Source organism: Microtus oregoni, unplaced genomic scaffold, assembly GCF_018167655.1.
Source record: "Microtus oregoni isolate MIOR12 unplaced genomic scaffold, Mior012 000094F_ref0000399, whole genome shotgun sequence".
In the NCBI taxonomy this organism is placed as follows: Eukaryota; Metazoa; Chordata; class Mammalia; order Rodentia; family Cricetidae; genus Microtus; species Microtus oregoni.
Window position 1 is genome coordinate 4,428,610 of NW_024544707.1, and position 72,089 is coordinate 4,500,698.

Consider the following 72,089-nt stretch of genomic DNA (forward strand, 5'->3'; position numbering starts at 1 on the left):
GCAGACTTAAACTCTTTCTGAAGTTCTTATTAAGCTAAAAATGCTTTTCAAAACCTGAGAAATGAACGTAGAAATATATAACCCAGTATAAAAAAATGATAAAGCACTTTCTGGGTGACTGTTCTATTTGAACTTTTCTGATAAGGCAATGGGATACAGAGGACGAGAAGACACAATGGCTGTTCTTAAGAAACTCAAAGTTTACTGAGAAAGACAGATATCCACAGACAGTCACAAGTCAATAAAATAAGTGGTAGCAGAAGAATGCACAGCCATGAGGGTGCTTAGAAGGACGGAATTACTAGGCCAGAGAGGCATCGGAGTGTGAAAATGGCTCAAGCTTTCAGCTATCACAACAGTTTGATTTCTATGATACAATTACATTCTTGGAGCTAGGACAGAAGAGAGAAATTGATGGGTACATTTTGGAGGACTTCCTGGAAATGTCTTCTATCTTTCTCCTGAGGCAAAATTTCTCTGTGTAGCCCTGACTGTCCTGGAACCTGATCTGTAGACCAGGCTGGCCTCGAACACACAGAGATCTGTCTGCCTCTGCCACCTGAATGCTGAAATTAAAGGTGTGCACCACTACTGCCTATCTCTGAAAATGTCTTTGCAGTGCTCTGATTGTAATTAGTTGACCACATTTGTGGCAGTCATCATGACATTCTTACCATCTGTGTGCTGGGTTCACTGACCCATGACACATACCAACAATTTCTTCAGTGGATTTCTGTGTCAGGTCTGCTGTAGAGCATTGGATGCTGGCCTGGCTGACTGCACTTTTTTATCCATAGTTATTCTGCATGTGCCTAGAACTGAAAGGTCAAGTTTTTGAGCTACCAGAAATTTTAGCAATAGGGCTTGCTGGGCATCATTTGGCCCACCAGTGGCAGGGGAATGGAAAGGTTAAAACTTGACTTCAATTTTTGGAAGATCTTCTGATACTTGTAAGTGAGAGAAAGCATAGCTAAAGAGGTAACTATAAATAACTATAAACTAAACTCGCTGTGATGTTTTATAGAGTAAAATTATGTATAATGGCTTATGTAAAATTATGCATTGAACAATAAATTGTGTTTTGCGGTACAGATCAGTCTTCTGCAGATAGCTGGCACTGAAACTAGATTCTTAGATATGCATGCATGGGCATACTGAGCATTGTATTCAGTGGTTTAGAAAAGTAACTCCCACAAAGGATATTTTGATTGCAAATTATGGCGAACCCAACTAAAATAGACAAAAAAATGCTGACGAGTTTTTATTTACATGACAGGAAAGCCCAGATGTTGGACAGGCTACCGACTGGTTCAGCTATGACATTGGCTCCTTCCCTTTGTGGTTCTCTTGATTCTACTCTCCTGCCCTGTGTTGTTTGGTTTTGTCCTTACTTTGGGGGAGAGTAATGGTAACTAGGGCTATTTTATATTCCATCAGTTAAAAGATAATGGCTTCTTGCACTATAGTAAAAATGAATTTAAATGCTGCAAGATAATTAGAATTTAGAGTAACATCTGTATCACTACTGGCTATATACTCAGAAAACACTGTATCAGCATATCACAGAGTTACTTGCCATCCATGGTCATGGGGCACTATTTACAACAGCCAACTTACAGAATCAGTTCAAGGTCTGTTGACAGATGAATGGATAAAGAGAATATGGTACATGTGGATGACGGAGCTTTATTCAGCTATGAAGCATAAAATGATTTTGTTCAACGGAAATGGACCATATTTGTGATGATCATATTAAGTGAAATGAGCCAGGCAAATCTTGCATGTTTTCTGTCATTCATAGATCCTATAATTTGGGTAGCTACACAGGACCATATGTATAATGTAAAAGCTGCTGGAAAGAGGAAGATGAGAGGGAGAGCAAGAGACAGATTGCAGGAGGGAGGACAAAAGAGAGGATATGGGGAAATGGATATAATCAGGGTACTTTATATCCTTGAAGGAAATTGTCCTTACTAAACCCATCATGATACAATGAATATATGCTAATAAAACAAAATGTAAGGCCAGATTCTATAAACCATGGAGATTCCTCCAAAATTTGTTCAAAAACAGTTGAATAGTTGAAATACTTAGAAGGGTATCTGAATTTTTGCTTCTGCTTAGTATTTAGTTTTAAGCAGTGCCTCTTTCCTTGTACCTCTTATAGTATCAATGTTAATCTAGAAATAAGATGCTTCTGTACTTCTAGAATAGGACTAATATCTTAAGACATTCTTCTGAGCCTAGAGCTTCAATATGCATAGAACTAATTATGCAGAACCGGTCAAGAAAACAATATCTGGAGTTTCCTACAACTGGTCTCCCATCATGGTGTCAATGGCCTGGGTATCCTGGGAAAATGGTTATATCTTTTGGAGCCTTCATTTCTTTAAGAAACAAAAACAATGTTAGGACTTACCTCACAATGGCTGGAGATGACATGAAATAGTACCTGCAGTGCATATATAAAAGTGCCCCGTATTTTTGGTTCATTGTGCCCTCACTGACTCAGTGATTTTCTTTATGGCATCCCTAAGTGAAGAGAACTCTGTTGCATTTATACTTATTGAGCACTTAAGTGTAAAAATGGCAATGGTACTAGTTTATGAGCTGTATATTTCCCTCAAAAATTTAAAATATCTTACAATAATCTTGTGAGTTGTTTATGTTATTCTGGGGTATGTTGTTCACCAGTTCAGGAATAAAACATCACTGCGGACAAATTTCTCTTTAATTACAGGCTGGTTTTTATTGAGATATGCCTATTATTATCATTAGAAAAAGAGGTTCATTGGAAGAGTAGTTTCTACACGAACAGTTATACCTAATACAGTGTCATTTTCTCGGTTTACTCCCCCCATCCCACTGTCGCTCATTGATCACATGTTATTGCTTTAAAAGAGATTTCATATGCTAGATGGATGTACTTTCTTTTGCAGTGCCTGAAATTCCATATACTTGGGAGGCTGAGACAGAAGTTTCACATTTATATTTATAATAAATTGTATTCAATTTATATATTAAATAATACACATTATTATTCAAGTCTTGCCTAGGCTACAGGCTGAGTTCAGACCACCCTGGGCAACTTAGATCCTGCTTTAAAACAAAAAGTAAAAAGAGGACTAGAGATGTATTTCAGGGATAGAGTGCTTGCCTTTAGTATTGTTTAGGATTTTCTATCCCTTTTCTTTGCTTTTCCCCCTTCCTTTTTCCATGCCCTCCTTACCCAGTATCCAAATCCTGACTCTCACCCAAGCCCTCCTCACAGTAAGGAGAGAGTGGCTGCCTAATTCAGGAAGAATAGTTGGTTTGATTGTTTTGATTCCCCATTTGGCATGTGAGTCAGCCAGAGCATGGGGTGCTGTTAACGCATTCCTGCATGCATCCTTCCTTCTTTTAAGAAATAGGAACAATCAGTTTAAACCCTATTCTAACTGAGCTCAGGGCTCTCCGTTAGACATGTGGGGAGATCGAGTTTGCAAACTTGATTAAAATAAAGGCTCTTTGCTTTTACATATGGGACTCTTGGTTTCCTTGTCGGCTTGTCGGGGATTGCAGATTTGGGCGTAACACCGAAAAGCAGAAGAGAGTAAATCTTTGAAGCCGGGGTTGGTAGAAGATCTCTGAGATTTCCTAGAGGCGAGAGCCGCCTTCAGTTCTGTTTGGTTTTTCAGATTCACTGAAGGGAAATCTGATGTTGGAGTAATTAAGGAGGAATGAAATAGAAGACCTGTGCGTGCACTGTTGACTCTGGGCCTCCTTGGTGCTGGCCGGCAGAGGTCGGGAGCGGCTGGCTGGCTGTTAGCCCCAGCCTGCAGCGTTTGCTTTGGCCATTGGGGGAAAGAGCACTTTGTGGAAAGCCAGCCTTCCCGGCCAAGCGCCTATTTTCGTCCTGAATCTGTTGAGTCCAGCCTGAAGGTTGGCTCCAGGATCAACAGAGGCCATGGAAAATGGGACTGGATGTCTGGCAGACATCACTGTGGGCTTTGTCTTCCTGACCAGGTTAGTTAGCCCTGAGCTCACGACGGCAGGCACAATGGAGAGCTAAGGACCTTGCAGCATCAGTACCAGAAAGAACAAGCTTGTTGCATCGTCACTGTATCTCAGGCCAGGCCTCATTTATTTCCTAGCTCTCTAGTCTGGTAAGGTGGGCATGGAGGAAGGGCTGATAGAGTGAGTCTCCGCAGTACCTGAGGTCTCTTAAGTGAAAGACCATCAAACTATAGGGCCAGTGTTTTTTCCCCAACAAAAACGGGAGACTCCTGAGATTTAGCACACTTATCATCTAAAAAGCCAGGCAGGCACTGCATGTTATGGTTTTGAGAACTCTCCTGGTTTATATCTGCTTATTTAACTCTACCTTGGTGACAGAGAAGTATTCCTACGTGTGTGTAAATGAAGGAGCATGCCACCTTTCTTTGCTTTAAAAAAAAAAAAGCTAAAATGTCAAAAAAATTCTTAGGTTGTGTTCTGCATGAAAATAGACAGTAGGTTGGATGTGGCCTGTGAGTCCTAGTTTGTCTTTAGCAACCACCACTCTAGAAGATAGAACACAGACTATGGGGTTAACTTGGGGGTGTTTGGATTGAATGAAAAGAATAACCAGAGTTACAGGAAAACCAGGTACGTTTCCCAGAAAGCTACCTTAAAGAAAGATATAAATGATGTTCAAGAGGCACTGGTTAAGGATGTCACAGGAAGGCTCAAAGGTCTGACCAGGGATTGGTTCTGATTTTTTAAAAGCTACAGGACGGTTGCTGTGTAAGGATGTTTCCACTTCTGTGTATCCATCATTTCCCACCCACTCACTAGTTACATTTAAATTTTAACGGTTCTTTGTTCAGGATCCATTCTCCCTTGACTAGCATTCCTCATCTTGCTCCTCATTTTTTTGGTACATTCTTCTTTTCAGAAACTAAGGAGTTAATGTCAAAAGGGCAAGGTTCCCTGGGCAGCTGCTGCACTGTTGCCTAGCAACCCTCAAGGGGCAGCTCAGAATTTGTGCAGAAGCTTTTGTGGAAATATGGTCTGATCCAACCATCAGGGCGGAGTAGAGAGCAAAGGAGATCATGTATATCAGACCCATGATAAATCAAAAAACAGGATTTGACTCTATCTCTAAGAATATTAAATCTTCTTTTATGTCACTAGGGGGAATTAAATTTGCTTTAGGAGATTTCAGCTCTTTCCTGCTCCTCCCCCCGTCCCCCAGTGGTTTGGTCCTATTTCTTAGTACATCATCCTTGTCACTAAACCTCCAGAGTGGCCTGCTCCTGTCTCATAGATTATTATGCTCTCTGTTCTCTTACCCTTCCCTCTAGTTATCTGGTTTGTAAGAGTGCTTTGATGATGTCTTGCACTAAAGCATCCCTTCTCAGCTCCCTCTACATGGCAGTGGTTTGTTCCTATCTGCTGAGCATCAGCATCTTTCCCCTCCTTTCTCACAGGAATGATTAGATACTGCGTCATTGAGCATCAGGCCTTTAAGCCCCTCCCCCGGGGGTCCACAGTGGTTTGATCCTACCTCATGGACTATTAGGTTCTTCTGATTCCCCCTCCAGCATCACCATTACTAATGGTATGGTCCTCAGCATCAGGTCCTTTTTGTCCCCCACTGGTCTTCTGAGCAGAACTGACGCAGCTTCATCTCATTCCTGATGCATCCTGAGCCCCTCAGTGCCTTGCTACTGCGTCAGTGCTATAAACTGGACCAAATGGGTTGAAAATGGACAGAAATTGATCTTGATCACTTTAGATATTTTATGACAAAGAAAAAAAAGTAATTTCTGTTCAGTTAAAAATCCATTTGAGCCAGTTTAAGGTGATTGCGCAGAGCTGGAGCCTGAGGTCGGTAAAGCCAGGAGGATGGCTGAAGACTATGCTGACTCAAGCCCAGACAAGGATCCAGGTATTTATAGATGTTGAAAATAATCTGGGCAAAAGAAAAGCGATCAGATAAGGAGATAGGAAAATACAGGAAGCAGGGTTGATAGAGGGAGGGCTCAGAAGAGGTTAGCACAACCTGAAGAATTTTTTTATATATATATATTTAATGTCTTATACAGACATATAAAAAAGGGTTTGGGGCTCTAAATTGAGGCATCTGGGAGGCAGTCTGAACGCTGACGTCATCTGGCAGGCTGGAGCTGAGACTGGGTGGTTTGTGGTGCAGTGATGATGCCTGGCTCTGCAGGCCAGCTCCTAGGGCCATTCTTTGTACGGGACTCACCTCAGGCTATTTGGTTGATTGTCTCACTCCACAAATGACAGGCTTTTCACCCCTTTAACTGTGATAGCCATTTAAATTAGGAGTGAGTGAGCGATTTTGAAGAAAGCTAATTACAATAGGTAAGCCAAGGTGTGAATGAGGGAGTTGTTTAGAATTGAGTCGGAGTGTTTACTTCCTAATTATTTTTTTAGCAAGGTGGTTGGGGAAGTGGCAGCTTCAGCAAAGTACGTCATTTCTCATCTCTGGCAGGGCTTCTCCTCAGGGCTTGTGGCTTTATGTAGAAATTGGACTGCGTTGTCTGAATTTCTGTCATGTGCACGTGTTCCTGTTGTTTTTTGGGAACTGCAGTGGAAAAGACGGGGCTGAGACATGGAGGATGAAAACAATGACATTTCCGCAGACTGCGGCATTTTTGATGCAGTGAGACAGTGGGCAGGCCCAATGGTTTGATGACGATGATGAGTCATGTACTGCGGCAAGATGGAGGGTGGGGTTGGAGCTGGCTGCTTCAGCTGGCAGGGGTGCATGCGGCTCTCTGAGGCTTCCTACCTGTAAGGAGAAAGAGAAAAGCTTTTCTAGAACGATTTAGAAACTCCACTGCCTGGGAGGGAAGGTGATATTTTTTTAAAAAATATTTTTTTGGAGAATTTGTTAGGATTCTGCGTATTTAGGAAGATGGCTTCCGTTAGCCACTGCCCATTTCTCCAAAGGGAGGATGGCGGCCATTTTGCTGAAGGCAGTTGAATGGCCTTACCAGGACTGAGAAGGTAAGAATTAGAAGGTTTAGAATCAAATAACCCAGGCTTTGCGGGTCGTCTCTGTTATTTGTAATATGAACATTGAGCAAATTAACCTTTTTGAGAATTGTGCTTATTTCTAAAATAAAGCTAATATCCTGTTTAAAAGATAGAAACTTAGAGTTTAATGCCTTTAGGGGCAAAGTAGATGATATTCAACATTTTTGTCTTATTGAACTGGATTGTGTGACAGGGATTATTTTTGTGTATGTGTATGTATAGTTTAGCTTGATAAAGACAATTTCTTTCTAAATTTTTTAACAATGCTTTTACACAAATGAAGCCACTGAACTATTTTGAGGATCAAAGAGAAATTTATTCACTGTAGAATTTTATAAAATATAAAGCATCCATGTACATATTTGCTATTTCTATAATAATACATGGATTATCACCCACGCAGTACTAGAGAAACCCAGGATAAAATGTCTTCTGGTGTTGCACACTCACAGACTTCTCGGATTTCAGATTCCCTTCCCCCTCGACTTCACCTGGACCTGTGGTGACTGGAAGCCTTGAGATGTGGTACGCAGCATCATGAGTCACAGGGACACAAAATGGGAGAGGCAGAAGAGGGGCGGGGACTTGGGGATCATGTCAGAGATGTGGGTGTGAGGAGAATGGAGTATCACAATCTGTCCTTTAGCTGTAAAAGTGTGGGAACTGCGTAGTTTCAAGAGCAGCCTTGGCTACCTTGCCTGGATTCTATTACTGGTGCTGTAAAGAGCAGGATTAGGTATAGGAGCAGCTGGAAGGGCAATGATGGGGGCAGTGGATAATATGGTATAGTGTTAGCCACAATAGTCCCACTGGGAAACTATGCTATGTAGTCAGAAGTAGGAGCCAGGAAATATGGCCTTTTTGGATGAGATCTATTAATTAATTGATGATTACAATGTGTCTGCAGGTCAGAGAAGAGCATGACAAAGCTTTTTGTTGTGGTGCTCTGTGAACAAAATGGAGGAACTATGAGTCAGCATTTCTCTTCCAGCAAGATATTCTGAATGCGTTCTTTAAGGCAATCTTTTATTGAATACTGACTATCTATCAAACATGCTGAATACTTTACATACATTGCTTATTTACTTCCCAGAACCACTCATGCACGTGAAGAAAACATTCACAAAGAGTGTCAGTTCTTTTCTGTATTTTTTCTGGATCAGGAATTCTCACACAGTGTTCAGGATGAGATCTATTAATTAATTGATGATTACAGTGTGTCTGCAGGGCAGAGAAGAGCATGACAAAGCTTTTTGTTGTGGTGCTCTGTGAACAAGATGGAGGAACTATGAGTCAGCATTTCTCTTCCAGCGAGATTCTGAATGCGTTCTTTAAGACAATCTTTTATTGAATACTGACTATCTATCAAACATGCTGGATACTTTACATACTTATTTACTTCCCAGAACTAATTCTCTTTGGAATTAGCAACAGTACATGGAGAAAGGCCTTTCTCCCAGTTGAGCTTGCTTCTCAGGAGGCCTACCCCTCCCTGAGTCTCTAAGATGCTATGTGAGCCACTGTGGTGATGGAAATGGGTGGGCGCAGGTCTCTCAGGCACATCAAGTTAGGGAAAATGCTGAACGTCACCATTATGGAGAGGTCCTTGGTAGTAGGCTGCCTGCAGCGCTCTACCTGGCTCTGGCTTGGCTCCAACATTCTAGTTCATGTCTTGGGTGGAGCTGTAGAATAGCATGCTTATGCGGTGGGAAGACAGAAATGGAATGCAAGGAAAAGTAATATGCTGGATGACAGAACTAGGAATCTATGAAGAATTTACCAGACCACAAAGATAATCCAACAATAACAAAATAAATTTGATAAGAGGGCAGGGAATCCGGACTGCTCTTCAGACTCGAGAGGGAGGGGGAATGGGGTGGGGGGAGGGAGAGAGGAGTGAGGAGAGAGGGAAAGGAGTGGGAGGAGGGGGAGGGAAATGGGAGGCAGGGAGAAGGCGGAAATTTTTTCAATAAAAAAATAAAAAAAAGAGCAAGTGTGACATTTTGTGTTTGTTTTATAAAGCAAACAACATTCTTTTAAGAAATTACAGTTCTAAAGGATGAACTCATGACCAAGGTGGAAAAGTTAATGTAAACTCAGGTTATATTTATGAATTATTGTATAGGCTCTAAAATTGCAGCAATCAATCCTTTTATTCTGACCAGCATTTGTAGAGCCATAGCTCAAGTACTATGCTTGGTTATATTGTCTCTAAAGGGGGAATGAGACAAAATGGAGATTAAGAAAAGAAGCCAGGAAAGTGACTAGGCCATGATGGTTGTCTTCTGATATCTTTAGACTTTTCATGACTAAAGAGGATTTATCAGTACAATTTGACCCCAAGAGGCAGAATGAGAGTCATTGGATGGGGGCTCCTGCAGAGCTGCCTGGACAGTCTCAGTGGGAAGGAACTTGCTTCCTGTGAAAGGAAGCAGAAGCCACCTGACTTGTGCAAGTGGCTGAGCTGTGAGTCCCCAGATATAGCCTTAGTTCTTTGAGTATTTGGCTGGTGGGTGATCGGGTAATGATCAGAATGGAAGGACACAGAAGGGGGACTTGATCAGAATCCAAGGTTTTCTTTAAGTGGAAAATTTAAAAAATGTACATTTTGGCTCAGCCAAAAATGTCAGTTTTCACAGCAGTTAGGTAAATTATGGATTACTAACCTTTTTTGGACACGTTGTCCAGGTTGACCTTAGACTAGCTTTGTAGCCAAGGATGACATTTAATTTCTCATTCTCCTACCTCTGCTCCTAAGTGCTGGGATCATAGGTGTGTGTCATCAACTTGAACTCTGGACTTTGTGCATGCTAAGCAAGCATTCTACCAGTTGACCAACATCCATAGCGTTGTATGTTATCCCCCCCCCCTTCTTCTTTTCACAGATGAGAAAACGGAGGCTCAGAGAGGTCCCATGATTTGTCCAAGTTCATAAATCTTGTAAGTGACCCATGCAGAGTGCATCAGAGTCTTGGGGTGTGGGGAGGGGTACTGCATGTGCCTCAGGGTTGTCATTTTTACCTGATCATTTCTCCAGTTGAGTAACATGCTGATATTGCCAGAGGCGCATCAGGACTGTGCACAAGTACGTCATGTTGGGCTGGATGCCTGGAGCTGACGAGAGTATTGTGAAGATATATGATCAGCCTGCAGCCCAGCAGGTCCTGGAGGATGAGGTTGGAACACAGCTGAGCTATTACACAGGCCAAATGGCATGAACACTTATTCATAATGTCTGTACCTTCCCCAGAACAATGTCTGCTATAGATACTTGGAAGGATCCATCTGTAAGAAGACATGGAGACCTTCCCTTTAACAATCAGGGAAGTGTTGTCTAGAGAAGGGCAGGGAACTCTCCAAGTTTTTCTACTTAATGATTTTGTCCCTGATGGTGCCAGAAATTAATTTTTAATATAATCTAGAAAATTTAGGATTCAAAGCACATTCATTTTTGAGGGAAGACCAAATCCCTTGTGAACCTGGCTGCAAGACAGGTTTGGAGGGTTTGCTTCCATTTCTTCCTGATTATTGTATAAGCTAGCATCACGGAAATATAAAGGTACACACTCAGAGTGTTAGCCAGACTGGGACAAATTTCCTTCCTGAAGCCCAGAAGGAAATCCACTAAGAATTTTTTGAGGCAAAAATAGGACTAACAGTTTGGATCTAGTCCTGTGGAGGTGAAGGTGCCTGAGGCAGTCTAGATAGAGGAAACCCAGGGAGGGCAGAGTGCTGCCTTCTGGACAAACAGATTTGAGAATTACTAGCCAAGGAGCTGGGGAGATGGCTCAGCGGTTGAGAGCACTGCTTGATCTTCCAGAGGTCCTGAGTTCAATTTCCAGCAACTACATGGTGGCTCATCTGTAATGAGATCTGGTGCCCTCTTGAGGAGGAAACCTGGTCAATCATTCTCATCAACTTAGATCATGAAACCCAATATGGACAAGTTCAACAGAACCTTCATATATGGGCTGCCCATGCATACATGCTTCAGCATGGGCAGGGCATAAATTTCATTCATTTTCAACCAAGGGGATGGTATAGAAAGCCACATGTGTGGATAGCCTTACCTGGGGAGAAGGATCTCTTCTACAAGATGACTATTCAACCACATTTTTTCCAGTTGTCTGGGACTGATATGTCTAGATATTAGCCTCTAGATTTAACAAATGTGATAATTCTACATTTGTCTTGCATTCCAGTCTCCTTGTTAGCTCATTTGTCCTTTTGAGGACATATTGTATTCTGTTTTGTCATTCTTGGTATACAGTACTCTAAAGCTAAACCCAGTACTCCCAAAATGGTGTATAGTAAAAGGAAAATCATCTCCTTCATTCTGGACACTATCCTTTTATTGGTGTATCCCAAGGTTTCATTAATTCATTTTTTGGTATATTTTGCTCAACACTGCCATCTGCATATATGTATTAGAGCTAAATCCCCCTCAGTGCTTTAGCAGGCATACCTGATACACTATCCCATCTTCCTCAGTCGTTATGATATGCTGATTATTTGTGGCAGTGACACTCTGAGCTCATCTGGGCATCTTATTTTTTTTTAAAAAGCCTGATTCTGAGCTAATCTTTGTGTCATTTATTGTAGAAAAGGTTAAAATATAATTCCTCTCCCTCTTTGAGTCTCATTTTGCGATGTAGCTCATGCTGTTTTTGAGCTTGCTATATAGCCTATATTGGCCTCTAACTTGTAATCCTCCTGCATCAGCCTCCTGCGTTCTGGGATTACAGGTGAATGGCATTGTACTTGGCTACCAATTTTGTTTTAGGTCCATTTTCACACTATTTTTTTTCGGAACTGGCGATCAAACCAAAGTTCCCATGTCTTCTGTGTGATTGCTACTGGCACGCTGCACCTCTACCTCATTTTATTTTGGTTTCGAGAGAGGGTCTAATTAAATTACCTTGTCTGTCCTGGAATAAACATAACTTGGGCTGGTGTCAACCTTTCAACTCTTGCCCCAGTTTCTGCAGTAGCTGGAATTACAGGTTTGTGTACCCATACTCAGTTAGCTTGTACCCTCTTAAATGTTTTATGGCATCCTTGGACATTTTGTTTTTTTAAGCCACGTCTATTGATATTTTGCATGATAGAACTGAAAACAGAATTCAAAAATCAACTAATTCAAGAACAGATTCATCAAATTCAAAACAGTTCACAAAAACTTGTTTTGGAATGGAAACAATATTTTCCAAATAAAACATCTATGAATTGTGGTCTTTCATTTTTTTGGTAACTGTACTTAGTGTCTTCCTCATTCAGTCTTTTTCCATATCACATAGAGGCCATTGAATCCCCTGAATTCTGAGTTACACACAGTTGAGAACTGTCGGATGTGGGTGATGGGAATTGAACTTAAGTCCTCTGCAAGAGCAGCAAGCGCTCTTAATTTCTGAGTCATTTCTCCAGTCATATCACGTAGTTTCTTTTTTAGGCTTCTGTGTTTGGAGAAGCCTGCACCGGGAGCTGAAATGGCACAGTTCTCATGATGCGGTAATTCTGACTTGTGCCTGTGCAAATTTATTTATTTATTTATGACATATACAACATCCTACTTCCATCTATCCCTGTATGCCAGAAGAGGGCACCAGATCTCATTATAGATGGCTATGAGACATCATGTGGTTGCTGGGAATCGAACTCAGGACCTCTGGAAGAGCAGTCAGTGCTCTTAACCTCTGAGTCATTTCTCCATCCCCTCATGTAATTTCTTAACATTAGGTCATTTTGATTCCATGAGTTCCTCTGGAAGAGTTTTGGTACCCTCAGAGGTCCCTGAGAAATATAAGATTTTCTAAAATACCCGATGCTGCATGAGACATGAATGTGCTTTAGCAGTGACCATTTTCTTATTACAAAAAAAAAACCACAAAACTTTTTTTACATAAAACATCAAACACTGTAAGATTCTACAACTATGGATTACCCAGAATATAGAAATTCAAGATACAGAATAGAGTAGTGGTTAATGCTGGTGAAGCAGGAGAGAGGATGGGAGTTCCTGTGTATTGGGTACAAAGTTTCAGTTTGGGGAGCTGAGAAAGCTCTGGAGGTGAACAGCTGTGAACAGTGGGACTGTGGTAAGTGCCACTGAACTGTGTGATTAAAAAAGACTTTGTGTTCTCTATAGTTTAACATGATTTAAAAATGCAGACTTCAGATACTTAGTCGCCCATATTCTGCCTCAACAGCTTTACCACGAGGCACAGAATCGGCTCTAGAAGTGTTTCAGAAAATACTGCCCCCATTTTGTGGTCTGGAGAGATCCCTGCTAGTCATCGGCTTCTGGCTTCCCTGCTATCCTGCTGCCCCACAGAATGCAGCTACTAAGTGGCCTAAGAGCCAGCACCTTCATGGAGTGGTGAAGGTAAGGTCATCCTCCCCTTCTTTTCTCTTTTCTGGAAATTGCTCATGTATTCCAGAACTGACCTACCTGTGTTTGAAGAAGCCTGCGCCGGGAGCTGGAATGGCACAGTTCTCATGATGCGGTAATTCTGACTTGTGCCTGTGCAAATGATTTCACACATCATCCATCAAATGAAGTTCAGATGTATTATTAAGAAGAATTTTTTAGAATAAAACATGTATATATATATATATGTACACACATGTATATATCAAAATGTAAATGACTATATTATATCATCTTCCAATGAACTAAATATATGAAATAATAAGAGGGAAGAGTTATATGCATTCATAATTAAAAATGTAAAATTCCATGAAATCATAGATGACATTAAAATATGATTGGTCATCTGGGCACTCAGACAATAATACAATAACGTGCATTCTGTCTTTACATGATTTGCATATTTGCAAAATCACCCATTTGCTGCAATTTAGTGATATATTCAAGATCAATTCTTGCATTTGTGTGGGCATATTTGGACAAATGCAGTGACCGAATACCCACAGTTCAGGCTTCTAGCAGAAGCCCAACTCTGCGTTTTGTTTCCAGTCTTAGGCTGCTAATAAAGATCTCTGCATGGTGTGTTTAGTACCACAATCATCACATTTTTTATGATTTCACTGTTCAAAATACCAAGATAGTGCTGTCTAGTGCTTCTAAACTTAAGAAGGCTGGTCTATACCTTACAGATAAACCATGGGTATCACATGCACTCCAGCCATTTGCGACAATGCTGCTGGCTGTGATTTTGTTGTTAATAAATCAGATCTATATGCTATGGGTTAGCAATCACTAGTACAGTGTTTGCCATGGTTTTATCCAACATCAATTGTGAATAGCAAGAAGCATGATTATGATCAGATGTGCTGATTCCATGAACTACTTGTCAATTTATGAATGAAACAATGTGATCTTCATCAAAAAGCAAGCTGTAGAAATCTATAGGTTAAATGACTAGAGAGGGACAAACAAATCACACATGTTAACATTATTGAAAACCCTTCCATTTTACTAATGATAAAAGAATTCAAGTTGGAGTAACAATGACAGGTCAGAGTTGTTGCTTATCATATTAGAAAGGATTTATGAACTGTGCTGGCCACAGTGCAATGATCTTATCGTTCTTGTATACTACCACTGGATTAAATCAGCATGACATCATAGGAAGTGGCTTGGTAAATTTGTATAAATTTTAGTACCTCATGACAGAGAAATTGAACTTCAAAGTATGTCTTCTGAAAAATATATGTTTGGCTACAGATTTATACACCTTTAGTATAATGTTATCTGTAAAAGCAAAAATAGGGAACATAGAGGAGCCTTTGAAGAGAGGGAACAGATATACTATGGATTGAAAGAAGACAAAAGCCTTCCAAAATTATTAAATTATTTTCAAAGAACAGTTGATGATGTGAAAAAAAATTTTAACTCCATTGAAATAAAACAGATGTCATATAAGTTAAAAATTATGTTACACTTACATCCTATACACTGAACTAAGTCAAGTTGAAAATCAATCAGTTTCAGGGTGAAGCACACTTTACTTTAGCACATATGAGTTGAGGGAACCTCCTAACTTGCTCCTCAGTAGCCACATACCTCATTTAGTTGGACTTGCCTTAGGAGGTGGGATAATGAGTTGGAATTGATTTTACTGTACTACACCAGGCCAGAAGGAATAGACTCACCTTTGGCAATGCATAGAAAGGAAAAATTTCATTCAGGCTTCTGTGAAAACAGATGAACTGCCCCAGTTTTGGGAGGCTTCAAGAAGAAGATGACTTTGGAGATGAGTTACAAAGGATATGTAGAATTTTAAGGTTGAAATGCAGGGTAAGTATTGACTTTTTCAGCCTCTAAGTGACAACGATGCCATTCTAGACTCTGAAGTCAATGACTTTAAGAGGCGTTGAATGTGATTCTCCTTTGTGATGTATATACCCAGAATTTTCTAGTACTTTACTCTAGGGTCCAGGTAAGTTGTCATGTTCCACTGTTCTGATTTGATTTCAATAGAGAAAAAGACATAAAGAAATATTTCAGGAATTGTACAGCATCTACTAAGGTGCGTGTGTATAGAACATGGAGAATGTATAAAGACAGTGGAGAGATGATAGCAAAGAGAGGATGAGAAAGAAACAAATGTTGGTTGAATACAAGTGAGCTCTCACAGTACTTAGGCCATTTGATTTTACCGAAGACGCTAGAGGCCATTAGGTAGGCATTCACTCCAAATTCCAGTGTTGCCTATGAGAAGCGATGGGGACCTGAGGGATAGAGAGAGAGAGAGTTGCAAATGGACAGTGGAAGTGGTTAGAAGCAGCTGCACATGGAAATGATTTTACAAACTAGCTACAATGGAGGGTCGAAGATTATTAACTGGCCTAACTCTAAGGCAAAGATAGTCAAGGAGAAAATGAATCCACAGAACTGTACCAAAGTTACAAGAAACAGGGACTATGACCATCCTGCAAATTGCAGACCATGGTACCAGTAGGAAGGGTTTGGAAATTTGAACTTGTTCTCCCTGGCAGGAAAAGGCTACTAAGAGAGGTTGGGAATTAAGAAGAAGAGGATATTGGATGAAAGGACATTCTCTACTTTACACTTGTGCGCATACTAGTTCCCTCTGCTTTTGGAGTACCGGGCCATGTTCTAAGTCAGTGACTAGCATGCAGCTATGCCAATATTTGTAAATGTATCTACCATCTCTAGAAAAACACAGAAGAAACAGTGATCACACCCAGAGAAGAGAACCTGGTAGGAGTGGGGAGAACACTTACTCCATTTTGTACCTCTTGAACTTGCATTATACATGCTACCTCCTTCCAAGAAGAAAACTATGAAACACACAGACATTCTCTCTCTCTCTCTCTCTCTCTCTCTCTCTCTCTCTCTCTCTCTCTCTCACACACACACACACACACACACACCTACCTTCATGTTTACCAGAATATTTCCATCTGCTGAACTATAATCACAAAGTTTCCCTTTCTTATCCGTGAAGCCTTTCCCTGGCCATTAAACCTGAATTCTATTCTTACTGACCACTTGGCATAGGATCCAGTTGGCAGAATGAAGCAGAGCTACCAAAGGTAGCCTTTGAGTGGAAAGGGGACACACATTTCGTAAAGTGGGACCCTCAAGTCAGGAGCACTTCTAGTATTGGTATTTCTTCATACTATTGAGTAGAAGACCAAGAAATTTCTTCACTGGTTTGAAGATGAAAGAGAAAAACCTGGAAACAAAGATTTGTTGAGAGAAGCTGAAGAAAAGGGCCAAGGCCAAGTCAGGCAGAGGCTTAGTAAGGCTGAGCTATGTTGAGATAGAGTTTCAAGTGAATGGTTCTGAAAGCCTAGAAAAGCTGCTCTCAGCTACCAGACCCTTTAACAAACCTACCCATGGGCATTTATTTATATGAGCAAACTAGTCTTTTGGCATCTGCTGGGTTTTATCAAACTTCTTCAACAAACTTTGAATGCCTATTGTGAGGAAGATCCAGCCAGAGCAGTGGTCATGGGCATTGACAAAGGAGAGAAAGTTTCTGTGAGAATCAATGGTTCTTGAATGTGGGTTTTGTGATGGATTAGAACCCAAGTGCTGTGGATGCTAACAGAGCCGATATAGTGCTTGGTTCCTAGTAGGTGCTCAGTAAGTGTTTGTGACATAATTCGTTTATTGAGCACCTCCTATCAATCAAGCACTGTGCTAGGCTCTGGGACCACATAGCTAAGTTAGACATGATGCTCCTCTTGGAGGCCCTTATGTCTAGTAGTGGCTACAGTAGAATTAAAAATACTATTTGATTAATACTAATAATAGCAGTATTGACAGGGATAAGAGAACTTGCCCAGGAAACAGAAGCAGGTGGCACTGTGGGAAGGGGCAGTGACTATACCATTTATTCAAAAGAAAAGGGGAGAGAAAGGGGCAGCAACTGGAGAGGTAAGGCTCAGGCACTTTGCCTTAAAAAATGAGAGGTTTGAGCATGATGTTCCCATTAGAGAGGACAGGGATAAAGATTCAGGAGTTAAGGCAGTGAGCAAAGGAAAGACATGAGGCTATCGAGGTGATATACAGTAGAAACTGGCCAGGATTTCCAGGAAAAACTCTTTTGAGGCAGGAGAGTGTGGCTTTGCAGGTTGTACCAGGAGATGATGGAGCAGGTTATGAGTATGGAAAGGGGAGTGACTGGCATAATGAATTACAGATCCCAGGCCAGTCAGAGAACGTAATTATGCTGAATGAGTCTGGTAAATTGGGAGATATCAAGAGGTCTAAGAATGCAAGTTAGAGAAACAGAAAAATCCTCAGGGGAACAGAGAGTATGATCTAAAAGATGACACAGGTGGGGCAGTTTTCGGTGATGAAATGATCCTGGGTGTGACCCAGGATGTGGATAAATGATGTAGGTATAGGATGAGGTTATGGTGGTTGAACCAAAGATATTTAAATGCCTCTGATCATACAAAGACTCGCACCGGGAGTCTAGGAACAATTAAGGTTTGGGAGACCATAAGCGGATGCCAGTGACAAAACTTGGTGGGAGAATGTAAATGTCTTAGCCGCCCTTTACCTGAAAACGGAGGTGAACAAACGTGGGTTGTGTATTTGTGAGCTTGGCTTCTCCTTTTCACAAGGTCCTTATGGGAATGAGATGAAAGGTTCCAGCTACAGTGAGAAGGAACCAGTGTCTACGGAGTACAGTCTGTCCCAGCAGTTCCAGTCTATATCCTTAGCTGCCAAAAGCCTAGCTAAGGATAAGGCAGTGCATTGTTTGTGGCTAGTCAGTTAGCATGCAACTCCGCAGAAGCGTTGAGAAGTGAAGGAATGGAGAAGACCAGAATCACACAAAGGAATGGAAACAGTATGCTCCAGGTTAATTCCCAGAGAGTGTACTGCCTGCTGACCTGCTCATATCTTTTCATGATCTGTACAGGAACAGGAACGAGTGAGGCAGCTTGTTACAGCCATCCCTCAAGAGGAATGACAGGCAGGGAGGTCAAGCTTTCCTTGTGCCCAGGGCAGGTTTGAGGTACAATTTTGATTAACAATTGGCTCTAGAGTTTAAGCTCTTGATGGGGGTGGTATCTCAGAGAAAGAGCAGTGACAGATAACCCCTCTCATCTTTGGAGAAAACTGTGAGGAAAAACTGTGGAAAATATGAAATAGCATCCAGAAACTCTAAGATGTTTTCTTTAACAGTAGCAGCACCAGGAGCCACAACAAGCAACAGCTATAGTGACGACACTAGCTAATACATATATTGTCTTATTGTAGACAAGGCTCTGTTCTAAACACTTTTATGTATATGAATTCCTTTGGTACTTACAACAGCACTGTGAAGTCTAAATATCAATATTAGTCCATTTACTGTTACATAATGAATACACGAGACTGGAGACTTTATAAGCCAAAGACTACTTTAGCTCAAGGCCCCTTGACTTTGCAACCAGGGTCCCAAGGCTTTATAGAACATCATATGACAAGGGTCAAGAGGCATGTGTGTGACTCTGTATCTTCCCTCTCTAGTTACCTTACCAGAACTCAACCATGAGAGCTCCACCTTAACGGCCTTATGTAAATGAAGTCACCTTTTAAAGGCCTTGTCTCTAAATACTATCACTAAATTAATTTTGTATCTTCCTAATACAATACAATGGAGGAAAATTTCAACATAAAAAGTTATAAGACACACTCAGACCATATACAAATCACAGTGGCATGAATATTAACACCATAATTGCTGGCACTCAGTGGTCAAATGCTTAACTAGCATGTGCAAAGCCATAGGTTCCAGCTGTAGTACCGATGACAAACACACTCACAGAGCAAGGGCCTACTAGAATTAAAATCTTTCTACAGCCCAATCTGATGAAAATATAGGGACGAACAGTAACAAATATTGATCTTTTTTCTCTGTGGACTGTAGAGTGTACACTCTTGAAGTTTGTTCTAGATCCTCAAAGCTCTTGCTCCTTTCTCCCTGTGAGTTAGTTCATGTGTGTATGAAATACACTGTTGCCTGCTGAAATTTTTGGTGAGCCTGCCTTGCTGTGCAAATTACCTGTTTCTATGAAGGAAACCTGACAGGAAAGCGGCCTTCAGAAAGGCATATGATTACCTAGAACATGCTAGGAAAATCAGTTGTCTCTGAAAGATAATACAAGGAACATATAAAATGTTTTCCTGAGCTGGAGAGATAGCTCAGCGTGTACTGAAATGAACCGAGGATCCTGAACATTCCAGATAAGCTATCTACCATTAAAACACAACCATGACATTCTTGGAACATTTTGTGTCGAGACCAGGTAGCTCACTAAGTCGACCACCACTGGTAGTTCAGTAAAGTGTTGAATTTATGATCCTCCTGCCTCAGTCTCCCTGGTAGCTTGGATTACAGTCCTGTAACATCAGACTTGACTGGCTGGGTGTTTGCTTTAACAGAAGCATCCTATTTCAATTCTATCTTATAAGTACCTATAATAGTTCATTTACAAAGAACTGAAAAATTACATATATACATGGCGTTCCAAAATGTTCTTTCTACCTTTATGGTTTATTGCAAATTCATTTTTAATATTAGAACTGAACATACCTGCTGTGTGTGCTTGTTTGGCATTTCCTACGCTCCTTCATCTTTCCCATTGCCGTTTTGCCTTTTTCCTTCAAGGTCACATATAAAGGCCCCTAATTTTTTTTAAGTTTTCCTGGTTCACCTTCCTACATAGCTTACGGCCTCTTTCTGCTCTCAACTCAAAGTCTCCCTGTCGTTTACAATTGCTAGTCTTTGAGAACTGCTTATTATAGTTAGGTTTGGAGATTAATTAACATATCTCCATGACCATTTCCTGCTCTGTAAGTCATTGGCTCCCTTGAAGCAAGTACTTTACACTTCCAAGGTTAAGTTTCCCTCCACTAGCTCTACTTCTCTACCTCAGTATTTATGGTGTCAATAATTTTTTCCAGGGTCAGCCTAGAGAATTCCTGATGCTTGGTTAACACCAACAGTGCTCCATATAGTCTCAAAGAGGCCGATGCTTGTGTGGAGGCCTTCTGAGGTCCTCCCATATCTGTCTGCCCTTGTAAACATCTCTCCTTCCTCTGCTGCTGTACACGAGGAATGAGCCAGAAAAGCAGGAGTTCCAACATTCTTATGAACCATTTTTTATGTCCCTTCCACCCCAATACTACTTTGCCTGCTTGAGTTTGCTTTGCATAGTAGACATGCTCAGTCTGGTCACTGTGGATGAGAACCACATTGCCGAAAAGTCCTTCAGTACGTGGACTGCTCAAAACCACTGTGCTGTTGAGCCAGTGGGTTCTTCTGGCTCTGAGATGAGGGCTTCACCTCATGTATTTGTACTGCCCTTATACTAGTTACTGCTAACCTCAGAATCAGGTTGAGAATTCAAAGAAAATCAAACCCTTATGCGTTGCCCTGAGGCAAAACTGTCCCCCTTACTACCTTAAATGCCCGATTTCCATTAGCCACTTTTTTTTCCCTGGTGAAAATTAATACCACATTGTAGGAAGATAAAGTCACATGGTCTTTAGCCTAGTGCCAGTGCACAGTCTTGGCTGATGTATAGAGGCACACAAAAGATAGGAAGAGCTGCTCTGAGACAACATAGAGTGGCTCTACCACCAGAAAACTACTCTTTAGACCAGGTTGGTGGACCTGCAGCACTATCCGACTCTGACTGGGCTACCGTGAAACCTTGGCTTGGAAGACTGGGACATATCATTTTATAGAATTATCCCCAGCTTCTTTTCTCAACACGTAGTGCCATAATGAAACGGAACAAGCAGGAGGAAAAGGGCTCTGGTAGGGGTTAGAATGATCTAAAGATCCTAGCTCCGTGTCCGCTCGCCTCCTGGTGTCAGTCTTAATTGACAGCAACAACAGAAGTACTCGGATGACTGAATCTCATCATCAGAGAGGAATTATGAGGCCGTCTAATTCCCACACACCTCCAACCCCTTCCAAGCTTCTGTGTGGGGGTTGCACCTAAAATAAGCTCTCTAAGGCAGGGCTTGTCGGGAAAGGCTGTCCTGTTGTTTTTCTCAGTCAGGGAAATGGGAGCGCAAAAGAGCAAAGTAATCAGCAACTCAGCTTTACTCGCTGCCCTTGCTGCATAGGGGGGTAGGGCTGGAATGTCAGTTTTCCAGAACTCATACCTGGAGAGAGAGGAAATCATTGGGATGAGAGAAGAGTGGTGACAGAGCGTGGCCTGCAAGTAGGCCATCTGAACTGTGAAGCGCCTGATGGGGTCTTCCTGATGCCTTCCAGTCACGTGTATATTCACTTCTCTCAGAGGCTCCTCCTCCAAGATCCCTAGGCTCCAACTTACTTCTAGATGTTCACTGAGTGTGGGAAACAGGCACAAGCATGCACACACACACATGCATGCTCCTGGTGCTAAGAGCTAAAGAGATCTAGGAAAAGAGTGTGCATAGGTGATTTTAATGTGGATGCTTATATACAAGAAAATACATAACTATCACCTTGATATTCCAGCTAATTTTCAGTTTAATGGCCATGACCATGGATGGATCAGAGTTGTTGAAGAAAATAATCACTCTTAGGAGTTACAACACTGGGTCTGTTTGTCATTTCTGGGAGGGGACACAGCTTTCAAGGGTGGTGTGAAATCCAGTAGATAATGAACATTAATACAAAGGCGGCTTAGAGGATGAGAATGAGGGTACATTTTCCCCTATGCGTCGTTGTATTGTTCTTCTAGCTATGTAAAATATGTTAGCTATATAGTGTATATTAGTTTAATCAAGAAAATGTTATGTAAAAAGAAGAGATTAATAGACATATAAATGTAGACAATTATTTTTCAATAAAGGAAATGTAAATGGTATAAAAACAGGGGAGAGCATTAAAAGGTAATGAAGAAAAAAGGATGGGGGGAGATAGAGGAAAGCAAATTGAAATTAAGATGAAGCAAACAAGTGTCAAAGACAAATAAAATCATTTAGAAAGTTAAATGAGTGAAAAACTATATGGAAGGGTCATGACATGACAAGGGAATACAAAGACAGTCTGAAAGAACCAGAGCAAAATAATGTGGCACTGGCCATCTTCCAGAAGGGGGAGCTTATTTCTTTCTACCCCAAGCAAGGATTTGATTTAAAAAAAAATGCAGTCAGAGTAAAGGAGAAAGTCAATTCACAGTGGAGAAACAAAAAGCAAAGACTAAGGTTAGCATCACTGTGTCACAACTGAGGTACATTTTGTAAGGCGCCTGCCCACTATGCCTCAGAACCTATCACTATAATCCAAAAAGATGAAAAGTCAGAGAAACTGTCCAAGCAAGAAGAGTCTAAAGAAATGTAACAAGTAAATGTCATGTGGGATCCTGGAAGGGATACAGGCATAGAAAAAGGACATTGGGCAGAAACTAAGGACATTTGAATAGCTTTAGTTAAAATGTAATGCACAATAAAATGCATAAAAATTATATACCATGAGTGAGAGACAGTAGTAGAGAATGCTCGTTGTTGAGGATGTTGAATCCTCTGTGCTGTCTTTATGACATCTCTGCGACTCTAAAACAGTGTTAAAATAAAGATGCTGTTTTAAGTTCAAAGACAAAGGAGAGCACATGATATAATGGTAGAGGAGGAGAAGAAAATGAAACTCTCTTTTTTTGAGACAGGATGATGTCGCTGTGTAACTCAGGCTAGCCTTGAGCTCATAATCCCCCTGCCTCTACCTCCTAAGTACCAAGATTGTCAGGGTGTATCACCACAGATGGCTGAGAGACAAGTTTTTTAATTAAAGAAAACAATATAGATAAAGGAAAATTATAAAAGAAAAAATTTCTACCTCCCCCAAAATATCTAAAAGCAACTTGTCCCCTCCTAATAAACCTCCTTAAAAGCAAAAAGGAAAAACACATCAGTTAAGACCCAAGAGAAGGAAAATAATGAATGGCAAAAGAATATTAAGCCAAACCCAATTTTTAAAAGTGAAAAAAGAAGAAACAAACATAAAAATCCATAAAAACAGTAAAGCAAAACCCAACAAAAACATAGTAAAAGGAAGTTCTACCAAACAGAAAAAGAAATTACTAAAAATATGACATGAAGAGAAAAAAAAAGAATAGAGTAGAGAGAAAGGAAAAATATCCCCAGGAGCAATGTTGATGAAAAATAAGTCCTAAACATTGAAAGGATAAAAAGAAAAAAATTGTAAAAGACATAAAAGAAAGAAAACTCATGACAAATAGATACTAAAAGGGAAAAAGAATGGGGAGGTCACTCAGCATGTTAAAAAAACATCAGGAGAGTAGGAAGTGCTTTGGTTTTGGTAGGCTTGTGGAGTGGGAACAAAATACCCAGAAATCATGGCTGTCCACAGTGCCCTCTGGGAGCTGTTGGAAGGAATGAAAAGGGCATGTTATTGTAACATAGGCAGACAGGCATTTAAGTGGCTCATTACCACCATATTAACTTTTTCCCATGTGAGTCTGGGAAGCTGACTGTTTTACCCAAAGCCCGTGAGTCCTGTTTTATTTTACCAGGTTCTGAGAGATGAACATTTGTTGATGGGCCGGATCTATGATCTGTTCTGGGCTCCTGCCTGCCCAGAGATAGATATTAATTCGACTTCTTTCGGAAGTTATTTAGTCTGAATGACGCAAGATCCATCCGAGCCACAGCTAAGTGACTACTAGGTCTTCGCTCCCAGTACTTTTGCTGAGTCAGGGTTCTGGAACTTGCTAATCACCAAACTCATCAAGAGCCAGAGGGCATCTTTCCTATTCACTTAGAAAATGTGATTCCTCCCCCATGTGAAGGAGTATATGTATAGGTGTCATCACAAACAACCAGAATCCCAACTAGAAACAATTCCAAACAACCACAGTTCCAAGTAGGGATCTCAAACACATCCAGCTTTGGATCTGAAATATTGTGGTTGTTTTGTCAGTGTTATTTGCTCTATCTTTAAAATTAATCTTGCTTAATATTAATGGTTAAATCATTTTTCATGAGCAGACTGACACTTAACTGGGTAGTGCATGGTGTGGTCTGGGAGGAAGTATATTTCTAACATGATTGTTTAGTCGAGTCATCCCAGTGAGGGTCATGAGAATTTGATGGCAGTCATCACATTGGGTGTGCATTTTGACATGCAGAGCTCCTGCTCTGGCCTTTATCTGGCCAGAAGCAATAGCAATAGGGTAGCGGCTGTGATGGGACACTGGGGCACACATTTCCCACAGGTCACATTAGTGAGTAGTCAGGAGGCAAAATTTAAGGAGGCAAAATTCTTTACACGCCCAGAATGTCTGTAATTTTTTGGGGACCTAAAACCTGGTGCTTCTTGGCTCTGGCATACAGAGTGGTGCTTCTGAGCATTTGGAGGTGGGAGAGCTGAAAGTATGTGTTAGAATGCTGTATTCCAGCTGATGGATCATACTGAGAGGCTCTAAGTTAACAAAACTGGAATAGATAGGTAGACTAAAGGAAGGACTAACAGATCTAGAATGAAGTGGAACATGTAGGATCCAGGTAATTTCGGGCAAGTCACAAAGCCTCTCTAAACTTCTATACAAGGAGCACACTACATAGAAAATGAATGTTATGACTTTTTTCCTTATGAGGAAAATTTCAAAACAGATGAAAATCAAAAATATGACTATATAATAGCAAAAATATTAAATTAAAGCAGGACATAATGGTAATTAGAAGTTGTCATCACAAAGTAACTGTAAAGAAAACAAAACAGGCTGAGAGTTTGAACCCAAGGCATCTTGGTTCTCCAGTCTTCAAAGTGCTTCATCCTTTTCCTAGCTCACCCTCCACGCACATCCCAGCCAAGCCATCCTCTTTCAAACTCACTGTTCCCTGCATAACACTTCAGTGGCCTTTCCAATGGGTTCCAGGCTTAGGCTCACATGATTTGGATTGACTGGTGATACATGGCCAGAGACCAGACTAGACTACTGTTATTCCATGCCAAATATTTGCCCCTAGATACTGATGTGTCCCATGGAATTTCAATTTATTATTTTTGCGGGTTGTACTATAAAACATAGAAGACATCCTAAAACAAATGGTTACTTTTGGAGTCATTGTTTCCCAAAAAGGTATTTTGACATTTAAAAATAGAGAAGGTATAATATCAGGATTTTAACTTATAACTTTAGGAAATAATCTGGCATAGTCTTGCCTTTCTCATTTTCTTTTGGAACAATGGAATATTCAATATGAACAGCTGGGAGCTGGGTGCCAGTCTTTTCTCTGTGGCTAACAGCAACATTTGGCTTTGCTATTTTTCCATTTGGGGCCTCACTTTTCTCATCTCTACAATAGGGATGATTAGACAGAGTGCTATCCAAAGGGTGATCCAGCTGGAAGCTCAGGCTAGCCTGATCCTAGAGCTTCGCTCTAGTCCTCATATCCCTAAATTCCTGCTAGAAACAAAGCCTCACTTCTAATTCCCAGACCCTGAACCAGGTGGCAGGCAGTTTACATTCCTGGCGTGCATGAAGCAGAGAGTGTTTGCCAGCAGCCATGATGCAAGGCACCAGGCTTTTTGATGTCCTTCACAATTTTGGAGGGGTTGCTTCTGTGACTCCACCTCACTATTTCTTGAACTTTTCCTGTGAATGCTGCTTTAGACTGTTTTTGCTTAATGTCCACCACCAAGTTGTACAAATTCCTCTTGGGCCTTGTCTCCTCTATGTGTCTATTTGGGCTTGGTTGCTATAGAAAGATTTTTACCTCTCATCTCTTTTCTCTCTCCCTTTTGTCTCCCCCCCATATGTACTTTCCACGAATTCCTCCCTATTTCTTTTTCCACTTTAGACAGAAAGCATGACCTCAACTGTTGGCATGATCCATAAATGGCATTATCTGAATTCTTGGCAAAATCCCAATTGAGGAATGTTGAGCTACAGTTGGTTCTAGGTAGCTGGAGGAAATATAAAATTAATTAGCAACATAATTTCAGGCTTTACCTGCCTTGTAAAAGTGCAACAGTGTTTGCACTAGAAAGCACTTTCTGGCCCCAGTCCTTCTCTGCTGTTTTAAGAAGACTTGGAGTTGAAATGAGACATTTTGAGCTAAGTGGTCATTTTACTGGCAACCCCAACTTCACTAGTCCTGGGCAAGAACATAAGAGAAAATTCAGGCCTGCAAGGCTACTGTCTTGGAGTTTAAGGCTATCTCAGTCTACAGTTGTCTTCATTTGCCGGCCCAAATGAAATTCTGTTTTCTTGCCTCTTCCCTGCCTCCAGTGTCTCTTCAGATTGTTTGCTTGGCATCTTATTGTATGACAACTAAATAATGGGCCACTGAGAGAAAACAATAAGAAAAAAAAATCCCAAACTACTGTGACACTTAAGAGGCAATGCAAATTACAGTTGTTTCTTTTCGTTATTATCAAATTTAAAAATAAGCCAAAGTGATACAATCCCAAAATTCAATTTGGATTCAGTTCTGTGGTTGTTTACTGTTATGGGTGATGGGCTGTTTTGTCTTTGGGAAATTTCCTTGTGAGCCACAGCCTGCCCAGCCCCCTGTCTGCCTTCCAATTCCAGCCCTCTTCACTACCCTAGAGCTGGGCCTTCGAAGTCCAGGGTAGTGGAAGCATGGCACAGTGCACTTCTGGATTCTTCCAGCTGTACTCTCACTGGGGAAAATCAACTTTGAAGTAAAGCAGGGGGCCTGCCAGGAAACTGAAAAGGGGTTATTAAAAATGGCCTTTTTCAAACCACCAGTGATGTTTTGCTAGCAGAGGGTAACAGGTTACTTGGAATCTGAACTGCCTTGCGTTTTGGATTAAATTGCAAAGTTGGCTGAGATTTCAGACCCCCAGGGTCTTGAGGGCTGAAGACACAATTGAAAGCATATTAGATGCTGGCTGCCTCTATACAATACCAACCAACAAGTTAAAAGGGGGAGAATTCACTGAAATCTGTTTATTTAATGTCATGAACACAAAAACGTAAGTTTGAGTTTAGTCTTGTTCTTTTTTTATTTAGTTTTATTTTAATAAATCCAGACTAGAATATTTTGAAAATGGAAATAGCCTGTATTTCTACTAAGCATTATACTGCTTAAAATTCCACTATATTCTCCCTCACAGCCCTCACCCAACCACTTTAGGTAGGGACCATTCTATGTTAAGAATAAAAGAGAGTCATATGGGGTTTTTCTTCCCACTCTTCCCTGATACACTCTGATGCACCTGCAATTGTAGGATTAGCCCTTTTACTTTCTGTTTATTGAGGTCTTGAGAAGGTTTTGGTTTTCCAGACTTCCCATTCTATTATCTGTGCTTTATCCAAGCCTTTATCACTATCTGCTCTAGCTCTTAGCTAAAAACCCTGGTATTCCTGAGCCATGTCCTCCTAGGTACTTCTCACTCACCTTGAAAGAAAGGTTGGCTTGGTAAAATTCTTCGGGAAAAATCTGCTATGAACTTTATTAGTGTATAAGCTGGTATCTGGCCAGAAAACCTAGAGTTTTAAGTTATTCTTGTTTTGAACATGGCCACCTGCACTTGGTGCTGCAGGACCCACTCAAACTTCTCAGGACTTCGAGGCCCCTAAGAAACATAGCCTGAGGGACCTGTGGCCAAGGAATGTCAAGGTTGGTGAGGGTTGGGAGTTGGATAGGTAGTAACTTAGGGGTATCACCCCACTTAGACATTTTCACAACTCAGGACTCCAGAAGTGACTTGAACTGCTTGAGTGGCGGAGGTCATTAGTAGTGACCTTGAGTTACTATGATGGGAGAACCAAAGTGAAAGCCAGTGGAGAATAGGGACAAGAGCTGGTCTGTGGAATAAGTAGTGTGAATCTATGGTTGGGAAGTAAGCCGAGGCGCTGAGTGTCACTCTGTGGCCAGTTCAACTCCCAAGCAACTGGGCATTCTTTCTCAGAGTGTCCAGTTGCTAGGAGCAATGGTAACAAAAAGCAGTAAGTAAACAGGAGATGCCAACTCAGGCCTTCGAACTTCTCAGGTTGTTCTATTCTGGGTAAATCATTTTAGGCTCTACTTTGTCTCACCTAGTTGTCCCTTCCCATGGGATATCTGAGATGGGGGCTTGTCCTTCATTTTCCAAAAACAGTTGATGGAGGGAAGGTGAGGGAAATTTTCTGCTGCCATGAAAGGCCAGTGCTGGCCCAAGGCCAACTTTCCTGAGTTTCTCCCAGGCGGATTCCACAATAGATGGGGGTAGGAGGAGGCACAATTGGCCCAGACTGTTTTTATTTGGTCTGCAGTGTGGGAGATCAGACATTCTGAAGAGAATTGAAAACACTTCTTTCTTTGGATTCCTGGGGCTGTGTAGGGGGAGCTTGGGCCCCACTTGGCACAGAGTTGATTATAACATTTAAAAAAAAAACCCTCCAATATTGTTGCCCAAGGCTGAATGGAAAGTTTTCCTTCAAGTCAGAGCTGACTCCTAAAGCCTACACCTTCTTAAGCCTTTGATTAGCAGACACCTGCCACCAATGCGATCAGAGAACAATAAAGCTGTGAGGGGCTGCTCACAAAGCTGCTGAGGGTGGATCAGCGCTAATGGAGGCTGGATGGGAGTACAATGGTCTACCACCTCTGCTAGATCCCTAAGGACCCCAAACTCAGAACTTGCATGCCAAATTAAAACAACAACAACTAAAAATCAACTCTTTTTGAATCTGCTTAGTTTTCTCTTTCTGACTCATTTATATGTGCTGAACTTATCAAAAATATGTTTTTGCTAAATGGCACTGTGTCTAAGCATGAGCCCCAGCTGACTGCTTCATCTGAGGCAAGAATGCCAACCATCTCACAGTTTATCATAGCCTTTAATTCCAAATGTTTTCAAGAGAAGAGGCCAGAGACAGCAAGATTGCTATATTACTGATGACTTCAGGGGAGTTTGTGGTTGACAAGACAGTGTTGGAAGAAACGTATGATTAATGCAAAGGAAAAAAAAAACAATGACTCACAAACAGAGGAACTCTGCACTTACTAGATCCCTCAAATTAACTTGCAAATAAACGACCTCTGGAGCAAAGCCACCTTTCATCAGTGTAAAGAATTTTGTGGAAATATTAATGATTATTTATTTATAACCCCATGTGCTTTCAAAACATATTTTAGATCGCCAAGTAGAAGGGTTTTGATCCAATGGGAGGTCATTGTAAAATGGCTCCTTCTGCAACTGGCCCTGATGAGCTATTTACCCAGAGCAAAGCACATTGGCCCAGTTGTCTTGGTGATAGACAGCTTGGCAACAAGAGCTGTCTGCACAGCTCTGAGGTGGGGTTGAACTGTCTGTAATGTCTCCATTCAAGTTTGGCTAATTGAAATCAGGAAGAAAAATTAACGTAGAAAGAAGGCGAAAAAAAATTACACCTCCAGTCGGGTTTTTGCATGCCTGTCAATTTGCTAAGTTTTAAAAAAAATGGTTTAGAGAATTTCTGTTCTGTTATTTTTACTGTTATTGTTATACACGAGATGGCACATTAGCTTCCAAGACAGGGCTAACAGTTGTGGCAATGTGCCAGTTTCCCAAGGACCCCAAGTCAAGTTGAGTTAAACCACTATCCACACTCCATTAGCATAACATCTGAGGCAAAGAGCAAGAGTGAGTATGGAACCTGTTTCTGGAAGGTGATGCTGCTAATTACCAGCTAAGACTGCTGTATGCTTAGAAAAGAAAGGAAACCAAGACAGGAGCCCTTAACTTCAAGCCTGTGAACCTCCAGAATTACAGACAAAAGTTGTGTATATTCATATTTAGTTTTTCTTTGAATCCTTGGCGTTAAGCAGATTCTCTAAGGATACGGGCCACTTGTACAGGCATTTATGTTCACAGGCTTTGCCCCTGTTTAGTTTTTCTGGTATGCAGTTGTTGGGAGACCAGGAAATGGTTAGAACCTTTTGACCCACTATCTAGACATGGTCAGGACATAGATCACTCAGCATATTACCTTTCAGATAAAATGAAAACATAAACAGGTCATTTTTCTTACCTATTGTAGTATGTAACATAGAACAAAGTTTAGACAAATATAAACATGCATACAGGTTTACAACTTTTATTTGTGTATCTTTATTCAGTTCTTCTTTTATTATTATTTCTCACTTCCATGGGGTACCAAAATGTTTCCTTATGGCTCCATTTCATGAAATTGGTACATCTTTAGGCAGCTATTGGTCATAATGGCAACCCATTTGATGACATGGTTTTCATTACTCTGGTAGAGCTCTCAGCACTAGCTAATGAGCATCTTTTATTCTGGACCCTCATATTTTCCAGACCAGTACTGGAGGCTGGAATTATGACTCAGTGACAGAGTTGTTGTCTACCACGGGCAAGGCTCTGGACTCCATGACCAGCACTAATAATTCTAAAGCAGGAAATTTTTGATATGTTATCATGAAGAAACCCATAAGTGTGTGTATGCTTGTGTAAGTATGCACATGCGTGTGTGTGAGAGTGTGGATAGAAGTCAGCAGGTGATTTCTTCAAACCCTTGTATTTTTTAGGTTTGCCATGTGTCTGTGTGACTGCTTGTCTGTGACTGTGGTTGTACATGTGCCATACCACATGTGGAAGTCAGAGGACACTCTTTTTTTTAAATATCTATTTATTTATTTATTATGCATACAATATTCTGTCTGTGTGTATGCCTGCAGGCCAGAGGAGGGCACCAGACCTCACTACAGATGGTTGTGAGCCACCATGTGGTTGCCGGGAATTGAACTCAGGACCTTTGGAAGAGCAGGCAATGCTCTTAACCTCTGAGCCATCTCTCCAGCCCCCAGAGAACACTCTTGTAGGCCATTTCTTGCCTTCTGATTTAAGACAATATCTCTGTTGTTCTCTACTGTGCATGTCCAGTTTGTTGGCCTGCTAGCAGCCAAGGATTCCCATTTCTCCACCTCTTTCTCCTGGTAGCAGTGCTGTGATTACAGGTAGTCACACATGTCCAGCTTTTATGTAGGTTCTGGGGATTTGAACGCAGGTCCTCATGCTTGTGTGTCAAGCACATTGTCCACTGAGCTATGTCCCTAGCTTTCTACCTTACTTGTTGAGATAATGTCTCTCACTGAACCTGGAACTCACCAATTCAGCTAGGAGTTCCAAGGGATCTGATTGTCTCTGCCTCTTCAGGACTAGGGATAACAGGTACATGGACATGCCCAGCTTTTTATATTGATGTTGTAGATATGAACTCAGGTCCTCATGTTTGCATGACAACCACTTTTCTGAGAACCTCTCTCCAGTCCTTCTTCTGTGTTAAGTTCTTGCTTTTAAAAATATCAAGCACATTACCTTTATAGTTAGAAAAAAACAAAATTAAAAATTATATATCAGCTAGGTTAACTTATTTCCCACCCCCCTCCTTCCCTTTCTCTCTACACCTCTCTGATGCAGATCAAACCCACGGTTTTGCAAATGTAAGCACGGTACCACTGAGGGACATGCATTTACAAGCTGACTTCTAGGTTGTGTCAATCATACTTTTGAAAATCCCCCAGTTAAAGGAATGTTATAATATTATGTGTAAAATTGCACTTAGAAATCCAACTGGAGACTTCCTGTATACTTTGAGTCTAAGAAAAGAACTCAGTGTTGGTCAACATCATTTCCCTTTGGTGTCATTGAATTTTAGGGGAAAAAAAGACAATTTGAAGTATATAGATCCAGGTACGTGTAAATTCTCAGGGAATGAGAATATAATTTACTGAGTAGAACTGTTGGACTATAACGATGAGTAAAGGAGGCTAGGCCACCATTCTTTGTAAAATGGAAAGTATAAATATGTCAACTCTACTCTGCATGTACCCTGCTCTTCACCTTCTGGTAAAGGCTAGCATTGGGGCAAGGCTCAGCAAAGGGGGAAGGACATCTGTTTTACACATTACGTGGTAATTTATACCACGGATGAAAGCATGATGGTTTATTTATCTTAAGCCACATCAAAACGGTTGGGTAAAAGTAGTCAGGTCAGAAAGTTCCTGGCACAAAATAGGTGTATAAAATTGGAACTGATGCATAAGTATTGCCTTTTTCAGGGGACTTTCTAAAATATCCCCAGCCAAAATGAACTTCTGTCCTTCTACTCTCACAGTCCTCCTTCTGTATTCGATTCTAGCACTTATTTCATATCCAACTAAACTACTTGTTGGAATTGTTATGTTGTGAATTCTTTGAGACATACCTTTATCATGTTTGCTGATGACTTATGTGTCTTGTAGTAATTAATTCATTTATTTTCAAAATATATTGTATACCAGACATTCTGGTGTTGGAGGCCTCCTGGTGAAAATACACAGTTTTTCCTCTCAGTGAGCTTAATAAATACTTAATTATTCATCTTCCTGTTTCCTCCTATTATTATGGTTTAGAATAAGAAGATAATATTCAGGAAAATGTCCATATTCTTTTGTCATCTTGAAGGACATAACGTTTTCTTCTTTAGTCATTCTAAAAGAATTTATAATTCTAACAGTTTTTTCACCATTACTAAAGAACATTTTAGTGGTCATATAGGCTGAGAAATTAAGGCCTTAAGTGAGGCATTTTATCACAGAAATCTTAATTGTAGTACATTGGAGATGGAGGTGAGATCAGAAACAGAGAAGAATGCATCCTAGAGAATTTACAATGTTTCCGTATATTTAGCATGTGGCTCTGTGGTCTTCATGTGGTGAGATGAAGGGAAAATGGAGGTGTAAGAACATTTGCTTTGTTTCCAACTTCATAATATCTTCTGTAATTAACTCAAAGAGAGTTGGAGACTGCCTTGCTATGACATGGATATATACTCATGAGGTATATTCTCCTTTGAAGTGGAAGCCTATAGGTTAATGGTTAGGCACATTCTAAATTTAATATTTTAGTGTAATTTTGCATAGCTGCTTATACAGTATATCTGCATACAGTATATTTGTATATGTACTTTACCCTGTGGCAATTTGGGTCCCATATCCCTATGTGGTATCTTTCTTATTAAATACTCTTTGATGCTCTGACGATGTTAAGAGTCACTTATAGAATGGTTTGTTAAAGATAAAAATTGAAAAATCATTCTTGTAGTGGAATTAAAAAACTGTAATATTTCAAAGTATAAGAGACACAACTAAAAACAACCCCACTGGCTATTTTGAACTCATACTTTTTGTTAATGAATAGCCATTGTTGAAAACTTTATTTTCTTACAAATTGTTCTTTAAGGTTTCTATGAGTTTTTTTTTTAACTAGGCACACTAATACATGCAAGGAAGCCAAGTGTGGTGGCACATGCCTGAAATCTTAACACTTGTAAGACAAGACAAGAGGACTGGGCCATATCTCAAAAGCACCCACAGTATGTGCATATATGGTTAGATGTAGGAGGAGACCGCTTGTTTGTTTCGTGGCTGCCCAGAAACCGAAATAATCACCCAGAAATTATATTATTTAAATCACTGCTTGATCTATTAGCTCTAGCTTCTTATTGGCTAACTCTTTCATATTAATTTAACCCATTTCTATTAATCTGTGTTACCACGTGGCTGCAGCTTACTGGGTAAAGTTTCCACATGTCTCCAGCAGGGCTACCTGGCTTCTCTCTGACTCTGCCTTCCTTCTACCTTGCTATAAGCCAAGCCAGTTTTTTTTAATTCATTAACCAATAAAAGAAACACATAGACAGAAGGACCTCCCTCACCAGTTAGATATACAAGGAAAGTAATTTATTATTTCATTTGTCAAAATCTTTCAAGAACTCTGTGCCTTCCTTTCCTAAGCACTTTTTATTTATTCATCAAATGTAATGAATACAATTTATTAAATCTTGTCTGCCTTAATGGATTAATTGACTCATTGATGAAACTAAGACATTATACTGAATTAATTAGTTATGTGACAGAATCAAGCTGTTATTAAACTGAATTATGTATTTGAATGAAGTCATCAATTGAACTGATAACAGAATGGTTTTTTAGACCAAAGTGACCTAGAATGTGTACTTGGACACCAAAAGACTTGGATGTTTTTATGAGTAGATCAATTCTTTGCTAGAGACAACTAACTCATTAAAATAGTTTATTTAATAGTTCATTTTGAAAATCCCTTAAAGAACTGGACATTTTAAATCTGCTTTGAGTATAGGGATTTTAAAGAAGTATTTCTGAATTAAGTGTCTGCTTGGGAAGTTTGGTGTTTAAAGACACCCCAAAGTCCCTACTATTCCTCACTTTACATACAGGCCCATTGGTCTGGTGAACTAGAGGCTCAAACTTCACTTTTCTTTTGTGAGAGTGCAGTTTTCCAAAAGCAACAGCAACTCTCTGTTGGGCACTGGTTCATTTCTGGAACCAGATGAAAAGGTTAAAATTAGTTATTGGGAATTGTGTGTGATCTACAGAAGTGACTAAAATACCTCATTTTAAAAGTAACATCAGAAATAAATGTGTTGGGGGAGGGTAGAGTGTTGGCAGAGGCTGCTTGTTCATTCCCAGCTGCCCTTACTCGAAATAATCACAAAGAAACTATATTATTTGCAATATTGTTTGGCCAATAGCTTAAGCATATTTCTAGATAGCTCTTATATCCTAAACTAACCTAGCTCCATTAATCTCTACATCACAACAAGGTTGTGGCCTACTGGCAAAGTTCTAGTGTGCTCTAGCAGAGGAGTCTGTCTCCTGTGGCAGCAACATGGCTTCTATCTGACTCTGCCTTCTTTGTCCCAGCGTTCAGTTTAGTTTTCCCTGTCTAACTCTATTCTGCCCTATCACAGGCCAAAGCAGCTTTTTTATTCATTGACCAATAAAAGCAACACATATACAGAACGACTTCTCACAACAGTAGAGAAAAATACACATACTAAAAATATACTTAGAACTCTCTGCAAGTGTCATAAATTCAACTTTAACAGATTGAAAGAAGCTAAAATAACGCTATTCCCTCTGTTGTTAGAATGGGTCTCTCTCATAGAGATGAGGCAATCTGAGCTCAGTCAACCAAATGACCTTTCATCTTCAGATCAATTTTTCGACACAAAGGTATTTGATATAGTCCTGTCTTCTCCATTTTGAGGTCTGTCCACCAGCAGTTAATGTAAGACTCAAATTCCTTTTGTCCTTTAATCACCTTTACTCATACCCTACCTTGAAGCTCCACCTTTCACATTCCCTTTTGCATTGAGACCTGATAAAAATTTTCCATCTCTGTGAGTCTGTGACTTTAAGATCAACAAAGGCCTCTGATTCCCTGTACACTGAGAATTTGTGTGTAAAATTAAACACATTTTCTTTGAGTATCACTCCCCTTGCCCATTCTTTTATTTCAATTCTGAGTCAAAATCTCTATGCTATCCTCTGAAGAGGTTTGGGAAACTCATGGTACATAGTCATAGCTGAACTAGCTTAAAAAGGCTTGTAGGTAGAAACTGTTTGTTCATTTCCTGGCCACGCAGACCCAAATAATCACACAGAAACAATATTAATTATGATATTGTTTGGCCAATAGCTTAAGTATAATTCTAGCTAGCTCTTACATATTAAATTAACCCATTTCTATTTTTTGTGCATTACCATGAGGCTTGTGGTTTACCAGCAAGGTTCTAGGGTGCATCTGTTTCCTTTGGCACCTACATGGCATCTCCCTGACTTCCCCTACTTTCTCCCAGCATTCAGTTTACTTTTCCCACCTACATCTATTCTGCCCTGTCACAGCCCAAGCAGCTTCTTTATTAACCAGTGATAATAAAACATATGCACAGCATATAGAGAGGAATCCCACATCTGGGACTGGGTTGCTTTTATTTACAATTCTAAGACAGCAACAAATGTGAAAAGTATGGGGCAGTCCCTACTACCATCTTTCATTCCCTGGAGCTCTTGCTGAGTCAAGGAGGCTTTGGCGACTGGTTTTCTCAATAAACAGAAAAACTCAGTAGGTAGGGATTTATTGGGTACGAGTTTTGTGGAATCCTTTATATCACATCATGTGTGTGTGTATGTGTGTCCAAATTAGTGAAAATATACTTAATCTTGAAGACCAGATAGTATACCTGAGGGATTGGAATGCTCTGAATCATTGGCCATATATGTTATTTTGGGGCTGAAAATAAAATTTAGAGGCAATTCTATCTCTGAGCATGCTGTGGTTCACTTCTTGGGGTTTGAGCAGCAGCCATAAAGCATGTACAGCTGATGTCTGTATTTAATAAATGACTTGACAGTCACTACCACAATCAAATATTAGATAACTGGAAGTGTTAGTTGGCATCAAAGTGTTTATAGTGCACTATGGCAGTGTTTTAAATACTTCATATAAATTTTCTCATTTACTCTTCATGGAACCTGAAAAAGTACAAATACTAACTCCACATCAAAGATGAAGAAAGTGATAAAAATAGTTCCTGATCAAGTGACTGATCCAGGATTAAAATCCAAGCAGTCTGCCTCTATACTCAGCTCATAATAATTACCATTATAACCCTGAGTCTGCCTTTATAAATTTACTTTCTTTGCTCAACCCAATATTTATACCTGAGACTACTTATTTGTATCAACTTAGTCCAGGGTGTATAATAACTCAGAAGTTATGTAATGCATAATAATATTTTTCTAAGTGAGAAGACATGCATGCAGATAAATTATGGTGTCAGATAGATAGGACTAGAAGATGAGTTTAATAGACTCATACAGAAATATATGTAATTATTTGACAATCTTTACAAGGTCTGTGAGGCAAAATGAAATGAAAGAGATTCTGAGGAAAATTAAATATGTAGTAATATTATTCCGATGCCATTAGAAGATACTACTGCATATTTAGTAGTAACTGTCATACACTGTTTTAAGAATTGGTTTCATACAGACAAATGGGATGGAATTTTTACCATCAAGGAACTTGTAGTGCATATGGATAATAAACCATTGTTACAGTAGTATGATCCCTCCTATGGTGAGAAATAGGCATAGAGCTCATTATAGATTGTCTTGGTATTATTCATAACAAATTTATGTTCTTATCCCCGAGGCAATACAGAACCATTTAACTAATGTAGTAATCTTACTATATGTTCAGGAAAAGTTCACTCTAAGTAGAGAGAGCAGATTGAAGAAAAATGAGATAATATGCTTCCAACTTTGAACCTTTCCTGATTTTCTATTAGATAATCTTTGATACTCTCATTTATTATTATCTTGACCTATCCAAAGATATCTATGTGCCTACTATCTTTGTTCTATGTAACAAATAAAAGACCTACCCTTAGAGACTTCACAGCTTAGTTGGGGTAACATTCATTACAAACACATAGATAGCAACACAGTCATCAGTGTGTTTTTCTTGTCCTATATACAGTTTTGTCAAATCTATCCTGTTGGAATGTAAGCCTTTCTTAAGAACATACAAATGTGTCTTATTTGCCTGTATTCCTAGAAGAAACTGAAAATAGACAGTAAGCTCAATAAGAAGGTTTTGTTGTTGTTATTCACTATGTAGTATTTCCATTGACAATGAGTCCCATACTGGCAGTTCAGGACTGAGGACTTAAATTTGTTCCCACTTCTTCCTTATTTCAAATAACGTTTTGACCCCTTGGTAAATTAACTGTTTACAATTGTGCTAAACTACTTTTATGGCTCGCTCTTTTCTTCTTAACATAATATACAGAGTGGTTGGAAATAATCAGTCACATATTGATTAAGACCCTATTTCTGATGCCCAGATCTGTGACCTTATGCCTCTGGCTTTGAAATCCTTGCTAGATAGGTTTCACACTACATAATTCAGAGTCCTTAGAAGTTTTAAAAGCTGGTAAGAGTCAAGCTCATCTATTTTCTAATATCAAGTTGATATTCAGTAGAGGGATTTTAGCTGGACACAGAGAACTGAAGTCCCCATCTAGACTTAGTAATAGCCCTTTGGGAAGGCTTTGGAGGACTCCTCAAAGAAACCTGTTCAAAGGCTTCCCTGGAAGCCTTTCAATCGTGCTCAGTACTGGAAAAGGCTGCTGGTTATGGACAACTGCTTTCATTTTGCCCTGGTTCAAAGGCGTTCACCTCAGGCCTGAAACTTGTGACTCCAACTTGCCTTTAATTTATAGCCAAGTGGTGGTTGTTAACCCTAAGTAGTTTTTCAGACTTCTAGATGCAAAGGCTGCATCATATCCCAAGATTTCATGCAAGAGGATAAAGACAGTTAAAATACAGGGAGTGAACATATATGGAGAACGAGTATTTTTAATTGAAAGAATTATTTATAGCCCTTTGGTATCTGGGGAATCTCAAGTTATCAAGTTGTAATTTCTAAACTGATGTATGGTCTGTTAGGGGAGAAGTAGTTCCCACCTCTCATGCATAATTAATTACCAAATGGAGCTTAGTAGGTCTATCTGAGAAGGAGGGGAGAGAGATAAATGGAGGTTGATAGGGAAAGGGATGAAGAAAGAAAGAAAATGTTTCTGTGGCTTAATAAGTAAAGGAAGTGAAACCAATACAGAATTCTGAAGAAGTCTAACATGAATGTTGGACTTAGATTATGCTAAGCAAATAACAAAATCTCGTTGCCGTTTTAGAAACTATTCCTAAATTCTATCTTGTTGTCTGAGTAAAAATTTGATTCTGATAATCATTCTAGTTCCAGGTGACTGATTCTAAACTCAGAAGGTGGGAGGGAAGGGAGATGAAGCAAGATGTTGGTTTTGACAGCAGTTCAGGCCCGATTCAAGCTGTCTTCATCTCTGCCCAGCTATCTAAAGCAGAAGGTCCATTTCATTGCCCTTTATTTGATCCCTGTAGCTCTGAAATGGCAGCATGTGCTGAAGCTGGCATGAGAGGAGAATCTTAGAGGTTGTACCAAAGGTACTTTTACAACCACAGCATGCTATTTGCCCTGTTGTAAATAGTCAATATTTTTTAAAAGTACCCAATGGAAACTACTAAGAATATTAAACAAAAACAACATTGTAAGATTCGAGCGATTTTGCACCTCAGAGAAATCCTTGACATTTTTTTTTATCTGATTTGCAAGTACATGGCCCACTTTTCTTCGTGGTGTTTCAAATTTCCTATAGTGATATACATCACCATTCCATATATTCGAGAGTACTCAGCAGACAGCCATTTTACAGTGGAGAATCCATGACAACTTGAATGTTGTCTAGAGAATTCTGTAGGATTAGCATTCCTGGGTATAGGTAGTAGTACCTTTTTTCAAAATAGGAAGCCTGTAAGTGAGAACATTTTGGCCCAGAAAATTCCAGAACTTTGAGAAGCTGAAGCGAAATTTCAAAGGAAGGATACATGGTGGGGAATTTTTCTGGAAAGCAAAAATCCAGTTGTTTAGTGTGTATATAAGTGTATGCCTGTTTGCATATCTATTCTACACAACAGTAAAGCATGTTCTTAAGACATTTAGATTAGATCATGAGACTCTGAAGTTGAGTATCGAGTTTATCTACCTTCTTAACCCCATGTTTGAATTACAACTGTAATATCCTTTCCTGATAGTGATCTAGTTCCAGGGACACAATTAAAAGTCATTCCATTTTTAAACTTTTTTTGAGAAAGTATGGTGTTGGAGCTGGAGAGATGGCTCAGTAGTTAAGAGTACTAGCTGTTCTTCCACAAGACCTGGGTTCAATTCCCAGCATCCACATGGCAGCTTACAACTGTCTGTAATTCCAGTTCCCAGGTACCCAAGATCCTCATACAGATATATACGTAGAGGCAAAACACCAGTGCACATAAATAAAATTTTTTTTAGAAAGAGAAAATATGGCGTTGCTTAAATAATGTGGTCTTTTAAAGTTAGATAGAGATGAATTTGTGTCCAGGATCTACACTTCACTGGATGGAAGCTGGTTTCTCTCTTAGGACTTCAGTTAGCCAATTCCTTCACACATATGCCTTTAACTGGGCTCATAGAAAGACTCAAAATATTATAAGAAATCTTTTTTGAAATTATTTTTTTATACTTGAAGAGAAGGTTTATTGAATGCTTCTTGTGTTTGTACTTACTTGGATTAAAAAAGATAAAGCAAGTAGGCAGAATATGCACTGTCGATATTTCTCTAAAGTCTATGTTCTCCTCTTAATAAAGAACAACCAAGATCTTTCTATGTTTAATTTCCATAGTTAATGTGCTATAGACCTAGTAACGAATATTTTGAATTTCATAGTACATATAATGCTCCAAGTATTATCCTAAATTTAAAATTAAGACCTAGTACTGAGCACTAGCAGAGAACACTGCTTAACTATTGTGTATTATTAAAGTACTGCTTAGCTATTGTGTACTATTAAAGTACTGCTTAACTACTGTGTACTATTAAAGTACTGCTTAACTACTGTGTACTATTAAAGTACTGCTTAACTACTGTGTACTATTAAAGTACTGCTTAACTATTGTGTACTATTAAAGTACAGCTTAACCATTGTGTACTATTAAAGTACTGCTTAGCTATTGTGTACTATTAAAGTACAGCTTAACTATTAAAGGTTTTTTGGTTTAGTCATTGTTATTTAGTTAGTATCTTCAAAGCTGAGTGTACTCCCTCTATAACCATATTTAATCAGTTCTATAGTTTTTGTCAATGTCTTCTAAGATCTCAAGTCACAAAGATGTCCCAGGATAGCTGTTTTTAACAGTAGAAAGAGTGTTTTCTTATTCTGTTTCTGCAGTTTTGTTTGTGCTGTGCCCAAAACTTGGAATGCCATTTAATTTTCCTCTGATTAAATACAAATCCTATCCATTCTTCAGGGTAATATTCAGTTTCAGATCCCATCATGAAGCCTTTCTTGGTCATTCCAAAGCATGTTGCTCTTTCCAAACACATGGAATAGATCATAGGAATAATAACATTTACCCCACTCATTATGAAAATCCTTTTAGAGAAATTTCCCATGTGTGGAATACCTACTATGTGTCAAATTCTATAGGTAACACAAAAAATTGAATGGAGTCTTGAAATGTATACATGGGTAGAGCTAATTATTTGGACTTAAAACAAAGCCACAGTAATCAATTCGTGTGAATGCTTTAACTGGCTTCTACCATTAGGTACATGTTTATGTGAAGTGTAGGCAGTTTTGATATATATATTTCTTATTCTCTCATACACTAAAAACCAAAAGAATTTTTTCATTGCTATTCTCATTTTTTCTAATAGATGAACAGCAACACTGTATTAGACAGGCGAAATGAATGACAGCAGTATTATAAAAATGAAAAGAATAATTTGGGAATATTATTCTAAGATATTTGTAGTACTTGTGACATGGTACAGTGTTCATTGAAAATAGTTTGACCAGTTAGGAATTTATGTTATAATGTCAACAGCAAACACTAATTGTGAGGCTGGGATATAGCTAGTGCAATACCCTGGGTTATATCTCCAGAAGTAAGAAAAGCAGAAAAAAATAGCTTACATACTAAAAAAATTAAACAAAATGGAATCATCTATTATGCTTAACTAAAGGCAGAAATGGAGTAGAAGAAAAGTGAGACCAAGAGCAAGGAAACAAACGGAATGGAGAAATAGTAAGAAATGTGGTAGATACTAATCCAACTCCATCAGTGGTGATTTCAACATCAATTGGATTAAGTACTCCCAATTAAAAGTCAGTTGGGGACTGGAGAGATGTTCAGTGGTTAACTGCATATGCTGCTCTTGGAGAGGACCCAATTTCAGTTCCCAGCACACACATCAGGCAGCTCACAACTGCTTGTAACGTCAGCTCTAGAAATATTCATCCTCTCCAGACTCCACAGGCACCTGCCTTCATGTACACACGGCTGCACAAATACAAAAATTAATTTAATATATAATTAAAAGTAATAAAAGTAAATCTTTAAAAAAATCATTGATTGTAATTGTGGTTTATAAAAAACAAGACTCAAAAGTAGACAATTCTACCATTGTGTTTCAAGATTTTTCTTAAATCTGTTTTTTTTTTTTGAGACAGGGTTTCTCTGTAGCTTTGAAGCCTGTCCTGAAACTAGCTCTTGTAGACAAGAAGTCTATTCTTAACAGATTCAGTAGGCAGAAAATCAGCAAAAATGTAGTCAAACTGAGTAGGACCACCAATCAACTAAATTTAGTTGACATTTATATAATATTTCAACAACAGTATATTTCCCTTCATATATATTATATATAAAGATGTAATAATGAATATTACTTTGTATAATTAATATATACTAATAGAAAATTCAGGCAAAAATATGAAAGAAAAAGTCATAAATGACTGTAACCTGAAAGTAAGGAGATGGCAAAGCTATATCTTGTAGATAATAAGGAAATGTCATAACCACAAATATACCATTCCCCAAAAGACAATCTACAAAACGCTTTAATATCTAGCCTAACTAAAAGTTTAATTTAAAAAGACCGTCTACCAAAGCTCAAAGGGAATTGATTATTTGCAAAGGCCTGTATCTACTAAGATATTTAGTTCAAGAATTATCTTGAAAGAATCAGATCAAGGTGGATTCATAGTGAATTTTACCAAAAGTCCCTGAAGAAGAACCTATATCAATTCTCTATAACCTTCATAAGAAAGAAAACAAAAGCGGAAGGGGTATGCCCTAATTCGTTTAGTAAGACAAGATAGTATAACCGAAAAATTACAGGGCCATGGCTTAACAGTTCTAGTCTTGATCTCAGCTACTTACCGATATGTGCAAATCACAAAACCTCTCAGTTTCAGTCCTTCTTAGTAAAGTTCAGCAAATAAGCTAGACATGGAGGTGCACACCTGTAGTCTAAGTACTCAGAAGGTTTAGAATGGAGGGTCAGGATTTCAAGGCCAACCTGGATTACCTGATACACTGTCTACAAAAAAATACATTTTACAGTATTGTTATAGATTGGATTGTGTTCTCCTCCAAATTCATAGTTTGATGCCCTAGTTCTGATGTGACTGTATTTGGAAATAGGGGTTTTAGGGAAGTTATTAAGGTTAAATGAGATTATATTAGTGTGACCCTAATTTAGTAGAACTGCTATCAATTTAAGAAGAGAAGAGACATCAGATCTCTCTCTCCCCCTCTTCCCCTTCTCCTCTCCTTGCCCCTACCTCCCCCTTTTTCTCCCCCTTTCTTCTTTCTCTGCACAAATACAGAAGAAAGGCCATTTGAGGACACAGTGAGAAGATGATGATTATCTCCAAGCCAGGAAAAGAAGCCTCAGCAGAAACCAATCCTGACAGAGAGTTTGGGTTTTCAGCCTCTACAACTGTGAGATAATGAATGTGTTGTTTACAGCACGCAATTTGTGATATCTTGTTGTGACATACCAAGGTGTCTAATCTAACTCTTCCTTAATATTGGAAATGTTTCTTAGAAGCAAATGATCTTTGAAAATGGTAAAGCCATCTGTATTTGATATTCTTATTTCCCCCTTTCCACCATCAAGGCATTTAAAACTGGGATAGGTACTTACACTATATGCCTGGGACTCATTTTTCTTTAGTTTTTAGCATTTGATTTCCAACATCATGGCTAAGGTCTGACAAATCCTGATTTGGCAATACACTACAGAGAAAATGTAGAGAAAGGAATTGTCCCAGATTTCAGTCCGAAGAGTATTCTAAGCTTGGGTAGTGATGATGGAACACTCTGACCTGTGTCGCACCATTGGTTTAAAGACTTTATTTTTACTATTCTTTAGATCATAGTTTGGAACTGAGTTATAGAATAGAGTTATCTCCTTATTCTCTCCATTTTGTCTTTCTTCCCAAGCTAATTCCAAAGTATGCAAGCTATACACTTTCTAGCTTTTTTCCTTCATAGCCATTATCTAGGCACCAAAAACAGAGATGGAAAGAGACAGGTTTAATCCAAAGTACCAGTTTCCATTACCTTAAGCTGCCTCAATGATTTTTCTGATGGGATGAAATTTCTTGCACTTGGTCCCAGGCCCAAGGTATATGCAATGCTTCAATGAAATTGCTTGCGACACATTGAAGTGAGTGCCTGGGAACTATGAGTTTGTCAAATATTTTTTAAAAGACTCAGAACTTCTTGTACAGGCACTGAACTAAGGAGGGGATAGCTTTCAAAGTTTTCACTTGCCGTGGAGAACTACCCTGCTATGGAAAGTGTTCTGTTCTGTGAAGGACACAAAGATACATATTCATAGCCTATGTCAGAGAGAGTGTGTTCCACAGGTTTCATGTGAAGTCCTCCACATTTTGGTGCCAACCTCCCTCTCCAGTCTAATTTCCTGTTACACTTCCTACTTCAGTTGAGTTCCTTATTTGTGTCTTTGCAGTTCAGTTGTTGGAACATATAGTAGGCCTCGGGGCTAAAAGACAAGGCTTATTTACAGGCCCTTCTTCCAGACACCCAGGAGCTCAGAGGCTCAGAGGAGTCTTTTAAAGTATCTCACATGGTTAATGGCATTGTAGAAGCTTGCTTCACATAATAGAGAAGTTGTGCATGATGGGATTCCATTTATGTCATCCATATAGAAGGAATAAAGACCAGGGATAAGGCTTCTGCCACACACTGTACTAAGTCCTATGATAGAGCTCTCTTGTGTGGGGTTTGAGCAATTCACTTCTTGGAACATACGCAGGTATAATATGACTTTTCTGCTTCACCATAGGGAAGAGTTTAGGAAACTCAAGAAATGAGATACAATCGGCACTGTATTTTCTCTCAGCAGTAAAACTTTGTTCCTGAGCAAGATGCTTGGTTCTCATAACGATGTTCAGAAATGTGTGGAAAGTGCTAACGGTCCAGCACACACATATGCAAAAGTCTTACCTTTAATCATCTGGGAATAACAGGTGCCCATGTTCTACCCGTTTCCCTTTATGTACACATTGACAGGAAGATACTTGGTGTAATGGAGATGTGGATGTTCCAGATGAGAAAAGAGAAAGATGCTGAGGAATGTGTGTTGAGGGCTACTGCATATCAAGGGGACTTGAGATGATGGATATTCTGACTTTGGCGCTGTGCCCTGTTGATAGTGGGTCCCATTCCTCCAGGGATTTCCAAAGCAAAAGTTAGGGACAAAATGCAAAGATTAAGAAGTAGGAAGGCTGCTCCCCAAATTGAAGCTTGGTGTTTGAAAAAGAATATTCATAAGGACACGATAAGGCACCCAAATTCTAGTCTTAGATCTGCCCTTGACTTGTGCTCTGACCTTCGGCAAGCCATTTCATAGTTTTGGATCTCAGTTTCTTTGTATGTTAAAAAAAGTGTTTGGAGGCTAGATGTGGTAGTGTATACCTTTGATCCCAGCATTCAGGAGACAGGTGGATTTCTGTGAGTTGAGGCTAGTCTATGAAGTGAGTTTCAGGACAACCAGGGATACATAGTAAGACCCTATCTCAAAAAATGTCAAGAGTGGTTTTAGGCTGATGCTATTGCTCAGTCGGCAGAGTAGTTTCTATCACCAAAACCACCTATACAAAGCATGGTGGTACATGTCTGTCTGTAATTCTAGCTCTTGGGTGGTAGAGGAAATCTTGAATCAGAAGTTCAAGGTCACCATCAGCTATATTTTGAGTTTGTGGACAGCCTGGGATATATGAGACTCTATCTCAGAAACAAACAAAAGATCAGTTTATTTCTGAAGTGTCTTCATACACTGACCTTCAGTATATTTGTGGTCCCTTGAGTTCTCTAGAGAAGGAGCAAGTGCCCAGACTATTAAATCTAGACTGAAAGTTAAAGAATATGAAAAGAATAAAAGAAAAATCTTTAAATCACAAAACCACAACATGTATCATGTTATTGGTATTCTGCTCTGTGTATTTCCCACAATAAGTATTTTGTCCTATTGTTCCCAGGGAACAATTGAAGTGTCTTGGGAAATGCAATTTTCATTGTTTCAGTTGTATCTCCTAAATTGCCTCATTGAACCAGAAAAGATTTCAGCAAGTTTTTCAATAAGAACCAGTGTCAAATTTTTGTTTCAAAAAATATGGTCACCATAACTCTGTAGCACTCACCTTATCTTCCTTTCTAGGTTTTTCTCATACATACCAAAATTTCCATCTGTGTAAGTAAGTAACGTCCAAGAAAATGGAAACTGATTAATATAATCTGTTGGGATCATCTGTTACTCACACATGACATGTGTTTGGAAATATAGAGTCAGTCATTCTTCAAGACAGATCTTATATGTATTATTATTGCTTGCAATAGATGAAGAGACAAGTTATGTTCCCCTATTGTGACATTCTAGAGATAGAGGGCAGAAGAAACTGGGCAGCAGGGGAAATTAGCAGGAGAAGCAGAAAGACAGAAGTTTCAAATACCCATTGTTTGCAGCCTGTGCTGATAGTGAATGGGAACCAGCATGTTTGGATTTAGGTAAAAGAACATGTAAGCTATGGCTGCTTGGACATCTGTCTCTAGTCTTGACCTCCCTCCTGGGTCATAGTTCTCAGTCTGGCACCCTAAGCACATTTCTCTTCTTGCCAAAACTTGTTCTTCTCCCGAATTCACTGTCCCTGTGACTGGCAGTACTTTCATCTTATCAATCACTAAAAATGATAAAGATGGCATTTACATTTTTTCCCATTACCCTGATAAATCTAGTTGGTTGCCAAGTTGTGGTACTATTCCTTTACAGTTTCATCTCACAATAGGCAACCTCTTCCACATTTCAACAAAGCATCCTTTAGTAGACCCTCATGACTTCTCATCTCAAATGTGTGATTAACTCTTACCCGGTTCATTTTCTCTAAACCTCAATCAATCAAAACACACACACACACACACACACACACACACACACACAACCTTTAGTATTCCTTCCTCCGAATTGTTAGACTAAGTATATGGAGAGGTGATTTTCAGGGTACATATGCATTTTGCGTTGAGAGGGAAGAATGGATTATTTTCTCAAGAATATTTGGAGGCAATTTCAGAAGTTCATAGTGACATAAGGAAACACTTGCTCCTAATTAAGAATTGTGTTTTTGTCTTGAAGCACTTGCCCTGTATGCGGTGTCTCTGAACTTGAATGTTCAAGCAGGCCCGACACCTGTAGATCTCCCTGCCCACAGCTGACTGGTATCTTTTTACTTCTTTCTGTGTGCACTTAGAACTGCTGGATGCCTTCTTGTTGCTTTTTACCCCCAAGCCTCATCTGATCTTTCTCACAGATGTTGGGGATTCAGGGATTCCCCATAGGTTTGAGTGTCTCCTCCTTCATTACTGGCCTTGGCCTCTTCCCACAGCCATGTTTCCATCACTCACATGGACTTGGCCACATGGCAGATTTGCTGATGGGCTCTTCAGCCATCTCCCACAAACCCAGGCCAAGAGGTGACATTCAATCTATCCTCAGTGTATACCTCCATCCTGCCAAAGCTGTAAAACTGTCTGGGATTATAGTCCCTTCCAGTTATGTGCATGAGGAGGCACTTTCCAAAGACATTGATCAATTCCCAAATGATCTCATGGCACAGCAGGTAGAGACCCTGTGGTTTGCAGCAAGAAAGCCAGACCATAGCAACAAGTCCTTCAGGCTCAGTGCTCTGAAACTCTCTCAAGTCATACAGCTTGAGAAGACCACTGGATATTTTGGAAATTGTCCCAAACACAATTAAATATCCAGGCAGAAGGGGGAAAGAATTGCTGGAATGCAAAGGGCCCAGCTCAATGGGGGTTATGGGGTGACCCATCCAACTGGTGCTTCCATCCCAGTCACCACAGATCTACCATCTCCTTCAGTGGGCCTGCTGGAGTCAGCCTTGTCTGCATCCAGGGGCAGCTCTAGTGGGCTTGCCCAGTATCCCAGGCATGTGCAACACTTGCACCTAACTCAAACCACATGCGGAAGATCATGTCATACTTGGCGCATAACCAATCGAGAAAGGCATCAGAGGGTGTCCAGACCTCAGCTTGTTTGAACAAATGTTCAGAAAAGCATTTCTGAAGGGATATTCCAGAAAAACATACTCACTCAAGGTCTTAAAACAGATGTTCAGACTGTAGGATTCAGTTGCTTTGCAGCTACTATTATCCAAGTCATTTTAGGCTTGAACTAGGGTGTATGTTTAGCTTTCTTTTGCATCTTTATTATTGGCCATGGAAGGATGTGTCCAAGGGGAGAACACAATGCTGAGAGGCAACATGCTATTGTGATTTACTCTCTGGCACTAGAGTCAGGCAGGCGAAGGCTTTGACCCCTGGCTAGTTTGGTGTCTTAACCTATCATAGGCTCACTTTGTTTAGCTGCAAAACTAATGGCAACAATGCTGAATCATTACTTTTGTCAAGAGAACTAAAATGTTACATATATAGTGTATACCATGGATTAAACACTTGGCCAGTACAGCTCTGTTGTCAACACTATCACCTGCAGGACTTTACTATTTACTGTTACTACTACCTTTATATTACTAGCACTGCAGCAGCAGCTGCTGCTGCTGCTGTCTCTAGGAAAGGATCTATTCCAAAATCAGATGGGGAGCTGAAGAGGGCCTCAGCTTTGTTTTTCTGGGCTATGGAGAAGGTAAGCACACCAAGGACTAAGACTCAGGACATCTAGCTTTAAAGGAAGGAAAAGAGAGCAGTGCAGAGTTCTGACAGTTTATTTTCCTTATCCCAGACCAAAGCTCTGGGATACAAGTGTGCTATGTAACCTAGTTTGAGCCAGTTTAGATAATGGTGTTTTACTAGTTACCCTGTGGCACTTGTTTGCAGGTAAGCTGACCTGCATCAGAGGCCTAGTCTGAGAATGGAATGTGCCTAAGCAACTGATCCCAAAGAGGCAAGGGGCTAGCTTCGTTTAATGGCTCTAAGCTACCCAGCTCACAGTCCCCATGTATGCTGTAGCCACCACCAGAATCTTTGTAAGTACTGGCAAACAGTGATATCCTGGGCTCACTGTTATGTAGGTGGAGACTGCTGGTCTGTTTCCTAGCTGCCCAGACCCAAATAATCACACGGAAACTATATTAATTAAAACACTGCTTGGCCTATTAGCTTAGGATTCTTATTAAATATCTCTTACACCTTAAATTAACCCATTCCCATTATTTTATATTTTACCACGAGGCTTGTGGTTTACCAGGAAGGTTTCAGGTTGTCTGTCTCCTTCGGTGGCTACATGGCATCTCCTCCACCTTACTCCATTCTGCCCTGTCATAGGTCAAAGCAGCTTTATTCATTAACCAATAAAAGCAACACATATGCAGGACTTCCCACACCACTGCCAGAATTAAAACTTTCCATATAGCTATCATTTGTATTTCACTCCTCCATTAATACTTGCTGTGCCAGGATAGCTATTTTATTTTACTCCTATGCTGAGGATATGATACCAGGGACTTGTGTATGCTAGGCAAGTGTTCTATCACAGAGCTACATCCCAAGATCGATCCATAGTAACTCTTTAAGGAAGTTTTTCCATCTATCCATACATCCATTAGCACCTTCCCCCACATCCACCCACCTACCATTCAACAGGTATTTATTGTGCAATGACAACATCCAAAACATGGCTGTAGGTGCTACCAATAAGGCATGGAACTGCTGTTGTGAAGCTTACAGTTCAGCCACCTAATCTGGCCAAACATACTATGCCATGAAAGTTCATTGCAAAGTTTAGTCTGGACTTTTGGAACAAATTTTAGTCAGTCCTTCTCAAGTGGACATGCCTTTTAGGATACTTGAGTAGAGAGTGAGGGACTGTTCTGCATCCATCCTGAGCAAAGATTATAAGGGAGGCCTGGGACAGGGCTTTAGTAACAATGTGACTGCATTTTGATTTCTAAGATTAATCTAGTTGATACAAATTGTGTACTTACTTTGTTGAAAGTAAGTTTTGAAATGTGACAAAAACCAATGTGACTGTGTTATTGTCTCACAAGCTGGCTCAGAAGGCAGTTCTCAGAGCAGGGTTTCAAAAATACTCTCAACAATGGCAACATCAGAACATATCCTCAGAAGAACTATTTCAGACAGTTCTGTACATATCTGAGTGTACAAATCCTGATCTATTAAAAACAAACATTGCTAGTACCTAATTTATTCAAAAAGTGAAAAGAAAGAAATGTAGACTTAAATTCTTAATTCAATTATTGAAATATTTATGCACTATATGTTTGGATTTATGACTGTCATACAATTAATTCATTTTAATGAAAGGAATTTTTCTTTGCTCTTAGCTATTTTTAGTCTGTTCATGCATAGTCTTCTGCAAGTGAGTCTTTGAAGTGAACAGCATGACTATTTAGCCATTGTCTTTTTATATACATAAAAGTAAATTTTCCCATTACACAGCAGGCCTGCAGAAATACTGCCTTCTACCTTAAAGCCAGTGTATGATCAAGTTAACTTGTATTTCTTTTGCAGAAGAATGTTAAATCAGGAATTGTAAACAATTCCTAGGCAATGTGTTTAACGTTCATAAGTCATTCCTAGAAATTGTTCACAATGCCTGTAACATATATGCAGCTAGCAAGATACCTGAAATAGCCTTCAAGACGCTAACTATCCATTCCTAGGACAGGTCTGTAGCATGACATTTTTGTAATCAATTTTACTTATTTATCTGTTAATTTGTCTAGATGTTAATAATTATAGTAGTAGTACTAGTTGATTTTCATTGTTTCCAAGAATTTCTGCAATTTTTGCCAGTAATTTGGTGATACAAGGTTTTGGACATGCTTATTTTAAGAGGCATTAGAAAAAAAAACAATGAAGAGTAAAGGCAATTGTACTTGTCAGGTGAGTCAAGGCCCTGTATAAATTTTATTATTCCTTCATGAAAAGTTTAGGCAAAGCTTCCTTGCCTTTTCCCCAGCTCACTTCCAACCAGTTTTTAATATTCTAATTCCTTTGGGCTTTCGTAAGTCATGTTAAAGAAACTTAATCATTTCTACCAATCTTACTCTGTCATGAAATTTTCTTGCCTTGTTCACTTATCAGCTAATGGAACTTGATATATATATATATATATATATATATATATATATAGTAATTGTTTAATCTATATACTTGATTCCTATCTGAATTTATCTATTTTCATTTACTATTTTGAAATAATCTTCCTATTGGTTTACATCAGCAATGATGTATGTTATATCTAGGTAACTACTCTAAATCAATTAAGAGATGAAAGTAAAATGTTTGAATGAGTTTGGGCCTTGAGTGTTATAATCATATTAAGTTACTGGTTGGGACTCTTTGATGTATATAGTTAAGTGAATTTGCTTGACTTCTAATTGACTAGTGGAAATGGACCATCCTAGGAAGCCACTCAGATGAAGTCAGGGAATGAGATAGCTATGTGGGGTGTGGGGTCAAGAGATACCAAGAGATTGGGCAAAGTCTTTTGACAACTGATCTCAGCATTCATTACTGGTGCCAAGAAACTGGCCAATGTCATAAGAAGCAGCTTAGCAATATTTTATACTCATACAAATGGCTTTTTAATTTGCTGAGATGATGACCCTAACCCCAAATCTCATGCATACTGTATCCAGATATCTCCCAAGGCCCAACTCAACTCAATCTGTTAAAACTTGTCTATGTATTGGTCCTCTCTGGTGTATTGTCTTTGAATGCCTCTAGAACTTTAAGGACATTTTGTCTCTCAAACTGAATTACATGGACCTATGTACTATGTATTTTTCATGGATACCTTACACTTATGGTGACCATATTTTCCAAACAAAAATTAGAACATGCCATCTGAAAATTTAGGTGGGTATTTGAAGTGAACAGTTCTCTAGAAAACACAGGCTTTTTCCCTACTGTGTCTCTTACCTATTGATCAGTCAGCATTGATTATGATGATAGGAAGAGAAAGAAAGGCAGAAGGTAACATCTACTAAGTAACAAGTAAAGGGTACAGCTATCTTTGGGGTATCTAGTATAGGCAGGCATAGATGAAGAGCTTTGTTACTGTACTTTGGGAATAGTGTATTGGTCCTGAAAAATAAAAATAATGTAAGAAGAGGGACAACGAAAGTAGCAGTAGTGAGAGACACTGTAGAAGGATTGTAGAATACAATCCAGCAGGTAAGAGAAGATTCAAAAGAGAGGCCCTGGTGGCCAGAAAGACAAATATAAAAGAAGTTTTTCACTGAAGTTCTTAAAAGTATGATTAGACAGATATTTAAACCAAATTCTGGGAGGTTTTGCATAACAGAATGAGAAATAAATTTAGGGAATTTATAACAATGGCGAAGAAATAGAACTTAATTGGGATAGGTGTTGCAAACTGAGAATACAGCTTGGAGAAGAGTGTAACTTCATTTAGGACTTCCTAGTAAGGTCTGCCTGACTCATTAATTGAGATTAGCAAACTAATCTTTTCTTGGGAAAACAAGCATGCCCACATCAAACTTCTTGACTCGCTTGGAGTATCTTTGTGTAGACTCTTCCATGCTCAATTCTGTGGAACATCAAGAAAGAGACTGACTAGAAGGGTTAGTAGAGTCAAGGACTTTTGAGGATGCAATTTTTTATAGATTAGTGTGGTTTCTTCATGTTGTGAGTCCATTGAAGACAGAGGGAAGAGTACTGCTTCTTCTTGCCCTGGAAAACCTTAAGGGGACAGTGAATGTTGGCTTGATAATGCTTTTCCTCTGAAGTACCCATCTGTTTCTGCCTCATCTTCATTTTTATTCTCTTCCATTTTATGTCTAGCTGAGACTAAATTAAAGGACAGGCCATAAGTTACTGGGTAAAACTCAATTGTCATGGTTGGTTCTGGCCACAACAGTTTCTCTCATCCAAGTGCTGCACAGGCCCACCTAACTTAGCTTCCACACTCAGACAAGATCAGTTGTATTCAGGCAGTAGTATGTTTCTTAGTTCTTCCATGTGGGCTTGTCTGTAACTCTGTGTTCCTGTTATCTTGGCTTTTAAAGTCGGGGATTCCACTTTGAATTGGTTTTGTTGTTTGTGAAGTATGATATCTAGCAGTAAACAATTGATATCAAGTATCATCTTTCCTTGTCTTTCTCTCTCCCCTCCCTCCCTCCTTCTCTCTTATATTCTTATGAGACAGATATATGTATTAGGTGGGCCTCAAACTCCCTGTGTACCCAAGGCTGACTGTGTACTCCTGATCTTTCTGGTTTTGCCCCTCAGATTCTGCCGATGCTGGGATTATAGGAGATGCTCCCATACCCAGCATACTTGTGGCCTTAACAGCTTAGACTAGAATATAAATACTGGCTCACTGATGAACATTATGCTTTTGTTCATGCAACCGAACTTTACATTTGCATCTTGAATGCTTCATGTTTCATCTTGAACTCAGAATGGAAGACCTGGGCCTTAGTCTTCACATTTTTTTTTGATGTTGCAAAGAGAAGTTTTCTAGTCCTATCTTTCTACTCTTTAAACTACATGTGAGGTTTGATATATAGAACAAGCATTTTGGAATTGTGTAAAAATATTAGAGGCAGAAATTTAGCTTCCCAAATACAAAGTCATTTCTTGGGCTGTCTGACAAGCAAACAACTGATGAAACCTTTTTTTAGTCCTTGTCATTTTTTCCTACTTGCCCCACCTTATTCCTTCAAATGCATTCTGTGTTTACCATGACAGCAGCTGAAATCTTCTGCCTCTAGTTTCTCTATACGTTTCTGCTATGAGTCTTAGGTTTCTTCCCTCCTGAACTTGTTCAAAAGCATGAAGCAGCTTACTGATACTCCTTTTCTCCTTAAAAATGAAAATGTAGCTTTGCCAGATAATGCCAGACAAATGGAAACATTTGCTTCAGGGTGTGAATAGATTACTTATAGGGTTAGTTAGTAAGGATAAGCATGTTGGAGTTACTCACTCTCAGGCTTTTACCAGAGGCTCATCCCATCTGATGGCTCCTCAGGAGACTGTCACAAGAAATTACTGTAGCATGATTGAACATTACTGAACTCCTAGTCAAAGTCCAACCAGGAAGACCAGCTGAAGGGATTTGGTCTTTGTTGGCATCCAAGAAGACTATGGATTTGGCCAGGTAAAGAACTTTTTGGCAATGGAGGAATGACTCACAATTAACAAAACCTTATGTAAAGGTTTACCAAAAGGCTAGCACTGTAATATGGCAGACCTATTCTTTTCTAGTGTTCTCTGCCTAGCAAGAAAGGCAAGGCAAGATAAATACCTGAAGCTTTTGAGATAGATGGCTAAGTTCTGTAGTGACATCTCATACAATATATCCAACGAATCAGAGTCTCCACAATTATTTTAAGGTATTATTACTTGGAAGCAAGACAAAAGAGTTACACAGCATGTTCTTCTCCCTCTACTTGGAACATTCATATACCTTATCTTCATTCTGTCCACCCTCTTCCATCTATTCTTCCAACATTTACCCTTACGACCGTGACAGGAGGCAGGTCTGAAAGCTGTGTTCCTGCAGAATAACATCTTTCCCAGAAACCTTATCGCAGAAGCCATTGGCCAGGTAGCCCACCTCTGTCCCATTTGCTGGAAGAGCCATGGAGGTTTCCAGTATTACTATCCACTGGAGTCTGGGAAGAACTGGGAAGTAGTTTTCCCTAGCAGAAGTTTTGCATTAGGAAACACTTTGCTTGGAAGTTAAGGTGAGAAATCATCAGACAAGAAAAGGATATTTCTTAGGATCCAAAACAACTATAAAGTCACTTTTTCCAAAAGGTACATTGCATTATTTCTTGGACTGTTGTATTAAGGGGGTGGCAGTGGGAGTGGGGGTGGAGCTAGTATGAGTAACAGTTTTGGAACATAAAGTCCTACAATTTTTCCATTTTCTGTCTAGCTGAGATGAAATTAAAGAGACCAAAAAAAAATACTTAAAAAACTAAACACTTTGAATTCTGCTACCCTTGAAAAAACTCTAATAAGAGTGCACGTTTAATCTCTTCCTTGTGAAAACTCAGGCTTTCCCTGCGTCACAGGATGTGATAAGGTCTATGAGCTTAGATGGAAATTAGCTGGTGTTCTGCTTTCTTTCCTTCCTCTTAACTTCCCCTTGTTGTCCACTTTATATATAGACATTTTGGGAATATGCCTAATAGTTATAAAAGAATGTAGAAGCCACAAAATGAAGCGATCTTAAGGGGGTTGGAAGAGAGCATAATGGAATACATGTGATTAAAAAAATCAGAATAGGAGAACCATGAGGGGAAAGGAAGAGAACCGGCCAGGGTGGGCAGGGAACAAGGGGTATGGAAGATAGGGATGGGAACAAATAATAACAAAGCATAATGCTTATAAGAAAATGCCATAATGATGCCCATTACTGTATATGCTAAGTGAAAATTTAATTTTAAAATACTGGAAATTTTGACACCAGAGTGTATGAGTTCAAACATTAGCTCAGCTCAGAAACTTATTATGATCATGGGTAACATATTTAATTTTTTACAGATTGATTTCCCTGATTGTAGAGATAATAAGATCTACCTTTTGGAGTTACTGAGTTAATTAAAAATGTGTCTTGTCCCCCCCCTTCATAGATAGACATATACATCGAATAAGTCCTTCTGTGCTCTGTTCTTTTAGGTCTGATTTTACTGACTCAAACTGGGCACAACTCTTGAGGGAGAGGAAATGGATAATGTGGTTTCCTACAACCCTTTTCAAATGAAGAATTCTGGGTCTTTTAGAAAAATTCAGGTTGGGACTGACAAGATGGCTCAGGTGGGTAACAGTGCTTGATACTAAGCCTGCTGACCTGAGTTCAGTCCTTAGGACCCATATGGTAGAAGGAAAGAACCAAATGTCACATAATATCCTCTGACCTCACATGTGGCTCCTCCCACAAACAAACAAGCAAAATAAAATGATTTTTAATTAGAAAAAATCTAGGTTTTACTTCTAGATATGTATTGAAGAAGAATCATTCAGGGGTGAGAAACACTTGCCTGGTGTTCAGAAGGCCCTCAGTACCACCGCCCCCAACACAACACAACACACACACACACGAAAGAAGGAAATGAAAAAAAGGAGAGAATTTCTCATTAGTGATTCTCTTGAATACCTAACACAATTCCACATCTAGTTTAGGGTGTACCACAGAGCACATTTTCATTGTGTGTTTCTTGAAATGAAGAATGAATATATCACAGAACTTCATATATTACAGATTCTATCAGTTATGAGAGCTTTAACAATATCTTGAGGCTAAGTATACTCTCATAATAGTGAGGGAGGATGGTGTGACACATTCCATGTAGTGGAGAGAAAGAAAGCTCAATTAAAAGAAAATAATTGGTTTCAATTTCAGTTTCTCTATGCCCCACTTAGATATAGGTCAGTCAGTCACCACATCTCTTTGGTCTTCATTAATTTATTTAGTAAGATCAGGCTAATAGTAGTTTTGATACTTCGTTTTACAACAGTGATACCCTGTCCGTGTTGGTAGTCCAGGTATCCCATTTTTATAGAGGAGTTCTCAGACCACTTCAAGACTGTAAAGCATCTGTAAGGTCATGACAGGTAGCTTAGACTCTTTTATCCTGACCTATAGCTATTATTAGCCATTAGAATCAGAATAAGTGAATTAAATTAAAGGGGCCACATTCAGACAGGTCTGGTGTTCTAGTTTCATTTTTGCTTCTGTGATAAAATAACCTGTCCAAAAGCAACTCTAGGGAGAGAAGCTTTACCTGGCTTACAGTTCCAGGTCCATTATTTCCAGGAAGTCAAGGCAGGAATGCAAGGAATTAGTCTCATCACATCTATAGTCAATTAGAAAGTAATTCAAAAAAAGTTCTGTCTCAAGAAACATTTTCTTTAGAAGTTGGACTACCATTCAGTGGTAGAGAACTTGCTTAGTGTATGCAAAGACTTGCCTGGATTTGATCCCCAGCACAAATGCCTCCTAAGTTGTAAACTCATGAATCTATACATTTCAAAGTTTTTTAGGACAGAGTAGAGAGGAAGTAGTAGACCATAGAAACATAAAAGGGTGACAGCCCAAGCAAATCCAATACACCAAGTAAATCTGACTTCATTCTGTCCTAGAGTTTGAGAAGTTATTTTCTTGGGTTTAATAGTGTGCCTGTAGACCTGCTGGGAGAGAGAAGCCTGGCCTCCGAAAATGAAGTGGAGGCTCAATCCTCAGAGACTGAGACAAGTTTGACCCATGGACCTATGTTGTTTGGCCTTTGGAGAGAGTATTGGGACCACTAATCTCTCACTTGCTTTTGACTCATTCTTCTTCATTGATATTTATTTATTTTTATTTTGGGACAGGGTATTATAGTATAGATCACATGGCCTAGAACTCACTATGTAGGTCAGGTTGACTTTGAACTTAGAGAGATCCACCTGCCTCTGCCTCCCAGGCACTGGGAGTAAAGATCTACACCACCAAGCTCAACTTCCCCATTTTGAAGGATATTGCATATTTTCAGTTCAATGGTTGTGTCCTTTCATCCTAGAATTTTAAAAGTATAATACTTAAAATGTCTAATAACTTTCCTTCATTTTGCATGGTCTCTGTTTCTTTTAATCTAAACTTTGTTGATATATTCCATAATCATTTTATCAAGTAATAGACATCGATATTCTTTCTTGTTTTCCCTCTCTCAGAAGCCATTAATTGCCTGTAGTTCTTTATCTAAAGATGGGACCTTGTGAAATTTTCCCCATCCATGTTGGCATGCCAACTTATATGGTCATTATGGAGTTCTTGTGCAGGCAACCGTATTGTTGAGATTTCATGGGTATGTTATCCCTGTCATATGTAGAAGATACCCTCTAGCAACCTAGTATTCTGCCTCTTATATTCTTTCCAGTTCCTCTTCTGCAATCTTCCCTACTTAATTATAGATGTATCAGTTGGTTACTTTTCTCCATATTTAGACCTGTTGTGGATCTCTTTAGTTTCCTCTTCTTTAAAAAAAAAAACTTCTTTAATGAAGGGTGAGAACTACATATATCCGTGGGAGACCAGGGATTCCTGGGAGATTGGATAGTGTGAGGAGCTTAGGGCCAAGGCACTCAGATATCTTGGCTTGTTTTATATGGAGGATGACTCGAGCTAGGTCAAAGAGCATGTGGCAATGTGGCTGGATAAAGTCTAAGAATACTCCATGGCTGAGCTGGTATGTGGACTGCTTGACCCCAGCACTTTCTGTGAGTCCCAGTGAAGCATAGTGACTGTCATGTGACGTAGTCAGCAGATGGGATTTTGTAATTGGTTACCAAATAGATGTGAAGGATGGGCACATTGTAAGAAGGTGAGACACTTAGGACAGAAATCTATGAAGAGGTGGCATGCAAATGACTAGGTTCAGGCTAGGCCTAGGAGTGCAGGGATTAGAGATTCTGGGTTATTGGTGATATTCATGGCTGGGTTGGAGTATAGATTACATCAGTTAGGCCTTTGTGTATGAGAGGCTGAGAAATGATATGATCAGAAAGACTCACCTGGTTTGGGGCTGTGCAAAGAAAGCAACAGAGACCTCTTATGACTGCAGAGGTTCTCAACATGGGGATAGTAATACTCAAAGATCATCAGATATTTACATTAAAATTCATGAGTAGCAAAATAACATTGAGGAAGTCTCAACAAAAATAATTGCATGGTTACTGATAAAAACAACATGAGGAACTTTATTAAAGGGTCAAAGAATTATGAAGATTAAATCCACCTGCACGTGTTTTAAAATAGGTGTGTTAGAGTTTGTGCTCCCCAGGATTGGACACTATTAGGCCTAGGTACACAACAAGGTTTCTGTCCTGGAGAGTGGAGACAATGGTGATGGTTGAATATCTTGGTGACTCAGGGGGCTTTGGTGTTGCATAGACTTCTGGACCATAGACAGGGATCCCTAGAGGAGGTGGATGCCAGGGGTGAGGGCAAAGCTTCAAATAATCGCTCAAGATGGTCTGACAGTGAACCAAACATCCCAGCTGATTCTAAATGGTCAATTTTGGTGACAGTGGTGCCATAAATGCCCCAACTAAGTGGTAAGGTTCAAAAAATTGTGCAACACCATTGGGCCACCTAGAGATAGACAGGGAAATGGAGGATGAAAATGTGTCTGTGCCTATTTTGGGATGGAAGGGGAGTTGTAGGACCCAACACAGGCTGCTGATGGGATAATGCATGAGCATGAGAGGAACCAGGTTCAAAGCTGGCTTGGCTGAGTACATGTTGTGACACCAAGAAAAGGCCCTGCCTTGTGCTAGTGGCCTGCAATCATATGTACTTGCGTCATCATATTGGACTGGCCTACAGAACCTGGTTCTTCAGCTCTGCTTTGTGTTCTGTTCAGGGGAAGCCATGTTTGTGACTAGAGCTCTCCTCTTTCTGGTCTAGTGCCCATGGTGTGCATAGCCATCTAGACTGGGAGAATGGAAACATGGCCTGTGAAGGCAGTTCTGGGATCCTCACTTTGCTGGAATGGACCACAAGATATGGGCAATCACTGAGACCTGGGCCTATGACACTGTGAGAAGCTGTGGACATGTGGCACTGACTTCTCATGGCTTGAATGTCTAGAGGACAGCCCCAGTGAGAACTAAGGGTGTGAGCCAGTGTGGGAGGATCCATTACTAGAAGACTCTATGGTTGAACTGAAATGTATTCTATACATTTCATGTATTCTATACAATACATGTATTCTATATGACAGCAGTACTTCCTAGAAATCCCTCTACAGTAAATAGTGTGACTGTGGCATTTCTGATGGTCACTCATACAGGATTTTGCACAGCCCCTTAGTGAAACATACATGCGTGTTATGGTCACATTCTAAGAAATCCAGACCATTGACAAGAATCCATGAGATGTAGCCATGCATCTTTAATATTCCAGCTTGGCCTAAGAGTTTAAGGTAGTGGGATAATTGCCGGATTATTAGTCCCTCTCCAGACTGTGTTGGTGTGCAGATTACATAAGCATGGTGTATGACTAAGAAATCATGGGATCTGGACTCTCACCTGACTTGGTGCTGTGAAATTCAATAGAGATATTTTCTTAGGGAAGGTGTTCTCAAGCAGTGGGAAGTGACCCTCCCAAAGACCATCTGAAGCAATGCAATTTATATTATGATTCATAACAACAGCAAAACTGTAGTTAGGATGCTCCAATGAAAACACTTTTACAGTCAGTGTTCACTAGAACATGAGAAATTTTGCTAAATGATCGCAGCATGAGGAGGGTTGAAACCCACTGTCGTATTGTTTTCAAATAGCAGATAGGCTAGGATCTTGGTCACTCTCCATGAAGATAAAGTGTAAGATCTACGAACACAGCAAGGACTCTGTCCTGGGAGAGTTGGGAAAACAGGGGTGGTTCAATATCTTGGTCATTCGGGAGGCAATGATGTTGCACAGGCCCATAGACAAGCATCCCTAGAGGATGTGGGTGATGTGGCTGAAGGCAAAGCTTCAGACAATTTCTGAGGCTGATCTTACTGGGCAAGATAGGATCCCAGTTAATTCTAAATGATTAAAATTTGGGGATGAGAACCAAAGTGCCACAGTTAAGTGGTCAGGTTCAGAACAATATGCAACACCAGCTGGGTCACCTAGTGATGGACAGGAAAATAGAGGATGAAAATGTGTCTGTACCTGTTTTGGGATGGGGGAAGAATTGTGGGACACAACTCAGCCTGCTGAGGGGAAAATGCATGAGCATGAGAGGAACCAAGTTTAAAGCTGGCTTGGCTGATGCACATGTTGTGAGACCAAGGAAAGGCCCTGCCCCTAGGCTGGTGGCCTGCCATCATGTGTCCTGGTCTCATCATATTGGACTGGCCTACAGAACCTGGTTCCTCAGCTCTGCTTTGTGTTGTGTTCAGAGGAAGCCATGTTTGTGAATAGAGTTCTCCCCTTGCTGGTCTAGTGCACATGGTGTGCATAGCCATCTAGACTGGGAGAATGGGGACACAGCCTGTGAAGACAGTACTCGATGCTCACTTTGAAAGTCGAATACAGGATAAGAGTGATCTGTGAGAACTGGGACTAGGGGATTATATGAAGAGCTGCGGACACATAGATCTCACTGCTCATAACTTGAATAACTGGCAAACTGTGCCAGCAAGGCCTAAGAGCATGAGCCAGTGTTGGAAGTTAGGTATCTAGAAGACTCCTAGGTTAAGCTGGTATGAAGTCTGTGTGACAGCAGCCTTTCCTTGAGATCCCCACACTGTAGGTTGACTGTGGCACAAAAGGAAGTTGGAGGACAGGATTTTGCATAGTCCTTCTGAAGCCAGAAACATGTGTGGTATACTTACCATGTAACAAAAATCAAAGCAGGGATGAGAATGCTCGAAATGCTGGCAGTTAGATGACAAGATTCCAACTTGGCCTAGGAGTTTAGGCTAGTAGGGGAGTCGAGGAGATATTGGTCTTTATCAGGACTTTGTTGGTTTTCAGAATACATGTACATGGTGTATGTGTAACAATGACTGAAAATCGTGGGTTCTGGACACTCACTTGGCTCAGTGCTGTGAAATCCTACAGAGCCCTTTTATGGCAGTTGTTGTCAGGCAGTGGCAAGCAACCCTCCCGAAGACCATTTGAGGCAAAGATATGCCTAAGACAATTGAATGCACCAGACAAATTAAAATTAGGATGTCTGTGACGATTCATTGCATGAGCAAAATTGCAGTAAAGACTTCCAAATAATAATAATTTTATGGCTGTGGTAACCAGAACACGAGAAACTTTGCTAAAGGGTCGCAGCATGAGGAAGGTTGAAAGCCACTATCTTTGGTTCATCAGGAAGTAGATGGTATGAAGGCTGAAATACTCTGCATGAATGGAAAGTGTAAGGCCTATGCCCTCATCAAGGTCTTTGTACTGGCAAAGTGGTGAGAACGGTGGTGGTTGAGTATATTGGTCACTCAATAAGCATTGGTGTTGCACAGATTTCTGGACCACACACGGGTATCCCTAGAATATGTGGATGCCATGGGTAAGGGCAAAACTTCTGACAATCTCTGAGGATGGTCTGATTGGGAACAAAAGTATTCCAGGTAATACTATATGATTAAAATTTGGGGGTGAGAACAAAAATGCCCCAACAAAGTGGTCAGGTTCAAAAAACTGTGCAACTCCAGCTGGGCCACCTAGTGATGGACAGGGAAATGGAGGATGAAAATATGTCTGTGCCTGTTTTGAAATGAGGGATGAGTTGTGGGTCACAGCACAGCCTGCTGAGGAGAGAATGCATGAGCATGAGAGGAACCAGGTTCAAATCTGGCTTGGATAATGCACATGTTGTGAGACCAAGGAAAGGCCCTGCCCTGGGCTGGTGGTCTACAATCGTGTGTCCTGGTCTCATCATATTGGACTGGCCTATAGAACCTGGGTCCTCATCTCTGCTTTGTGTTGTGTTCAGAGGAAGCCATGTTTGTGACTAGTGCTCTCCCCTTGCTCGTCTAGTACACACGGTGTGCATAGACATCTAGATTGAGAGAATGGGAACATGGCCTGTGAAGGCATTTCTGGAATCTAGACTTTGCTGCAAAGGATCACGGGACTAGGGTGTACTGTGAGATATGGGCCAATACCACTATGAGAAGCTGTGGACATGTGACCTTCACTGATCATTTCTTCAATGTTAGAGGACAGTCTCAGGTAGACCTAAAGGTGTAAGCCAGTGTAGTGGGATCCATTACTTGAAGACTCTATGGTTAAGCTGGAATGCAATCTGTATGACAGCAGCACTTGCTAGAAATCCCTCTACTTAAGGATGGTGACTCCATTATATTTGACAATCACCCAGGCAGAATTTTGTCTTATACATGTGGGGTATGGTCACATTCTAAGAAGTCCAGATTGGGGGCAAAAATCCACAAGATGCAGCCATGAAGACTTCAATATTCCAGCTTGGCCTGGGAGTTTAAGGTAGTGGCATAATTGCCGGGTTGTTGGTCCCTCTCCTTACTGTGTTGGTGTGCAGATTACATCAGCTCGGTGTCAAAAAGAATGACGCAGGAATCATGGGATCTGGACTCTCACCTGGCATGGTGCTGTAAAATCCTATAGAAACATTTTCTTAGGGAAGGTGTTCTCAGGCAGTGGGAAGCAACCCTCCTAAAGACCACCTGAAGTAATGAAATTTATATGGCGAATCATAACACCAGGAAAACTGCAGTTAGGATCTCCCAATGAATGGAATTTTACCGTCAGTGTTCACCAGAACACGAGAAATTTTGCTAAATGGTCGCAGCATGAGGAGGGTTGAAACCTACTGTCCTATGGTTTTCAAATCGTAGATACAATAGAGTCTGGGTCACTTTCCTTGAATGGAAAGTGTAAGGCCTAGGCCCACAGCAAGGTCTCTGTCCTGAGAGAGTGAAATCAATGGTGGTGGATGGTTATCTGGGTCACAAAGGACGAGTTGGTGTTGGACAGACTTCTGGACCATGGACAGGCAACTTTAGAGGATGGGGATTCCATTGATAAGGTCAAAGCTTCAGACAATGTCTGAGGCTGGACTGACTGAGAACTGAAGGGTCCCGGCTGATTCTAACTCATTCAAATTTGTGAATGGTGGGGCCCAAAATACCCCAACTCAATGTTAAAGTTCCAAATCTGTGCAACACCACCTGGACCCCATTGTGAAGAGTGGGTATGTGGAGGATGAAAATGTGTCTGGGTTTTATGAAGAGGGCAGAATTGTGGGTAGCCACACAGCCTGCTGAGGGGAGAATACTAGAGAATGAAAGGAACCAGGTTTAAATATGGCTTGGCTGATGCACATGTTGTGAGACCAAGGAAAGATCCTGCCCTGTGCTGGTGGCCTGCCATCATGTGTCCTGGTCTCATCATATTGGACAGGCCTACAGAACCTGGGTCCTCAGCTCTGTTTTGTGTTGTGTTCAGCGGAAGCCATGTTTGTGACTAGTGCTCTCCTTTTGCTGGTCTAGTGCACATGGTGGGCATAGCCATCCAGACTGGGAGAATGGGAACATGGCCTGTTTAGACAGTTCTGGGATCTTCAATTTGATGAAGTGGATCTCAGGGTAAGGGTGATCTGTGAGACCTGCAACTAGGGGATTATATAAGGAGATGTGGACACCTGGATCTCACTGCTCATGGCCTGAGTGCCTGGTGAACTGTGCCAACCAGGCCTAAGAGCATGAGCCAGTGTAGGAAGTTGTGTATCTAGCAAATTCCTAGGCTGAGCTGGTATGAAGACTGTGTGACACCAACCGTTCCTTAAAATCCCCACATTATAGGGTAACTGCAGCTCATCCGGCCATTACAGGACAGAATTTTACATAGTCCTTTTGAAACCACCAACATGTGTGGTATACTCACCATGTAACAAAACCAAAGCAGGGACGAAAATCCTTGAAATGTTGCTATATAGACTACAAGTCTAGGAGTTTAGTCTAGTGGAGGACTCGAGGAGATATTGGTCCCTCTCAGGACTCTGATGGAATGTAGAAAACATCTACATGGAGTATGTGTAACAGAGACTGAGAAATAATGGGATCTGGACACTCACCTGGCTCGATGTTCTGTAACCTACAGAGCCCTTATATGGCAGTTATTGTCAAACAGTGGGAAGCAACCCTCACAAAGATCATCTGCTGCAAAGATATGTCTGTGACTATTCCTAGCACCAAAACAATTTCAGTTATAATTTTTCTGTTAAAATTCATAACAACTGCGAAATTGTAGTTAGGATGGCCCAATGAAAATAATTTTATGACTGGTGGTCACCAGAACACGAGAAACTTTGCTAAAGGGTTGCAGCATGAGGAGGGTTGAAAGCCACTGTCTTTGGTTCATCATGAAGTACGTGGTATACAGGCTGTAACGCTGTGTGTGAATTGAAAGTGTATGGCCAATGCCCTTATCTTGGTCTCTGTCCTGGGAAAGTGGTGACAACGGTGGTGGTTGAATATTTGGTTACTCAAGAGGCATGGTATTACACATTCTTCTGGGCCATACACGGGCATCACTAGCGAATGTGGATGCCATACGTGAGGGCAAAGCTTCTGACAATCTCTGAGGATGGTCTGAGTGGGAACCAAATTATCCCAAGTAATTCTATATGATTAAAATTTGGGGGTGAAAACAAAAATGCTTCAATCAAGTGGTCAAATTCAAAAAATTGTGCAATACCATTGGGCCACCTAGTGATGGACAGGGAAATGGAGGATGAAAATGTGTCTGTGCCTATTTTGAAATTAGGGATGAGTTGTGACACAGCACAGCCTGCTGAGGAGAGAATGCATGAGCATGAGAGGAACCAGGTTCATATCTGGCTTGGATGATACACATGTTGTGAGACCAAGGAAAGGCCCTGCCCTGGGCTGGTGGCCTACAATCATGTGTCCTGGTCTCGTCATATTGGACTAGCCTACAGAACCTGGGTCCTAATCTCTGCTTGTGTTGTGTTCAGGGGAAGCCATGTTTGTGACTAGTGCTCTCCCCTTGCTCTTCTTTTGCACATGGTATGCATAGCCATCTAGACTGAGAGAATGGGAACATGGCCTGTGAAAGCAGTTCTGGGACCCTCACTTTGCTGCAAAGAATCACAGGACTAGGGTGTACTCTGAGATCTGTGCCAATACCACTATGAGAAGCTGTGGACATGTGGCCCCCACTGCTCATGGCTTGAATGTTAGAGGACAGTTCCAGGTAGACCTGAAGGTGTGAGACAGTGTAGTGGGATCCATTACTTGAAGACTCTATGGTTAAGCTGGAATACAATCTGTATGACAGCAGCACTTGCCAGAAATCCCTCTACTTAAGGATGGTGACTCCATTATATTTGACAGTCAACCAGACAGGATTTTGCATAGTCCTTTTTGTGCCACATTTATGTAGGCTATGATCACATTCTAAGATGTCTAGACCGTGGACAAGAATCCATGAAATTCAACCATATAGACATCAATGTTCCAGCTTGACCTATGAGTTTACGTTAGTTGGGCAGACACATTGTTATTGGCCCCCTTCTTTACTGTGTTGGTATGCAGACTACATCAGCTCAGTGTCAAAGAGAATGAATGAGAAATTATGGGATCTTGACCTTCACCTGGCTCCGTGCTATAATCTTATGGAGACATTTTCTTAAAGGAGTGTTCTCAGCCTGTGGGAGGCAAACTCCCAAACACCATCTGATGGAACACAATTTATATGGCGATTCATAACACCAGCAAAGCTGCAGTTAGGATGTGCCAATGAAAATAATTGTTTGGCTTGTGTTCACCAGACCACGAGAAATTATTGTGTTTGCAGCATGACGAGGGTAGAAACCAACTCTGGTATTGTTTTCAAATAGTAGATATGTTACGGTCTGGGTCATTCTCCTTGAATGGAAAGTGCATGACCTATGCCCACAGTAAGCTCTCTCTCCTGGGAGAGTGGTCCATGGTGGCAGATGGTTATCTGTGTCCCAAGGGAAGCTTTGGTGTTGCACAGGCATCTGGATCATAGACAGGCATCCCGAGAGGATGTGGATGACATATGTAAGAGCAAAGTTTCAGACAATGATTGAGACCTGTCTGACTGGGAACCAAAAGATCCCAGCTTATTTTTAATGATTCAAATTTGTGAAAGGTGGGGACCAAAATACCCCAACTTAATGATAAGGTTCAAAAACTGTAGAATATTGCTGGCAAGATGGCTCAGAGGTTAAGAGCACTGCCTGTTCTTCCAGAGGTCCTGAGTTAAATTCCTAGCAAACACATGGTGGCTCAAAACCATATGTAATGAGCTCTGATGCCAACTCTGAATACATAATAAAGAGGTAAGTAAATCTTTAAAAATATACCTGTGCAACACCACCTGGGCCATCTAGTGAAGTACGGGTACCTGGAGGATTAAAATGTGTCTGGGTTTTGGGATGAGGGAGGAATTTTGGGTCCCCACCCAGCCTGCAGAAGGGAGAATACATGAGCATAAGAGGAACCAGGTTTAAAGCTGGCTTGGCTGATGCACATGTTGTGAGACCAAGGAAAGATCCTGCCCTGAGCTGGTGGCATGCAATCATGTGTCCTGGTCTCATCATACTGGACTGGCCTACAGAACCTGGGTCCTCAGCTCTTCATTGTGTTGTGTTCATGGGAAACTATGTTTGTGACTAGAGCTCTCTCCTTGCTTGTCTAGTGCACATGGTGTGCATAGCCGTCTTGACTGGAAGAATGGGAACATGGCCTGTGAAGGAAGTTCTGGGATCCTCACCTTCCTGGAATGAATCTCAGCATAAGAGTGATCTGTAAGACCTTCAACAATGGGATTATATGAGGAGATGTGGACACATGGATCTCACTGTTCATAGCTTGAATACCTGGCAAACTGTGCCAGCTAGACCTAAGAGCGTGAGCCAGTGTAGGAAGTTGTGTATCTAGCAAACTCCTAGGCTGAGCTGGTATGAAGTCTGTGTGACAGCAGGCTTTCCTTGACATCCCCACATTGTAGGTTGACTGTGGCTCATAAGGCCGTTACAGGACAGGATTTTACATAGTCCATTTGAAGCCACCAACATGTGTGGTATACTCACCCTGTAACAAATCCTAAGCAGGGACAAGAGTCCTTGAAATGCCGGCATATAGTTCACAAGATTCTAGCTTGGCCTAGCAGTTTAGGCTAGTGGCAGACAGAGAGGATAATGGACAATCTCAGGACTCTGCTAGTGTGCAGAATACATGTACATGGTGTATCTGTAACAGAGACAGAAATCATGGGATCTGGACACGTACCTGACTCAATGCTGTGAAATCCTACAGAGCGCTTTTATGTCAGTTGTTGTTAAACAGTGGGAATCAACCCTCCCAATGACAATCTGAAGCAAAGATATGTCTGGTACAATTCATAGCATGAGCAAAATTGAAATTATGATTTTTCTGTTAGGATTCATAGCATCTGTAAAATTGCAGATGTGATGTCCCAATAAAAATAATTTTATGGCTGGTGGTCACCAGAACACAAGAAACTTTGCTAAAGGGTTGCAGCATGAGGAGGGTTGAAAGCCACTGTCTTTGGTTCATCATGAAGTACGTGGTATACAGGCTGTAATGCTCTGTGTGAATTGAAAGTGTATGGCCAATGCCCTCATCATGGTCTCTGTCCTGGGAAAGTGGTTACAATGGTGGTGGTTGAATATTTGGTTACTCAAGAGGCATGGCATTACACATTCTTCTGGGCCATACACGGGCATCACTAGAGGATGTGGATGCCATACGTGAGGTCAAAGCTTCTGACCATCTCTGAGGATGGTCTTACTGGGAACCAAATTATCCCAAGTAATTCTATATGATTAAAACTTTGGGATGAGAACAAAAATGCCCCAACTAAGTGGTCAAATTCAAAAAACTGTGCAATACCATTGGGCCACCTAGTGATGGACAGGGAAATGGAGGATGAAAATATGTCTGTGCCTGTTTTGGGTTGGGGCCAGAATTGTGGGTCCCCACACAGCTTGCTGAGGAGAGAATGCATGAGCATGAGAGGAACCAGTTTCAAATCTGGCTTGGTTGATGCACATGTTGAGAGACCAAGGAAAGACCCTGCCCTATGCTGGTGGCCTGCAGTCATATGTCCTGGTCTCATCATATTGGACTGGTCTACAGAACCTGGGTCCTCAGCTCTGCTTTGTGTTGTGTTCAAGGGAAGCCGTGTTTGTAACTAGTGCTCTCCACTTGCTGGTCTAGTGAACATGGTGTGCATGGCCATCCAGACTGGGAGAATGGGATCATGGCCTGTAAAGGAAATTCTGGGATCCTCAATTTGCTGGAATGGACCACAGGGTATGGCAATCTGTGAGACCTGGGCCCATGGCACTGTGAGAAGCTGTGGACATATGGAACTCACTGTTAGTGGCTTGGATAAATAGAAGACTGTCCCAAATATGCCTTAGAGTGTGAGCCAAAGTGGGCAGATACAATACTAGCAAACTCCATGGCTGAGCTGGGATGCAGTTTGTATGACACCAGCACATTCTAGAATTCCCCATAGGGTAGGGTGACTGTGGCACATTTGAGAGTCACCGAGACAGTATTTTGCACAGTGCTTTTTATGACACATAAGTGTTGCTTATGGTCACATTCTAAGAAGTTCAGATTGTGAGTGAGAACCTACTAGTTGAAGCCATGCAGACTTCAATATTCCAGCTTGGCCTAGGAGTTTAAGGTAGTCTGGGAGAAATGGGGTTATTGGTCCTTCCCTTGACTGTGTTGATGTGCAGACTACATCAGCTCTGTGTCAAAGAGACTCAGTGAGAAATCTTGGGATCTGGACTCTCACGTGGTTTGGTGTTGTGAAATCCTATGGAGACATTTTCTTAGGGAAGGTGTTCTCGACCTGTGGGAAACAATGCTTCCAAAGACCACCTGAAGCAATGCAATTTAAATGACGATTAATACCAGCAGCAAAACTGCAGTTAGGATGTACCAATGGAAATAATGATACATTCTATGTTTACCAGAACTCTAGAAATTTTGCCTAATGGTCGCAACACGAGCAGGGTTAAAATCACTGTCGTATTGTTTTCAAATAGTTGATATGTTAGGGTCTGGCTCACTCTCCTTGAATGGAAAGTGTAAGGCCTATTTTCACAACACGGTCTCTGTCCTGAAAGAGTGTGGTCAATAGGGGGATGGTTATATGGGTCACAAAGTAAGCTTTGGTGTTGCACAGGCTCCTGGACCATAGACAGGTATCTATAGATGATGTGAATTTCATTGGTAAGGTCAAAGCTTCAAACAATGTCTGAGGCTTGTAGAACTGGGAACCAAAGGATCCCAGCTGATTTTAAATGATTAAAATTTGGGAAAGGTGGGGACCAAAATACCCCAACACATTGGTAAGATTCAAAAACTGTGCAACACAAGCTGGGCCACCAAGTGAAGGACAGGTACATAGAGGAGGAAAATGTGCCTGGGTTTTGGGATGAGGGAGGAATTGAGGGTACCCACACAGCCTGCTGAGGGGAGAATGCATGACCGTGAGACCCTCCCAAAGACCATCTGCAGCAAAGATATGTCTGTGACAATTCATAACACCAACAAAATTGCAGTTAAAATATGTCTGTTATGATTCATAGCATCTGCAAAATTGCACTAAGGCCTTTCCAATGAAAATAATTTAACGGGTGGTGGTCACCAGAACATGAGAAACTTTGCTAAAGGGTCGCAACAGAAGGAGGGTTGAAACCCACTGTCTTTGGTTCTTTATGAAGTAGATGGATTACAAGCTGGAATGCTCTCCATGAATAAAAGTGTAAGCCCGATGCCTTCATCAAGGTCTCTGGCCTGGGAGAGTGGGGACTACGGTGGTGGTTGAATATCTTTGTCTCTCAGGAGGTTTTGGTGTTGCACAGACTTCTGGACCATGGACAGGCATCCCTAGAGGATGTGGATGCTATGGGTGAGGGCAAATCTTCAGACAACCTCTGAGGATTATCTGACTGTGAAACAAAGGAAACCAGCAGATTCTAAATTGTCAAATTTAGTGACAGTGGGGCCATAAATGCCTAAATACAGTGGTCTGTTTCAAAATTAAACTGTGCAACACCAGTGGACCACCTAGTGCCGGATGGGTATGTGGGGGGTGAAAATGTGTCTGTGCCTGTTTAGAGATCGGGGAGGAGTTGTGGGTCCCCACATAGCCTGCTGAGGGGAAATGTATGAGCATGAGAGGAACCAGGTTTAAAGCTGGCTTGGCTGATGCATATGTTGTGAGACCAAGGAAAAGCCCTTTCTCTGTGATGGTGGCCTGCAATTATATGTCCTGGCCTCATTATATTGGACTGGCCTACAGAACCTGGGTCCTCATCTCGGCTTTGGGGTTTGTTCAAGGGAAGCCATGTTTGTTACTGGAACTCTCTGTTTGCTGGTATAGTGCACAAATTTTGCATAGCCATCTAGACTGGGAGAATGGAAACATGGCCTGTGAAGGCAGTTCTGGGATCCTCAATTTGATGAAGTGGATTTCAGGATAAGGGTGATCTGTGAGACCTGGAACTACAAGATTATATGAGGAGATGTGGACACATGGATCGCACTGCTCATAGTCTGTGTGCCTGGTGAACTGTGCCATCCAGGCTAAGGGCATGAGCCAATGTTGGAAGTTAGGTATCTAGAAAACTCCTAAGTTGAACTGGTATGAAGTCTTTGTGACCCACCCTTTCCTTGAAATCCCCACATTATTGGTTGACTGTGGCTCATAAGGCCTATGTCCTCATCAAGAGACTGGGAGAGTTGGAACTACAATGATGGTTAAATATCTTGGTAACTCAGGAGGCGTTTGTTTTGCACAGACTTCTGGACCATAGATAGGCATGCCTAGAGGATGTGGATGCAATGGTGAGGGCAAGGCTTCAGAAAACATCTGAGGATGGTTTGACTAGGAACAATAAGATCCCAAGAATTTCAAAATGATTCAGATTTGTGGAGGAGAACCAAAATGCCCAAACTAAGTGGTCAAGTTCAAAAACCAGTGCAACACTAGTCGGCCACCTAGTGACATACAGGGAAATGGAGGATTAAAACATGTCTGTGCCTGTTTTGGGTTTGGGGATGATTTGTGGGTCCCCACACAGCCTACTAAGGGGTGAATGAATGAGCATGAGAGGAAGCAGGTTCAAATCTGGCTTGGCTGATGCACATGTAGTGAGACCAAGGAAAGGCCCTGCCCTGTGCTGGTGGCCTGCAATCATGTGTCCTGGTCTCATCATATTGGACTGGCCTACAGAACCTGGGTCCTCAGCTCTGCTTTGTGTTCTGTTCAGGGGAAGCCATGTTTGTGGCTAGAGTTTTCACCTTG

At 40.5% G+C, this 72,089-nt stretch overlaps 1 long non-coding RNA gene across 1 annotated transcript; it reads left to right on the forward strand.

Moving 5' to 3' along the window:
- Nucleotides 1–13,241: 13,241 nt before the first annotated feature.
- Nucleotides 13,242–56,040, forward strand: LOC121442729. The gene is made up of 3 exons (XR_005973588.1): nt 13,242–13,411; nt 43,550–43,664; nt 55,902–56,040. It is a non-coding gene; the product is annotated as an uncharacterized LOC121442729 (long non-coding RNA).
- The last annotated feature ends 16,049 nt before the right edge of the window (nt 56,041–72,089 follow it).